Here is a 72089-nt window from a genome sequence, read left to right as displayed (position 1 = left end):
CCCATTTCCACTTGGGAATCTCAGGTTGTTGCAGAAGTCCCGAGGGCTTCTGGTATTCCGCCTTGACCTTAGCGCACGTTAAGCATTTGCTCACGTAAATAGCAACGTCGCCTTTCATCCTAGGCCACCAGTAGTAATTTTTGAGATCTTGGTACATCTTATCCGATCCCGGGTGGATAGAGTACCGTGACTTGTGCGCTTCATCAAAAATAACCTCCCTTAATTCACTAAATAGAGGAACCCAAATCCTTTTCCCAAAACATAACGTTCCTTCCTCGTTTGGCACCAATATCTTCTCCATCCCACGGAGATACTCTTTCTCAAGGTTCTCCTCCTTGAGAGCTTCTTTCTGCGCTGCACGAACGCGCGAGGAGAGATCGGTTTGGATTATCATTTCCATAGCCCTAACTCTTAGGGACTTGATCCTTTCCTTACGACTTAAGGCATCGGCGACTACATTCGCCTTCCCTGGGTGATACTTTATCTCGCAGTCGTAATCGTTCAATAATTCAACCCATCGTCTTTGCCTCATATTCAACTCCTTCTGGTTGAATATATGCTGTAGGCTTTTGTGATCTGTGAAGATTGTGCACTTCGTACCATACAGGTAGTGTCTCCAGATCTTTAGTGCAAAAACCACTGCGCCTAGCTCCAAATCATGAGTGGTATAGTTCTTTTCGTGCACCTTCAGTTGGCGTGATGCGTAAGCGATGACCTTTTGACGTTGCATCAACACACAACCCAATCCTTGACGCGATGCGTCGCAATATACCACAAAATCGTCGGTACCTTCCGGAAGAGCTAAGATTGGCGCGTTACAAAGCTTATCCTTCAACACTTGAAATGCTTCATCCTGTTTGATTCCCCAATCAAACTTCTTATCTTTCTGCGTGAGGAGCGTCAAAGGTTGAGCGATTTTCGAGAAATCCTCGATGAACCTTCGATAGTAGCCAGCCAAACCCAAGAATTGCCGAATCTCGGTTGGCGTTGTAGGCGTTTCCCAATTCTTGATTGCCTCGATCTTGGTGGGATCAACATGAATTCCATCTCCATTCACCACGTGTCCAAGGAATTGTACCTCACGTAGCCAAAACTCGCACTTAGAGAATTTCGCGTACAGCTGTTCCTTCTTTAGTAGCTCCAGAATAGCTCTAAGATGTTGCTCGTGCTCAGCCTTCGTCCTTGAGTAAATCAGGATGTCATCGATGAATACGATCACGAACTTATCCAAGTACGGCTTACAAACTCGGTTCATCAAGTCCATAAAGATTGCAGGTGCGTTTGTCAAACCAAACGGCATAACGAGAAACTCGTAGTGTCCATAACGAGTTCTGAAAGCTGTCGTCGGGATACTTTCCTCCTGTATCCGAAGTTGATGGTATCCAGATCGAAGATCGATCTTTGAATAGAAGCTTGAACCTTGAAGCTGGTCGAACAGATCATCGATTCTTGGCAGGGGATACCTATTCTTGATCGTTAGCTTGTTCAACTCTCTGTAGTCAATGCACATGCGGAAACTTCCGTCCTTCTTTTTGACAAACAAAACTGGAGCTCCCCAAGGCGAGAAGCTTGGTCGGATAAAACCCTTGTCTAACAACTCTTGAAGTTGCGTCGACAGTTCTTGCATCTCAGACGGAGCAAGTCTATAAGGTGCCTTAGCCACAGGCGCAGCACCTGGAACTAAGTCGATGCGAAACTCCACTTGCCTTTGAGGTGGCAAGCCAGGCAAGTCTTCTGGAAAGACTTCTGGGTATTCCCTCACGACAGGGATGTCTTCGATCTTCGGCTCAGCAGCCTTCTTATCCACAATGTGTGCTAGAAAAGCAACACATCCTTTCCTTAAACACTTCCTTGCTTTCAGGCAGCTAATCATCCTTAACGGCGTCTCACGCTTTTCTCCATGAACAACAATGGTCTCACCATCACCGGTCGGGATACGAATAACCTTTTCGTGACACACTATCTCAGCCTTGTTACTCGTTAACCAATCCATCCCTACTACCACGTCGAAGCTTCCCAACTGGACTGGTAGTAGATCTAGAGTAAACTCGCGTTCTCCCAATTCAATCACACAGCCTCTGATCACATCATTGGCTTCTACCAACTTTCCATTAGCCAATTCGATTACGTAGGGAGTGTCTAACTTATTAGCGGCTAGCCCAAGTATATTCTTAAATTCTAGTGATATGAAGCTATAGTCGGCACCAGTATCAAACAGAACAGATGCATAACGTTGATTTACAGGGAACGTACCAGTAACAACGTTGGGATCCTGGCGCGCTTCCTGTGCACCGATCTGGAACACCCTTCCACGGGCTTGGTTCAATCCTGGGCAATCCTTCTTGAAGTGCCCAATGTCACCGCAATGAAAACATCCTAATCTTTTTCCACTTCCTGCACCGCCTCCAACTGGCGGGTTGTTTTGATTGGCAGTTCCGGCTTGATTTGCATTGTAGCCTCGATTATTCCCTTGTGGGCGATTTCCCAAACCACCACGATTATCGTGTCTACTCACATTTCCTCCCTGGCCTCCTCGGCCTGTACTAGCCCAACATGATTCCTTTGAGTGGCCCGGTTTTCCACAAGATTCACAAACTTTCACGTTACAATTGCCAGTATGGTGGCGTTGGCAGTTGTTGCATTTGGGCTGGGTGCCCTGGTACCCTTTCCCTTTCTTGGTACTACCAGCTGATTTTCCTTTCTTTACTGCCATACTGACGCCCTGTTTGAAGTTTGAAAACTTCCTTTTGTTATCTCCTGAGGACTCAACGTGAGTCTCTGTCTTCTTTGCCTTGACTTCATCAAACTTGTTTAAACGAATTGCCTCCTCAGTGAGAGCCATGCTCAAATCAATGGCTTCCGTAATAGTTGCCGGTCTGGCGGAGGTCACCATGCTAATGATTTGGGGAGCTAACCCCCAAATGAAGCGCTCAATTCGCTTGTATTCAGGCGTGACCATATAAGGAACCACTTGAGATAGGTCATGAAATCTCTGGACGTATTCTGCAACCTTCGGTCCATCCATCTTTAGGTGCCAAAATTCAGTCTCCAACCTTTGAATTTCTGCACGGGAACAATACTTCTTGCGCATAAGCTCTTTCAATTCGGCCCAAGTCAGGGCGTATGCGGCAGCTTCGCCTAGTGTTTGCACTTGTAAGTTCCACCAAGATAGGGCTCCGTCTAGAAACAGCCCTGAGATGTAAGTGACCTGCTGGTCGAGCGCACATTTGCTCATGCGGATGGTGGAATCAGTCTTCTCTGCCCAGCGAACGAAAGCAACAGCACCACCTGTGCCGTCGAAGTTGATGGGCTTGCAGTCCAAGAATTGTTTGTAGGTGCACCCATGAGGAGGATTTTGATTGCCGTTGATGTTCGTGTTGCTTCCGCTTGGTCCTTCTTGCGAGGCAGCATACTGAGCAATGGCGGCAGCAATAACTTGCTGTAGTTCTTCAGGAGTAGTGGGCATCGGCTGCGGTTGGCGTCTTGGTGCCATCTTCTAAAGATGCGTACGTCGATTAGGCCAAAGTAAACATACGTATATAGTAATAGTAATAGCATATAACATCTCATGTCATCAGTATATCACACACAACATCCCATGTCCCAACATCCCATGTCACAAATATCATAAATAAGCAATCAAGTGCATCAGATATGGTGAGAATACAGCGATTGTTATATATATCGAGACCATAAAGTGTAGCAAGTGTGTCAGCACGTCACTGTATCATACAATCACAAATCAAATAGGGGCTACATCACCCCTGTCAAAAACAACATCACATCAGTGTCACATACAACCAGTACATCAACAAATATCAGCAAAAATCTGTATCGTCAGATGGTCTCCAAAAGTCTGTGCAGTCACAATCGCGGTCGTCTCACCATCGCCTACCACTACAGTACCAATGAGCCCTATGCGGATGGGGGTGGGGGAGGGGGAAAGTGAGCGAAAAGTAAGCGGCGTAAGTGATACCAGTCCTCCTCCATCGCCTGCTGAGTACGGATCACGGACGCAACCTGCTGCTCCAAGGTCGAAAGTCGGGCAGCAATGTCAGGAGGAAATGATCGAAAAGGCTGAAACGACGAAGATGTCTGACCAAGATACGGACCAAAAGACAACTGAGCTCTCTCGAGCTCCTGGAGTCGCTGTGAATGAGACTCGTGCTGGTGTACAAACGACATCAAAAGATCCTCAATAGTATGGCCCAAATGAAATGGGTGGTATGGATCAGTGGGTGGTATCGGTGAGGAAGATGACCAAAGTAATGGCGTGCTGGTAAGATCGATAGGTGCAACAGAAGATGGGATAGATGGTATCCGAGGCATGAATGGCATGGTCATCGGTACATGACCGAAAGTGTGGGCTGAAGAGCCCTCTCCAGGCCCCGCTGGAGGAATAATCGGTGGGATCTGAAATGAAAAATCAGTATGATGTGTGCCAGTGTGATGTGGGGGAAACGGTGGAACATCCTCGTCCGCCGGTATCCACCCGTGCTGTGCCTCCTCATCTGGAGGATCCATGTGCTCAGCAAAAAGAGCGTGCTCGGGCTCGATGGGCAAAGGATCGATAGGAGCAATAACGGGGTCAACAGGTGCAATAACAGGATCGACAGGATCAATAACAGGATCAGCAGGTATGTCACCTACGGGTAAAGGAACAATGGGATCAGCAGCAACATGATCGCCCTCGATCACAGGAACACCTACAAGGGGATCAGCATCAACAGGCTCAAGAGGAAAATCAGCATGAACAGGGTCATGCTCAGGTAAAGGATCAAAAGCAGCTGCCTGCTCTGGGGCTATGGCAGGCTCAGGGTCGTCGAACGCCATGTCAAAGTCAAAATCTGGGTCAATGGGACCGATAGGATCATCAGGGTCCTCTATGTGCTCATCCATAGGAATATACTCGATATCATGGTCAGGATCAAATCCTGGAGGGAAAACAGGGTCAGAATCCTCGATATCATCATGCTCAAACGCGTAGCTCGGAATGGGGGCAGCTGAAGACGCCTGATCAGGGTCTGAGTCGTGAATAAACTGCTGCGCGCTCGCCCCGCGAGAGGGTACAGATGCCACAGACTCTAAAGAGTCCGGGACTGGTGAGTGAATGGGCGAGTCTCCAGCTGGAACGTCAGCTATCATCAAGAGACCGCCAGCAGGTAGAGGAGCTACGTCAGGATCCTCGTCCTCAAATGGCTCGTCCTCGTAAAGCTCGATGTCGCCGTCGGCATCGGCGTCTGGCATAAGCTCATAAGCAGGGTAAGAAGCAAGAGGAATCGGTGCCGGAATCGCAACAATAGGGAGGTGCTCAGCAGGGTCGCCATCAATGGGCTCATAGGCAAAAGGTATGGGTGCCGGAATCTCTACCAGAGGGTGCCGAAAGTCATCGTCGTCCGTGCTAGTATAGTCTGAGGTGTGCACCTCATGCTCCGAAGACATAACATCGTCTGACACTAACGGTAGGGGTCCAGTGGTACCTGATCCACCTGTAGCTGGTGAATCCATGGGTCTGTAACATAACACAGAATAAGCACAAAATCAGTGAATCAAATAGTCACATAAGTTACCAGATAATAATCACATAATCCACCTAGTCCCACTAGCCTCCCAGCCTTCCAGACTGTCCTTCCTAGTCTCACTAGCCAACACTCCTAGTCCCACTAGCCAACACTCCTAGTCCCACTAGCCAACACTCCTAGTCCCACTAGCCAACACTCCTAGTCCCACTAGCCAACACTCCTAGTCCCACTAGCCAACACTCCTAGTCCCACTAGCCAACACTCCTAGTCCCACTAGCCTGAACCTCAGCCTCCCAGACTGAGCCTAGAATAATGAATAAAATGTGCTCAACATTTGTTTGTAAAAAGTTTGTGGATCTGGACTTAAGTGGTATGCAGAAAAATGTTTTCGTGAGAGCCCTAGTGATCATAGTCTAGACTCGAGAAAGAATCCTAGTTCGCTATGATCAGAGCTCTGATACCAAGCTGTCACACCCTGGCTTTGCGGAAGCGTGGTTAATTTGTGTGACTTCTTAATACCGTAGCTTAATCATAACAAAGCTATATGAATTTAAAAACCATGCAAGTCATCCATTAAGTTTTTGAAAACATCATACAATACCATTGTTTTTAACATGCAACCATAACCTTGTTCAGAAACATAACAACTTATAACAAAACATAAACGTGATTTAGGGATTGTGTCTTGTCCAGGTAAGAGACACAACCCTAAACCCTGATGACTTCATGACCAATGCAGCGGAAAACGTTCCATACCGTGCCAGATCCGTTTAATTTCCTGAAATACATGTGAGTTGAAAAATCAACAATAATGTTGAGCGAGTTCATGTGTAAGTGAGTATGTAAAACCTTTGTGAGTATAAAAATAGTTGTGGTATGTAGCAGTGTAAGAGGACTTGTGATCACCAATGGTTTGCAAGGCCACTGACATATGTGAAGTGCAAATAGGGAGACTCAAACCTAGCAGATTTATGCCACGGCAAAGTATGTGGACAAAGTCACCCCACGGTCCGTTTCTAGTTTGGCCGGGGGCTGGGCTCGCTACACCCAGATAGATCTACCGCTCCTGTCCCTCGGTCCCTTCATGAGGACTAATGGCCCCATGTTGTTCCTATCCACTCACATGATCGTATAACACCTCCTTACGTTAAACATACCGTTGTAAAGTACTCGTAAATCATAGTAACATGTATTTCACCCCCGCAGTTAAGTAAACTGAAAACAGTTAGAGAAAAGGGGGACATGAACTCACAGTGAATGCGTATCTCTACCAAGTAATCCGAATATCCGAAGCTGTGCGACGACCTACAGGTGCTAATTCTATTAGACGGATGGCCGTGCCTTAGCTTTATAACTTATATTTTTAGGAGACGGTTAGACAACCGTTTCGTGTACATACTTGGTATTTTACTTTCCTTCCCAAGGATGGGGGATTTAAATACATGTGTATTTATACTATCTCATTAAGTCCCACTTAATATATTTTTATTTCTCATTCCAAAATATAATTATTTTTCTCAAAAATAATATATTTTCTCTTTACACAATACTTTCCAAAATAATACGTTGACAACATACGTGTTGGTGAATATTTCCGCGTAATGCGTAAGTTACGTTTTAATGATTAGGTGGTAACAGAAATTACCGTTGTAACTTTTATGCTTGTCGTATAAGCGTTTGTATTATTTTGGGTTTGACAAGTTAGTAAATATTATTTTTACTCTAAAAATAATATTTATATATTTTCACAAAATAATCATAAACAGTGAGGTGACAAAATATATTTACCGAATATATATTTATCATGTTTAGTTTTGCGAAAACCCCACCTCCGAGTATTTGTAAATAAAGTTGTGGCGAAATATATTTGAAAACATGTCAAAGTAGTCTAACACTTGTAAATAATTCTAAGTGTTAGATTTTAGGAAAATTTCGCCAGAGTTTCCTCTGTAACTGGAGGTGGCCACGCTTTTAAGCGTATCATTTTCTTTTAATAATCAAATCAACAATTGTTCCCAACAATTTCAAACAACCTTCCTACATGTTAACTAGTCAAATATGGACATAATCGTAAAAATACACAAACTTGTGGTTTGTCTAGAAACAAGTAGTAAATCCCTTTACTTTTGGTGAATCTTGTGTGTAAATAATCCGTTTTAGTAAAAACCCCGTTTTTAGAGAAACTTGTCTTTACAACTTCTAGTCACATTTGACAAAACTAGCTTCTTGTCGGATCTTTTCATTTCACAAGTGCTTACGCACTTGTGGTTTGTAAAATCATGTTTATTAGTTCAAGATCTATCCTTTAGAAAATACGATTCTTTTAAAGTGTGGTCCTTCAAAGATACCACTTGCGGATACGTAGATCCGCTAGTTTTAAACACCTTTGTACATGTCAAATCGCTTTTACACAAGTAAAATATTTTTACACAAGTTTATGCTTTAAGTGTGGTAGAGTTTCACCTTTAACCCTTGTATTTAGTCAAAAACGAGCTTATGTGAAGATACATGATCTTACAAAGTCGGGTTAAACGATGCTCCGAGCTACCACATCATAGATCGGGTCTCAATAAACACATATTTTAAGTCCTACGACTTTCACACAAGTTATATGTCATTAACCACCACTTTAGTGTTTTACTAGACTTTTAAAGCGTCAAAACGTATGTTTTTGATATTTAACCGACAAACTTCCTTTTAACCACTTTAGATATGCTTACATATGAGTTTTAAACAATATACCTCTAGCTCAAGGCTAGGGAAGAATCTTGATGAAAATCGCGTGGATAAAAGCAAACGGTAGAGGTCCTTTGCGTTCCGAGTGCACCAAAGCTCCTTATACGTGACCCGTGAAGCTTGAATGATCTTGGAATGGCAAGACTCGAACTCGAAAGCGGTGGTGTGAGTGGGTGTGTGTTCGGCCGAGATAGAGCACAAGAGAGGGAGAGAGAGTGAGGTGGTGAAGTGTGTGTGAAATGTGTGAGAGAGGTGAGTTTAAATAGAGGAAATTGTCGTTATCGTCCATCGGTTTCTCGTTCTAGATATCCGCATAACCAAATAAAATAATCAAAAGTTGTCCTCTCCTTGTCCTTCCTTGTTGGCCGATTGGTTAGGGTGGTGGGGCCACCCGGTTCGTTTTCAACTAAACAGTTATGGTTCAGTTTGGTTAAGTCGGTTAACTTTAAGGTCTAACCTCGTTAGTCGTTTAATGCGTTAAAAGGCGGGTGTTAGGGTAATCAGGGACCCTAACTGGCTCAGAAAAATACTAACAATAATTCTGGCAATATTTTTGTGTTCCGGGTATTGTCCGGTTGTTCGGTCGGATAGGAATCCGTTAAAGTGCTTAAGATATCCTTTAAGCGTCGTAAGTAATATTTTTGGACACAATTTATTCAGCAAAGTGTCGGGAATAATTCCTTGTATTTTGGCACTTTATTAATTAGCTAGAAGCTTGTGTGTAAATAAAAGTGCTGTGTTCAGTGCTTAAAGTATGTTTTAGGCACATCCAATCTCTGTATCTTATTCCTAGAGACGCAATCATACAACCCTTGTATCCTTACACACACTATGGGTGTAGTAAAATAATTCTGGCTCATTCAGGCCTTTAGAGGCAGTGTTTGCCTGATGCTGGCTATATCAGCATGTTCACTGTGTATCCGTTTAGTGCTACTGTGCTTTTGTGCATCATGTTTGTCACTAGAGTTCAGTAAATAAATAATGTAGTGACAGGAAAAATCAAAGTATGATGCAGACATGTACATGTATCAACAATCAAGTAGCAGTTTATCAGAAATCTCAGTTAAGCACAGTAATTAGGCAACAGTTAATAGCTAATTAAGTCGTACGGATACCTGGTTTTGTGAGGGTTGTCACACAAAGATGGTGATTGAATCATACTATGTTGATTTTCAAGAAGGCAACTATACCAACACTGGAAGTACCCCTGATTGGTTCTATGATGTGGGTGTGATTTTCAACAATTTCGAAATTCCAGAGGATACTCGAGAGGCAGAACCTGTTGAAAATGCTCAAGTTGAACCTCTGTTTGACTCTTTAGACATTGGCATAACTTCGTTCACTACCCGTGTCTCTCCCTTGTCCGCTGATCCACTTTTCTCTGTGAATGAAGCAACTGGTGACACTTCGCCTGAGAACACCCCAGAGAACGGTGCTTCTTCCTCACAGGCGAATGTGGATGATCCAACTCACGAAGATGACCCACCAATAGTTTACGTGGACGAGCACTTCACCAAACTTCCGCAGCAGATTGAGTCTCAGACAAATGCAGGATACAAGACAAATCGCAATCATCCTCTTGAAAATGCCATAGGTGCAGTTGAAGAAGGAGTGCGTACACGCGGCCAATCGGCAAGCATCAACAAAGGTCTTTATGCAGCTTTTCTCTCGTAATCTGTACCACGTGACATCGAAGAAGCTATTCAAGACTCCAGTTGGGTCCAGGCCATGCAGGAAGAGTTATCTCAATTTCGCAAACTCAAAGTCTGGGAGTTAGTAGATTTACCTGAAGGAAAGTTTCTAATTGGTACTAAATGGGTCTTTCGTAACAAGATGGATGATCGTGGAGTGGTTGTCAAGAACAAGGCTAGATTGGTGGTGCAAGGTCCGTCAGGAAGAAGGGATTGATTACGAAGAAGTTTTTGCTCCAGTTGCAAGATTGGAAGCAATCAGAATATTTCTGGCATATGCATCATACAGAAACTTCAAAGTTTTTCAGATGGATGTAAAGAGTGCTTTTCTCTACGGGAAGGTAAAGGAAGAAGTCTATGTCTGCCAGCCTCCAGGGTTCAAAGATCTTCATTTTCCAGGACGCTATTTCAAGTTGGACAAAGCTCTCTATGGTCTTCACCAGGCTCCACGTGCCTGGTACGAGACTTTGTCAACTTATCTGTTGGAGTGCGGATACACTAGAGGAACGATTGACATGACTCTTTTAACTAAACGAATCAGAGAAGATGTAATGCTGGTTCAAATCTACGTTGACGATATCATTTTCGGGTCAACCAATGAAGAACTGTGTAGAGAATTCGAGACCGTCATGAAGGCAAAGTTTGAAATGAGCATGATGGGAGAGTTAACTTTCTTTTTAGGGCTGGAAATGAAGCAAAAGGAGGATGGGATTCTTATTCATCAGGCTAAGTACATTCGGGATATTCTCACAAAGTACAACATGAACGACTGTAAAGTTGCCAGCACCCCGTTCGCCGCTCAGACAGAGCTTACTCTAGATCCTCAAGGAAAACCGGTGAACAAGTCCTTTTATCGCTTAATGATAGGCTCTCTAATGTACTTAACTGCTAGCAGACCTGACATTATGTGGGCTGTCTGCCTCTGTGCTCGCTTTCAGACAAATCCCAAAGAATCTCACGAAACTGCTGTGAAGCGCATCTTCCGCTATCTCAAAGGAACTCCGAAACTAGGTCTTTGGTATCCTAAAGATAGTAATTTTGATCTTATTGCTTATTCTAATAGTGATCATGCAGGATGTAAAGTAGATCGCAGGTCTGTATCAGGAGGATGTCAATTCTTGGGAAATCGTCTGATCTCATGGCAAAGCAAGAAACAGACAACGGTGTCCACCTCAACTGCTCAAGCAGAATACACTGTGGCCTACACTTGTTGTTCACAAGTTCTCTGGATACAAAATCAGTTGTTGGATTATGGAATCAACATCATGAAGACTCCTATATTCATCGACAATGAGGCATGTCTGGGAATTGTGAAGAACCCCATCCACCACTCCAGAACAAAGCACATTGAAATTCGAATTCAAGTAATTCGAGATGCCTATGAGAAGGGATACATTCAAGTAGTGCCAGTGGATACAACACAGCAACGGGCTGACATTTTCACGAAGGCCTTTGATAAAACCCGATTCAACCAGCTGGTAACCTGGTTGGAAATGATTAATTTCCTTGAATGGAAATGAATCTTGTGGTCCAAATTGTCCATAAATACTCTATCTTTTACTTAAAAAAACACGTTTGTTGAAAGTAAAACAAGTATCGAAAAACGTCGCCCACCAAAAAGATTTTCTGTTTAAAATTTTATTTTCGGGCAACGGACTCACGAAAATAAAGATTTTAGGGGGGATATTTTCAGAAAATCCAAAATCAGATGCTTATGTCTGACTCCTGCTAGAAGAAGTGATAGAAAATTGCTAACACCTTGTCATTTCTTGCAAAAACAGAAAACAAAAAGAAATCGGGGTACCAAGCAACGACGTGTCGGTAGATTCAGCAACACTGACAAGTAAACTGCTGTTATGGAGCAAAACATAATGTCTACACAACGATTCTGGCTTTTCTCAGGCATTACGCATCACAGTGGGTAACACGTTGCGGCATATGGCTTAATGGTCTTAAATCTTGCGTTGATAGATTGCCAAAGTCTAAGATCCCGGGTCTTTATATTGGTATTTCATTCGGGGATATCATAGTTGCTCTTCTGCTGCGTCCAGATACATGCTGACCTAGACGCTATGATATCCTTTTCATAATAAGTGCCTTAAAAAAAAGGCCAAACCCTTTTCATAATAAGTGCCAAATTTGGCCAAAACTTTCGATAGATTAGTTTGGTCACTCTGCTGTACGGAAGTACTGACCTGTTCACCAAACTATCTGTCTTAGCCCTCGGTAGTTCTTGGGATCTCTGTTGTACGAAAGTACAGACCTGATCTCCGCTCTATCGTTTAAGAGAATGAAACCAATATACTCACCTGTTATGAGGAACTTCTGCGCATACCTTGATCGCGGGGGTATGTCCTGATGTGGGACTCACGGGCGTAATGATTCTATTCTCAATAGCTTGTGTGGGGGCCATTGAAGTCTTGTCAATATTACCAAAAACATGATAAAAGCGCTCTCCGAAGGCACGTTGAAAGAAGGATGCTTGGATTTAAGCGGACAAACATACTGGCAGTTTTTCTTGTGCCCTGGTTAGTAAATATTAATAATAATAATAAATAAGAAATTGGCAAGTGTTGGCAATATGATTGCAGGTAAGTCGATGAGCGTCAAATGTCCGTATCAAATGGAACCTCTCTCCAGAGCTGAAAATTCGAAGTTCGGAGTCAAAATGACCCAATTTTTATCAAGATTGTGAATATTGCGTATTTTATAATGTTTTAATCAAAACTGGGCATGTTTTACGAGAAAATTTGAAATCTACGAGCGAAATTAAAAATGTTTTGAAAACAACCAATGGCGGCGAAATTAAGATACCAGCGAAATTGTAATTTCGCTGGTTATCTAATTCCATTTATAAATATCTCAAAAAAGGCCATTTGTTGAAAACTTTTCAAAAACGGTTTCTCTATCATTCGCTCTAATCTCCGGACAATATCTCTAAATCTGTCACAAGTTTCATTTGCGTTCAAAAATTCTCAGGTAATCCACAAGTTATTCATCTATCAACATTTAACAGTTGTGATCTCAGATCAATGTTTCACATGCTTGCATTTGATGTTTGGTTTTCAACTTAGTTTTAAAGTTTCATATCCATGAATCATTTGTTATTAGGGGACATTGAAAATAAGTTAAACTGAAATATCGAAGTCCATAAAATGCTCGAATCGTGTTGAACTTTGTATGATATCAGTTGTGATCATTCAGTGGAATCAGTTGGGGGTTTTAGAAGGGTTTTTGTAAGAAAAAGATGAACATAGTGAAATTATCTATGAATGCAGCGAACTCAGCGATTTTAGCCTAAATCAAGGAATTCCAAAAGTCTCGAACGCGAGTTCGAGCGATTAGCAAAATAGTTTATTCCGCTCGTGAAGCGGTCTAGACTAATGTCTTCGCTGGTGGATCGTTTCCGAGAACAGAACACTATCGTCTTCGCTGTTGGATTGTCTTCGCTGGTGGATCGTTCCGGGAACTAATCTCTATCATCGCTAAGATCGCTAGCGATATTGTCGATGAAAATTCTGGATATCGATCTTATATATCAGCGAAGACAACCACCTGGCCCATCAGCGAAATCAACGAAGACAATCATCTGGCCAGTCAGCGAAAATATACACTAATTAATTTTTTTAATTAATTTAATTTTTGTAAATATTTTTTAAACTAAATATCTTTTATAATATATCCTTTAATATGTTTTCCTTAATATATTTTTAATGTAAATATCTTTGTAAATATTGGTACTATTTATGATTTCCCCGTGTAAATATCTGTTCTTATCTCGAAATGCTTCTTACTTGCCTCGTTTCTCATGTCCAAAGCAGGATGGTGAAGAACATTGAATGGGATAAAACGTCAAAGCACAATCAAAGCATCAATCTCGAGCAAGTCCCACAGGATTTTGAAGATGCAGCTAGATGGGTTAGATCAAGCAGAATCGGCTACGCGGTCGAAACAGTTGTTAAAGTATACAGAATCCATATTCGAGAGTTCTGGGAAAATGCGAAGCCTGAAACTATCAATAACACCAGAGGGATATCTTCAACTGTTTGCAACAAACGTATAGAAGTGACTGAAGAAAGGATCCGCAAAGTTTTGAAGCTGCAAGACAATGTACAAGACCCAATCTCTTTGAGAAAAGATGACATTTTGGACGGATTTCGTGGAATGGGGTATGTAGGAGACTTTCGGCAAAAGAAGGAGATTAAAAGAGGCGGACTCACAAGGGACTGGAGGTTCATCGTTCACGTATTTGCTATGTGCTTAGTCCATCGCAAAGGAGGGTTTGACGGATTGAATCTGGAATGGTCGGCAGTTATGTTAAATTTGTGTCTGAATCAAAAATTCAACATCTCTGGTTTAATCTTCAACTACATGCTAGAGAATGTCAGTGGGCCGACTTGGGCGATGTATCCAAGGTTTATCCAAATGTTAATCAACGACCAATACGAGAATCCGCCAAACGATGGAGATCTCTACACATTTCAAGTTCCAACAAGTCGCCAGTACACAGAAATCAAGACAAATGAATGGGTGTTGCTACACGACTGGATGTATGCAGCTGAGAGATTGCCATTAGTGAAAGAAGCATACAGAAAATACAGAGAGGCACTTTGAGAAAAACAACAAAGAGCTGCACAAGCCTAAGCAGAAGAAGCTGAAAAGGAAGAACGTCTAAAGGGAAAAAGAAAAGGAAAACAAGCTGCCGAAGATGAGCCACCTAAGAAGAAAAAGGCATCTGAGAATCCTGAAAGACTCATGAGTGCAAGCATCAGGGCGGCCGAGTCTGAAGAACGTCGTCATATCCAAGACATGAAAGAAATTCAAGCTATGGAAGAGAAAGAAAAGAGAGAGAAAAGGCTCAAGAGACAAGAGATGTCAGCTTCCGAAAGACCAGAAGTTGTTACAGAAGAAGTTCAATCGCTGAATGACTTCGTTGATACTTTGATAATCGATCCTGATGAAATCTCTGCGAGCAAGAAAACACCTCCTAAGAAGAAATCGACAGATGAAGAATCCTCCCGAGTTCCTACTGTAAAGCCAACCAGGATTTCAAAGCCACCGGTCCCTCCACAAAGGGTTCGTCCCTTTCAAGAGCTTTATGATAAACTCATTAAAGACACCGGTCCATCTGCTGCCAAGGAAATCTGTCTTCTCAAAAACCAAGTAAACGACACAAACATCTTGAGAGAGAAGATTAAAGATCAGCGTAAAAAGAACAAAGAAATGAACGCTTATATGGCCAAGCAGTCGAAATTCATAAGATTTCAACAAATGGGGATTGAGAAACTGTATAGAATGATGAGGAGCATGTGCGAGACATTGGAAATAGAGCCTATGTTCTCCTTTGACGAAGTGTTCGACTTTGATGCCTTTATAGAAGAGGAAACAACCAGAAAAGCGAAAGAAGCCGAGGCCAAGAAAAGACGTCTGGAATCAACCGAGAAAGTGACTGAAGGAGATGAAAGTGATGAAGAAGAATTTGATAGAGATGAAATGCCTACCAGATTCATTGAATGGGGTCTAGAAGAGGAGGTGTTATACGAGTAAGAAGATGGAAAAACTTTCTCCCCTCAGCATCCAGAGTGGTTCAAGAAAGAAAGAGAGAAACTTCCTGATTTTTATCAGGTAATAATTATTGATAAGACTAAGGCCACCGACAGAATCATCAGCTGGATGTACGACAATCTGAGAGGAATGTTTGTGGTTAAAAGGCGAGGCGGTGTGATTCAATACTTCCAGACTGGATTTGATCTCTTTACTCTTCCTAGGTGGGATCTGCGTGAGCTTGGCCGTCTGGATATTTTAAATCCACAAGAAAGAAGCATTGGCGGGGATTTTGAACGCCTGATTGCTAAAGAATGTAACAAGGGATTTCCAAATCACAGGCCACAGCGTCCAAGACGGAGAGTGTCCAAGACAACCAGGGATCCGGTTACTGGAAAAGGAAAGGTGACGTGGGTAATTAACCCAGCTAAAATTGTCACGAGAATCAAGCTTCCTGAAGAAGTTCCAGTATCCCTTAACGACTTCAAGAAATGGTTTTATGATAGCAAAAATGGTGAAGCTGTAATCAGATCCAACAAAAACGTGGATATCCGAATTTTGGATCCAATGGACGTGTTTATGTTTGGTCTCTCCGATCTAACGGTACTAAATGCAAGCCGCATAAACGTTGGAGCTGGAAATGCCAACCTTGAGGAGGCCATGCTATTTCAGCGAGCGGTATAACGAGCCTGGAAGATAAAGAGAGATATGTTGGATCTCGTAGACAAAATCGAGAAAAGAACAGAAACTGAGGAAAAGAAGAAGGAAGCAAGGAAGAAGAAGAAACATGAAAGGAAGAAAGAAAAGACTTCTGCTTCAACGACTACACCAACCACAACCACTCAGACAACATCATCACCTCCGGCCTCATCCACATATGAGGCCACTATGGAGGATCCAACCATAAGTGAAGCTGTTACTACTCAAGAAACTCCGGTTGCACCAATCGAGACGCAAGCACCACCGGAAATGGCAACGCATGAAGAGAATCCCAAAGAGTCTGAAAAGCCAGCTACAGAGAATCCAGTGGAAACAACTGAAGAATGAGAAGACAAGTATGCAACGATCTAGGGGGGATATTGTTGGAACTTTTGAGATCGTTCATACTTGTACTGGATTAGTTTTATAGTTGTTTGTAGCTAATTTACTAGTATAGGGGCTTATTTTGTAATTTCATGAAACTAGAAATCCTGACTTGGTGTAGTTAAGATTCCAGCAAATTTATAAATTTGCTGGCAGGTCAGGCACTATATATAGCCCAAGCATTGTAACACTAGCTAAGCTTTTGGCTCCTTGATGAATGAAGTGTTGTTTACATTAAATCTTTGATATTGTGCTCAAATCTGTATTCCAAGGTGCTTTATTGATCTATATTCTTGTTTGGATTTAATACAACACTGGTTGTATTCATCAATCCATTATCTTCATCTTCATTCTTGATTGTTCTTAACTTTTTCATAGTTCAAACACTTAATCAATAGGTGTTTTGGACTAAAACAACCAACCAATGTGATCCGGATTGATATTGGGATTTAGAGTAATATGGGTGAAAAATAAACGTGCAGAGCTGTCACGGCCGGGTGGACACCTGACACGGCCGGGAGAAGGTTCTGTGAAAAAATTATATGTTTAGCTGACACGGCCGGGTGGAAACCTGACACGGCCGGGTGACGGGGCTGAAATATATATATATATATATATATATATATATATATATAGGACAAAGATTCGTTAGGAACCACCATTTATTGCGAGAACCGCGAGAACCAATGTGAACACAACAAAAAATGACTAAAAATAGCTAAAAAACACACAATTTTTTTTAAATATTTTTTATAAAAAAAATCGCTACTTTTAGTAGCAAAAAAAAATTTTGGCTACTAGAAGTAGCGATTTTAACATAAAAAATAGATTTTTTTAGATTTTTTTAGGTTTTTTTGGGGTTTAGTTTTTAACATTTTAGCTTGGGGTGGGGGGGTAGGTTTTTTTTAGGTTTTTTTGGGGGTTTTAGTTTTTAGCATTTAGCTTGGGAGGGGGTGGGGGTTTTTAGGTTTTTTTAGCTATTTTAAGTTATGTTCACATTGGTTCTCGCGGTTCTCGCAATAAAGGTGGTTCTCGCATGAACCTTACCCTATATATATATATATATATATATATATATATATATATATATATATATATATATATATATTTAATGCTTTTGTTCAAATGTTTCGATTACAAAGCGTTTGACCGTTTAACTTAAACACTAATTGTTTTTAGTGTTTATTATAGGCTTTCGCAAAGGTGGGAACAAGACGGACGATCAAGCACGCGAAGAACCGAACACTATTAAACTGCTAACTCTTTGGAGAGGATTATGAAAAGGTTGAAGCATGATCATGCACATCAAAGTTTTCGAGTTTAGAACATTAATACTTTGAAACTGTGACTAAGTGTAATAATCCGTTATGTCGGGTCGTCTGGGTTATTAGTTAACTCAAATGTATAAGTTCTATGTTTTAAAATAAAAATCTGGGACCAATCATCCGCATTTAATAAAATAAGTAGAAATCGGGTTAGAGTGTTGCACGTTTTGTCGTAAATTTAGTTCCGCATCAAATGGGGTTAAATATAATATCTTATCATTCGACGATATAAATTCAAGTTACTCCATATTTCGACCACGTCGCAACGCGCTAGGGATAAAATTTCAACCCTTGATTATGCTTTTTTGTACGTTTTCAATGCATAAGTCGGATGACATGTAAATACGTTATGATTTAACATTATAAATTCGATTACTTTACATTTTTATCCAATGACAATGCTATTGAGTTAAATTGGATACGTCAAAATACACGTTTACATAAGATTAACGCATCACACAATGTTTGGACTAATTTATTCGATGTTTACAATGTACCCGCACAACAATTGAAATAATAACAGATTATTTATTAAAAAGGAATATTGAATTTTAATAATCCCAACTATTTGCCGTTGGCCGCCAACAGTCTCAACTTCAAAAATAACCACTGGCAGTCCCAATTATTGACATATTGGCCAACAACGGACCCTGACTAACAGAACCCTAAAGTCATTAGTCTCCGGTCGCCGGAAAACCTTTTTTTTCTAGAAAAATGGTTTCTAAAGGTCCCATCTAAGATTACAAAGAGGTTTGAGACGAAAATGTCAAGTTTTTCGGCCAAAAAAGTTGAGTTTTCGACCAAAAAGGAATTTTCCGTCGACTTCAATAATTAGGCCTTATAATAGAAAAAGGTTTCTAAAGGTCCATAATAAGGTTACAAAGAGGATTGGGACGAAAATGTTGAGTTTTCCGGCTAAAAACATTTTTCCGGCAACCGGAGACTAACGTCGTTAGGGTTTTGTTAGTCAGGATCCATTGGAGGCAATGTGTTGATAGTTGAGACTGCCAATAGTTATTTTTTAAGTTGAGACTGTTAGCGGCCAACAACGAATAGTTAGGATTATTAAAATCCAATATTTCTATTAAAAACATTTTAAGAGTTTATTCAACTTTATAGTTTTATTATTTTATATGAAAATTCAAAGTGATCATAATCATACATAAGAAAATAAATAGAATCTTTTGCTGTTTATACATAGTTATTATTTTAACTATGTGATTAGTCGTGGCAATCAATGATACAAAAGAAAGATGTGAGAACACAGAATGTAATTGTTTGTCTGAAAAGAATAAATAAGACGCAAAAGATATAATATTGTGAATAACAATATCTATTATCTATTATCTATTATCTATATTTATCTATACATATAATAAAGTAAACCATTTGAAGGACATATGGCGCTTTCTGGAGTGCTCTTAATTATTTTTTCCCGCTTAAATAAATGGATAAACAAAAAATTAGAGATAAAGAATGACTCCTGTATATCCTTTTAATCACATAAATTATATCTTTTTATCTTTTATTCTTTTATTTTTTATATTCATTTATCTTGATTTAAGTGTTAATCCATTAAAAATAAAAAAAATAGAGATAAGGAATGACTTCTATATATTTTTTTAATCACATAAATTATATCTTTTTATCTTTTATTCTTTTATTTTTTATATTCATTTATCTTGATGTAAGTATTAATCCATTAAAATTAAATAATTGTTTATGGAAATTATATATTATGAGAGTGACGAAGAAAATCCTTTTAGTAATGGTGGATACATATAATTATGAAAATTCTGATAATAAAAAGACTCACGTTATATTAGATTATTATTTAAGATATATATACTACTACATAGTTTATTTAGAAATATACTAGGTTAGAACCCCGTGTATTACACGGGTTGAATAAATGTAATTTATATATTAAATAATAGAAAGTTACATATTTATGAACCCCGTATATTGTACGGGTTAAATAAATGCAATTTTATATATCAAATAAAAAAAATTACAACTTTACAAACCATGTATATTACACAGATTAAATAAATGTAATTTTGTATACTAAATACTAAAAATGTCGTATCTTTAAAAAAAAACTCGTGTGTATTCAGGTTGAATAAACCTATCAAATAATAAAAAAAAATTACATCCTTAAAAACGCGTATGTTACACATGTTAAATTGATCTAAAAAGAGTTATATCTTTAAAAACCATGTGTATTGCACATATTAAGTTAATGTAATTTTGTATATTAAATATTAAAAACGTCGTATCTTTAAAAAAAACTCGTGTATCCTTAAAAATCTATGAAATAATAAAAAAAATGTATCCTTAAAAACCTCGTGTATTACACGTGTTGAATAAATGTAATTTTGTATAGTAAATAATAAAAGAAGTTATATTTTTAAAAACCCTAGGCTTTACACGAGTTGAATAAATATAATTTTGTACACCAAATAATAAAAAAAGTTATAGTTTTTATAAATTAGGATAACATTTAATGTTAATTTATTATTTATATATTTAATATAAGATAAGTAGGAAAGAGAGGTATTTGTTTTAAAATTTTATTAAATTGACAATTTAAATTTGAGGATAATATTTTATTAAAGAATTATAAGATTTAATATTAATTTATTATATTTATTTATTTAGTTAATATAAGATAAATATAAATTTGAGGATCTTCAATATGGGGGTTAGTTTTCTCAGTTAAGTGGATGAATACATTTTTTCGAACTAATAAATTAAGACAACTATCATTTAAATAAAACCTGGGTTGTTAAATGTATGTTCACATGACTGTTAAAACTCGTGAGAAAGTCGACGATACAATCTGTCTTCTAATCGATGGTTCAAATGCTTTCATATTTATAAACTTGACAAACATCATAAGATTTGATCATACATGACACAAAATTTTGTTTGGATGTCAGAAAAGCGTCTTAAAAATATCGTTTTATAATTGTTAAACCTTCGTTATTAACTATTTGATTTTTTATTTACTTAACCCGTGTAATACACAGGGTTATAACCTAGTTATATATAATAAACAAGAATAATATGGGCTGATGTGTCAGCTTGTGGTGCAATCTCACAACTTTTTGGGCGGGAAAACAAATGGGTAATGTTATTTATATATGGATACCGCGTGTTGATCCATACCCCTTTTTTTTACCTGCCAATATAAACCTTCTAAAACCTAAATCCCTCATTCGATAATCCTGGATACAATTCTAAACCCTAGCCTCCCACCCCTTCATTGCAAACCTTCTGGTTCCTCATTCGATAATCCTGGATACAATTCTAAACCCTAGCCTCCCACCCCTTCATTGCAAACCTTCTGGTTCGTCATCCTCGTGGTCTCTATTTCTTTTTTTCTTTATCAAAGATAAAGATTGAAGATAATCAAATCACAGGTTAGGGTTCGTTAATCAATACAGTCGACACGATGACACCATCCTCAACGTTGCTATGAATCTTTAGACGGTGTACACAGGTTACACAATCCCTGGCTTTGTCTTTATTATCTCAACAAATTGATTTTGATTTATTATCTCCCTGTTGTTATTTTGGAACTTTATTACGATTGATTTGATCAAATATGTACTTAGTACTGGTTTGTGGGCTGTAATTTGATTGTTGTTAGTATAATTATATTGATTGGTAGGTTGAGAATGAGTATAGTTTGCATCTTAGACATAGGTTATTTTGGAGAAAGAATTTGAATAAGATATGTTGACTCAGATGATTTCGACTCCTTGACCATTGTGGCTGTTAATTCATGTACTCATTATTGGTATTACTGTTGGTTTTCTGAATCAAAATTAGAAAATTTGTTATTCATTTGAACATAAATATAATATAATATAGATTATAGTAAAAGGGGAGTGTAAATTGGAAGTAAGGATCTGTGATCGCGATTGATATGCCGATGGATGTTAAATCAGGTTTGATTAGGATTAATTTTTATTCAGATTTCGTTTTTTACGAATTAGTTTCACTTACGGCTTTTTTTTATTCAGATTATGAATGGGTTGTTTTTTGGCAGGTGTTGGATGCTTCACTCGGTTTACATGTCGGTTGTTAACAATTAATGAGGATATACATAAGGTTTTTCTTTTTTTTTTTAATAAAACCCATTTTGTTAGCTTATTTCTATTTGTGAGACAGTCTCTCTTCAACTTTATTTCAGTCGCACCACTTGCAGAGGACATGTACTCTCGTGTTGAAGTCATGGTTACACGTATGTGTACTGAGGTTATAGTCGGAGCTACCCTTATTGGTATACATACCTTCTTTTCAAACTCTTTCTGATCACAAAGATACTAAGACCCGTTGCATGGCCCAACTGATGTCGATTAGAAACCACATCCATTCGCTCATAAGCACCTTTTATCATACATTCCAATTGATTAGGAGACCCAATTTTACCACAATGAGACTGCCTACCAGCTTTCTTGATTATTATTTTTCTTTTTTCCCAGCCACTTACAGATCAATAAAGCAATAGATCCACTTGCAGATCAGTAATGCAACTCAATTCCAACCACAGCCCTTTAGACAAATGTATTTACTTTAGGTATTACCTAGCTGCTCTATTTCATAACCGGTTGTTCATCGAAAGAGTTAGCAAGGAGGGGTATTATGGTCAATAATTTAAATTTTCCGTGTTGTGATTTTATGCAGGAGACCGTCGATCATGTTTTAGTTATTTCATGAACGCTAAAGCAATCTGGTGGAAACTATGCACATGGCTGAACGTACCCGGTGTTGCCTCATGCCATTCGGTAAAAGATCTATGCCATTCGGTAAAAGATCTGATGTTGAAACTAGAACTGCAAGACCTTAAGAAGAGAAAGAAGGCCATAAGGTTTGTTATAGCAACTTTACAGAAAATCTAGAGCTATAGAAATGATTGAATTATTAGGGGTGTCACAGAGATATGCAGCAATGTGCATCATGTTCATATGCTGAAATTTGCTTATAAATCTTTTATGTACAGGTCAAACAATCATTGGAGGAACTCAAGTGTAAAATGGACAGTTATGAAGTTAGCTGTTTAGTTCTCTCATATCGCGTTCTTTTGCATTTACTTACTCGCTGACCTGACATCTAATATAACTCCAAACTGTTTTTACCCTGCTAATGATGAAAACACCGCAATAGTTTTACCTTTGTGTAGCAGCTTCGACCCATTTACTTATAAATAGGATGGGTTGATTCAGGATAACTTTGATCAAATGGGTTAAAAATGTATTTTTGATTGACAAACCCTTTTAAATCATTTTATTGAAAATAAAATATTATTGAAATAACATGATTTGGTTGTTGCAGCCGAAACTAAGGGACATGCCTAACGAGGCACTGGAAGAGGAGTTCCGGGCTCTAATGTCCGACAAATATGGAGAAACTGAGTACCAAGAATCTATGCAAAGCCAAATTGACATTATTAAGGTAAACATGCTTTTGAATTTTGGTCGGTTTGCAGACTACAGTTTAAACAAATAGCACTTTATTCATCTCCAAAAATGCAAAAATGCTGGCAGGAAAAGCTTTTTGGGTGTGATTTTTATATATTTTGTATAAAAATTGTAGTGAAAATAATTTGATTTTAATCTAAAGGTTACTCATATATTTAATATATGAGTTAAACGGGTCAACCCATTTAAGTTAGAAAACAATAATGAATTATGACTGAGTATAGATTAAAATACACACTCAAATTAATGTATGACATAACTTAATTTGTTTTAAATTAATTAGCTAACCTTACTATTGTGCATATTTGAACCAATATTTAATGCCACCAGATTTCTATATTCTTGATTATTTTTTATTATTTTTTGAAAAACAAAAGTTTGATGGGACTATGAAATTTTCGGTTGGAACATGAAGTTTGGTGGGGTTTGATCTATATACCATCCTTTTAACACATTTGTATTACTTTTTTTAATTTTTTATCAGGTATCTAAATGCATTGACAAAGTTGCTCATAATTTACAAGAATCAAGATTTGGGTTCTCATATGTGGTATTTGGAGGTGGGATAAGGCTTATGACCATTAGGTCATAAGCCTTATCCCACGTATTTGGAGGTGGGATAAGGCTTATGACCATTAGGTCATGGGTTCGATTCTCACAAAGGGGGTTTTCCTAGATTTATTGGGTTTCCTCCTGAATTGGTGTATAGGCATGATTGCCTAGTGGAGATGGATATGATCGGGTGGTTCTGCTGGTGGCACGATGATACTCCAGTGGTCCGTCAGTGATCCAAATTTGCCGTTCAAAAAAAAAAAAAAAAAAAAAAAAAAAAAATATGTGATAAAATGGAAAAAAGCAACTAAAATATGGTAAGTTTTGTCTTTATTGTGGTGATGATGGATGCACACATAACGTCAACTCGTAATATATATAAATTAACAAATATCTCAGCAAGCTTAGTATCGACACCAAAGTTTATATTATATAGTATCGACACTAAAGTTTATATTATATATTTAAACACTTATAATTTTTTTTTTTTTTTGTAGAGGGAACTCAATTTACTAAGGGAAAGGTTTTGGTAACTCGAAGGATATGCATCTTTAAAGGGACTCGACTATCTTTAAATTGTATATCCACTGTATCACTAATTTATGTAACATGAGACTTTGTACTTTATTTTATTTATATACTTGATATTTATCTTAATAGTTTTCTTCAACCCGGGTTGCCACCCGGGTGATAACCTAGTTTAATATGATAAACTTAAATAAAAAGTTATAAAGAAATTTTCAAATGGGTTACGGGCATTGGAGTTTGAGCGGATTCCTCGTAACATTAGGCCGTGGGATATGGTGGGGCTTGGGTTGGGGTTTGGGTTGGGCAAAAGGTGACACGTGCAAAGGGAGCCAGCCCACGGGTTGGTTACGTGTCCGCTGGGTATGGCGGGGCGTGGGTTGGGCTTGGGTTGGGCGGGTGGCTATGCCATCTCAACAATTAATTTTAATATATATTTATATTTATAATTATACAAAAAATAAACATACATATAACATACATATTTTTTTTTAAAAAATACATAAACATACATAGTAATTATCAAAATAAAAGACAGTCATTCTTCGTCGTCTTCGTCGGTTTCGAACCCAGGAATCGTTGAAACGTGTTCCACCAAATCAGCTCGAAGGTTCTGATGTATATCCCTTGACTTTATTAAATATTCATTTGCCGCTTTATCTTCGTCTGTTACGTTACCTGGTTGGGGGTCATCGTCATCATAGTAGGTAACGAGCGCTCTACCTTCATCCTCCAAATCATGTTGTGAAGAATGATACATGTGTACATCACGTTTCCAATCTGATCCTTGTCCCATAGTCGACAAGGAATTCCCAATATTCGCCACATTTTCTTCAAAACACCGAATGCTCGCTCGACGTCTTTACGTGCAGCCATCTGGACCCTGTTAAACTTTAATCTCTTTGGATCTGTGGCACCGTGTTTTGTGAACGATTTTACAAAAACCCCCTACTCTGGGTAAATCCCATCAACTAGGTAGTACCCGTACGCGTACTCAACCCCGTTTACAAAGAAACTTCCTTTGGGTCCTATACCATTTACCCGATCACTGAAAAGAGGCGAGTGGTGTATGATGGTAATATCATTATGTGAACCTGGCATACCGAAGAACGCATGCCATATCCAAAGATCTTGGGACACAACCGCTTCAAGCATGATGGCTGGCACCCCGTGAAATCCACTAGTGTGAGCACCTTGCCATTGGGTAGGACAAAGTTCCCAGGGCCATTTCATACAATCTAAACTACCTATCATCCCGGGTAGCCCATGATAATCAGCGTGATGTTCCAATATTTGTTGCATGTCACTGAAGGAGGGCTTTCTCAAATATCTTTTCTTATAAAGTTCTAGAATACACGAACAAAAGTTGTGAAGAGTTTCTCTAGCTACACGTGCAGACATTTTTAAATAGTCATCCATAATGTCCGAACTATTGCCGTACGCTAACTGCCTAAGTGCGGCCGTGACCTTTTGCCACGTACTAAATCCTAATTGCCCGGTTACATCGGGTTTTTGTTTGAAATAATCATATTTCTCCTCAAAATCTCTAGATATTCTTAAAAATAAGTTTTTACTTATACGAAAACGACGACTAAACATTTTTTATCATACTTAGGTTCCGCTGAGAAGTAATCGCTTACCAACAAATCGTTAGCGGTGTGCCATTCACGAGCGATGTACCTCCTCCTCCGTTTAGGTTGTTGAGTCTCTTCCTCATCGTCTTCGTCTTCCACGATAGCTTTCACCACAGCCGCGATCGTTTGTAGAAATATTTCCGCACCATCGTCAGATGATAATGACGATTCACTATAACTTGAAGAACTCATGGTAATATTGTGTTTTATGTGTTTGATATTGTGTGAGAAAAATGTTAAATGTGGTAAGTATATATAAAAGAAAAAAGATTTTTTTTTTTTAAAAAAAAAACCTAGCCCCCAACGGCTAGCCAACGGCTACTTTGAATGGGCCACTCAGCAACCGCCATGTCACCTTGGTCCCCCGCCCCACGCCCGGCTTGAAACCCAAGCCCCAAGGGCCACGCCCCAAACCCAAGCCCACTCGAAGTGGTGACTTGGGCGTTTTACCCCAACCCACGCCAAAAGTCCCGCCCCATACCCCACGGAATTAACTAATATTGTGCCATATTTACTTTGAAAAACACATGTTTCAAAATATTAAAAATTGGATGATAATGTATTGGTATATTATTACTTCTCAACATGGTGTATATGTTATAAATGTTTGCTGCGATTTTTAAATATATTTATTCTTACCATTCTAACTTTTATATAATCTTATGTTTTTAACTACTACAACAAATTAAATTTATGACAAATTACATTCATATTATGTGACATCTTACCCATAAAGTAGATGGCAATGCACAACTAAACACATTCTATTAGACTAAACACATGTTTTTATTTTCTGTTTGAGTAACTGTTATTTTGGTTCCTGTGGTTTGGGCACTTTTGTCATTTTAGTTCAAATTTCAAACTTTTTAAATCTGGGTCCTTGTGATTTCATTTTTGTTGCCATTTTAATCCAAAAGCAAAGTCAACTCAGATTTCTAAAAAAAAATGGTTTTTTGTCCATTTCTGAATGGCATTTTGGTCATTTTGCCCACTTGCTCAACTACCCACCCCACTCCCATCCCCTCTCCTTTTCTTCTTTCCCTCTTCTGCCCGGTGATCTCTCTCTCTCTCTCTCTCTCTCTCTCTCTCTCTCTCTCTCTCTCTCTCTCTCTCTCTCTCTCTCTCTCTCTCTCTCTCTCTCTCTCTCTCTCTCTCTATAAACACACACAGATACCTAATCACCATCATCATCCCTTTTTTTTCTCCAAAATCAAAATCCTAAATTCAACCCTCTATCAACCAAATCTACCCAAAATCAAAACCCTAAATTCAACCTTCTAACAACTGCAACCACTACCGCCTCCAACCAGAACCGCCACAGAACCACAACGTCACCGTCACCGTCTCCATCACTCTCTCTCTCTCTCTTGATTGAGGGGACCTGTGGATATCAACCATACATGCGTTCAAATGGGTGGTCGATTGTTACCTGGTGAAAGATCGAACCTGCGTATAAAGGGATGAGATTAGAACAGAAGTTTGCGCCGGAACCAATTCAGATCGGAATAGCTCTCGCCGGAACTGCAGTGGCTCATCGGAACAGAAGTAGCAGCGACGACTATTAAAAAATCCAACAAACCAACAACCCCTGCCATAATCTTAGATATGCACCATCTGTCTCTACCTTTCTTTCAGATCGGTAGTGGTAGGTTTAGGGTTTTCAAGTGGCGACGGTGGTGGCATTTAATGGCTACAGTGCCGGTTGTGGTTGTTGACGGTGGTGGGTGTGACTGACGGGGGTGATGATGGTGGTTGTTGATGATGTTGCGGTGATTATAGAGGAGATTGATGGTGGTTTGTGGATGTAAAGACTTAGGTTTAGAGATATGAGAGAGAGCTGAGATGGTGCATATCTGGGAGAGAGAGAGATGGGGATGGTTGACTGGTAGGTCTGTATTTATTTATAAAATGTAAATGACCATTTTACCCCTAAGGATAAAGACAAAATAACCAGTTTTTAATAGTCAAATAGGAGATAATTTGAATTTTGGACTAAAATGGCAACAAAAGTGAAATCACAGGGACCCAGGTTTAAAAAGTTTGAGATTTTGACTAAAATGACAAAAGTGCCCAAACCACAGGGACCAAAATGGCATGTTAATCTTTCTATTTTCCCTAAATTAAAGTACTATTTGGGACCAAACATACACACCCAACCACAAATTTCACTCGATGTTTAATTTAACACAGCCTTCTATTAAAATTTTATAAATCTGAATTTAATGTAATCGTCACATAAACAGTTTTTTAATACAAAACAGCTTTTGGATGTTATAAAGAGTAAACTGTCATTTTGGTCTCTGTGGTTTGGTTAATTTTCTCACTTTAGTCCAAAACTCAAATTTTTGCATCTGGGTCCCTGTGGTTTCAATTTTATTGCCATTTTGGTCCAAAAATGAAATCGGGTCATATTTGTCTTATAAAATCATGTTATTTTATCATTTTCCGCAGGGGCAAAATGATCATTTCTTTTTTATAAATAAATACCATCTTTTATAAGACAAATATGACCTGATTTGTCCCTGAGGAAAATGACAAAATTGTAGGATTTTATAAGACAAGTATGACCCGGTTTCATTTTTAGACCAAAATGGCAATAAAACTGAAACCACTGGGACCCAGATGTAAAAGGTTTAAGTTTTGGACTAAAGTGACAAAAGTAACCAAACCTCAGGGACCAAAATGGCAGTTTACTCTGTTATAAATAATCAATATACTTTTGTACATTTAAATAAAAATATTTCAACCTCCGCAAACATGATAAAGTTTTTCTAACATTTGTTATAATAAAGTCTCTACACTTTCTTAAAATATATATAATTATTAATTTTTTTTTTAAATATTGACTCGTTAGTCCTTAAATTGGTCATAATAATATTATATAACCTTTTAAAATATGGCTTTACATTTTTTGAAACGTATTTTTCTTTGATAATTTTTAAGGTTATTAATTTTAATAAATTGTTATTATTTTCTTCACTTTTATGGTATTTAAGCATTCGCATCATTCCTCTATTTTTATGTGAGAGAGTTTTGTATATTATGAAAAGTCGTTATGAGTGAAGTAGAGAAAATGTTACTATTTATCTATGAATTTTAGGGAAACATTGTTTACCCTTATTAAATTTTTAATATTTTTTGAAAGTGGTTTTGAGTGATGGAGAAAGAAAAGTTAATGATAAATATAGAAAAATATTATTTAACTGAAAGAAAAGAGAAATGTAGCGAATTTTAGTGTAAATATAGTGAATTTTAGTATAATTATAGAGGAATGAGCGCGAATGCTATTAGTTGTTCAATGTATACAGAAAACTAGGGGTGACAATCATGTCGGGTTGATGGGTTGACGGGTTACGGGTTCGTGGGTTGAAATGTTCAACCCGAACTCGACCCATACTATTATTCGGGTTAAAGATTTCAACCCTAACCCGACCCATATTAATTCGGGTTAGTCGACCCAAACCTGTTTTTTTTTTTTTTTTTTTTTTTTTTTTTTGTCGGGTTCGGGTCGGGTTAACGGATTGTATCAAGAATTGCCACCGCTGGCATATCGTTTTTAGAACAACCAATATCTATAACAGATAACTAACCGGAAAATGGACGGGCCCGAAGAAAACAAAACACAAAACCTAGAAGCCAATAAGCAATGTATTTCATTTAATAATCATAGTAAACCGGCCCAGACAGATCGATCGGAAACCGAAACTGAAACCGGATAAAAATTATATTCATGTTCTTTTACAAACAAAACAGTGATTGCCTATAACAATCAACAAAAAACGATTCTCAACCGTTATTAACTGATTACATATTTTAGAATTATGGATCAAACACTTCCACCAAGAGTTGAATCAGAAGACTCCCCATTAAAATCCATCATCATCCATTCTTGAACATCAACTTCCCCAATTCCCTCCAAGAAATCGTTTTCCATAACCGGTTTCTTCCCCGCTTCTTCGCCCAACTCCGATTTCCATCGATTGCTACTTTCCGGCTTGCTAGTAGGGGGTGACACATTTTCCGAGTCCGTGTAATCCGTAAATGAAAAATTGAGCTTCGCCCTGGGACCACGGAATTCAATGGCGGCTCGGTCATAAGCCCGAGCCGCTGCCTCTGCAGTCTCAAATGTCCCCAACCACACCCGGGCGGCTTTACGCGGGTCCCGTATCTCCGCTGCCCATTTCCCCCACGGCCGCTGCCTCACTCCTCTGTAGTTTTTCCTCTTTTTCTTAATCGGACCATGAAAATAATTACACCCAAGACACCCATTAACTTTACAAACCGTACAAGTTTCAGGTACAGAGAGCAGAACAGAGCACCCCTTGGTTGCCGGAGATAATATTCTAAAACCATATCCGTTTTGGTGACTGGAAACACCCATAATGACATTCTTCAAAGCATTAACCATTGCTGAAAACTCTTCATCGTTGGTCAGTCGCCACGGCGGTTGCTTTGGTGTCAGCTGCAGTTGCTGCTGGCCGCCAGTGGCTGTGACATCTTCGTTTGTCATCCTCTATTATTTTTAGATTTTGAGTTGTCAAGTAGCAAAGTCAAAGTATTTATACCAAATGGGTGTCGACGTCGCACTCAGATACACGCTGTTGCTACACGTTTTTTTATCTTAGGCGCACGTGGTAATTGAGCTACATTTTTATATAAAATAATAATATTTTTAACCGGCCAATCCATCGGTTTGCTTATCGAATAAAACAAAGTAAGGTTATTGCCCCACCGGAAGTAATATTCGTTGCAGAGCTTTTTTTTTTTTTTTTTTTTTTTTTTTTTATGAAAGGACTACTCCAACCAATCACGGTTTTAATCTCCATGTGTTAGACCTTGACCAACAGAGTCATTCAGATAACTTACATGGCTAGCTTCTTTATTCGATTTCGAGTGTTCATCAATTTCGATCACCATAAGGTTACTTCATCCCATCAAAATAATTTAATGATAATCTGGTAGTTTGCTTCTGTGTTTTTCTTAATTTTTTTTTTCAAGAGTCTTTAAGATAATACCAGAATGTTACAATCACAGAATATAATCGTTTCTGTTTTGAAATCATGTGATCAAATAATTGTTGGAAATTTGGTGAATGGATATTTAATATATTTACAATTTAATAAAATTATAAATATTAATTAGAATCTTCATTTTTTTTTTTTTTGGGTAAAGGGTTACCCCGGTGATTTTATATCATATCAATAAAAACAAGTAGGAAGGCTGAAATACCCCCTAGTTCTCTTGGTGACATGCCACCAAAGAGGAAACAAGACCACAACCAAATACAAAACAACCGTAAAAAGACAACTATTACATATCTACTAACAATGGTCGTCAAAGGTCTCTACCCCATGCACGTTCCACTTCTCCAAGAACTTGTTGACATTGGCACTGGCTTTGAACTTGAAAGAGAGCAATTTTGATCGGACCGTATGCAAAATAAGTTCCACAATTTGTTCCGGCGGTCTAAGTTGGTTGTTGAAAAATCTAGCATTCCTTTCACTCCAAATATAATACGCCGAAGCTTCCACTATAAGTCTACTCGTGACCTCCTTAACAGAACGATGCGTAGCTTTAGGCACCAACCATTGCATAATGACGTCCCATTTTCCATTGACCCGAGACATATCTCCTTTCTCTCGAACTTCATGCCACACCTTTTTTGAGTAGCTGCACTCAAAAAACAAATGGTCCCTTGTTTCAATACCTGTATAACAGAGAAGACAACACATCTGATTCATAGAACCGGTTACGGTATGATTCCAGTGAAGAATCCTATCTTGAGTCCACAACTTCTTTTTAAGAATCAGCCAACTAATGAAAGCATGCCTAGGAATATTAAACCGAGACCAAACAACATTCGACCATTCAACTGCTTGACCCCGAGAACGAATAGCCGCCCACACCTCCTTAGACTCAAACGAGACCAAGTTGCCTTCCGAATTCATCCACATGATTCTATCTTGAACGCCAGTCGCTAACAGAACTGGTTGGAGCTGAAAAAGGACCGGGAATAAATTTCTCCAAGCTTCAGGCCAAGCCCAGTTACCACCATCTATAGCATCCGCAAGCTTAGAGAACAAACTAAAACCATGTTGAGCCATACGTCTATGAGTAACAAAATCACTCAGCGGACCATGACTACACCACTTATCAAACCATAAGGATATAGATTCGCCATTACTGATTTTGGACCAGAAAAAAGGCCTAACGATATGTCTAAACTTCAGTAATTTCCTCCAACTCCATGGCGAGTTACTATGGATAGGAATGTCCCATATGCTACGATTTTTTAACCTATGAATCAAGACCCACTTAGTCCAAAGGGATTTCCTTTCCGAAAGAATACTATAAATGTGGTACGTCATAAGAGATCGATTAACATCAAGAATACGTCTAATTCCTAGTCCCCCTTCAGACTTAGGAAGACATACCTCTTTCCAGGCAACTTTTGCTCTACCTCTAGCGGCTGTACCATAACCCCATAAGAACCACCTCATCTTATTCTCCAGCTCCTTAATAATACTCGAAGGTAACAAGAAAACCGAAGCCCAATACGCATGAATAGAAGACAGGATCGAGATAACCAGCTGAAGCCTACCCGCAAATGAAAGGAATTTATTTTTCCAATCCATGATCCTTTTATCCATTCTTTCCACAAGAACTTTACAATCTTTAACAAGAAGCCGAGACGCCAAAAGAGGAACCCCAAGATACTTAATCGGCAACTTACCCTCCTCGAAAGGAACAAACTCCATGATTCTGGATTTAATGCTACTAGAAACGTTGCAAAAAAACGCAGAACTTTTAGAATTACTTGGAGCCAGGCCCGAAACATCCTTAAAATTTATCAAAGAGTCCATGATAACCCTCGCCGATTGAGTATCACCCCTAGCAAAGATAAGGAGATCATCTGCAAAGCAAACATTAATAATCATCTGTTTTTCACACTTGTTATGGAATCTAAAGGACGGTTCCGAATCAGCTGCTTTTCGAAGAAGCAGAGTTAACACTTCCATAACCATGGTGAATAAATAAGGAGACATAGGGTCTCCTTGACGTAAACCCCTCTCACCCCGGAAATATCCATGTATGTTTCCATTGATGCTTAGAGAAAAAGACGTGGATGTAACACATTCCATAATCCATCCGATGAACCTTTGGTTGAAGCCAAACCCATGTAGGATATCTCGAAGAAAATCCCAATCCACCGTGTCATAGGCCTTCTGAATGTCCACCTTGAAAGCACACCTCGGAGGGCCGACTTGCCGGTGATAATTATGCATGAGCTCTTGAGTTAGAAGAATGTTATCGGATATTCTTCTCCCCGGCACAAACGCCGATTGGTTATCACTTATTATCTCATTAAGGCCCTCAAGAATCCTGTTAGTGATGATCTTGCTAATACCTTTGTAAATAACATTACAACACGAAATCGGCCTGTAGTCCGTAACAATACTAGGAGTGGCAACCTTTGGAATCAAAGCTAAGAACGTATGGTTTATCTCTTGGAGCAGTCTGCCTGATTCAAAGAAGTCAAGCACTGCCATAGTGACATCAGACCCGATGATCTCCCATGATTTTTTAAAAAATTCAGACGTATAACCATCCGGACCCGGGGATTTATTCTCATTAATCGAAAAAAGAGCAGCCTTTACCTCTTCAATAGTGACTTGCCTACACATATGAGTAGCGACCTGAGAACTGAGCTTCGTAGTGATGATACTCGGGTCCAGCTTCCTAGACACATTCCCTTTATTACCAAGAAATACTTTAAAATGGTCAACTAAAGCATCCGACACCCCCTCACCGTCATAATGATTACCTTCCATATCTTTGATAGTGTGGATTTTGTTAACATGGTTACGGCATTTAACGACATTATGGAAATAAGCCGTGTTGGCATCCCCCACTTCCAACCACTTCTGTTTAGCTTTTTGTTTCAAAAACCTCTCTTCATCAAGAGCAGCTTCTTGGTACCTTTTCAAACAGGCCGATTCAGACTCTCTAATATGATTATCATTCGGATCTTTATCCAGCTTACTTTGAAGAATATCCAGCTCTTTTTTAATATCACAAACCTTTTTGTGGATGTTTCCTTGTTTATGTAACAGAGATCTAAAGGCATGCTTCAAACCCTTTAATTTTTTCACTAACCGAAACATAGGGACCCCATCCACGTTACGGTTCCAACCCCTTTGCACAATCTCCACAAATTCCTTCTTATGAACCAACATATTCGTAAACTTGAAGGGTTTTGGTTTTGCTTTTTGACTAGAAGGCAGCTTCAAAACACATGGGCAATGATCCGAAACACCATAGGGCAAGTACACTGCATGGCCTTCAGGAAACACATCAGTAAAATGAACATTTGACATAACTCTGTCCAGCTTTTTCCGAATCCCCACTCCCATTTTGGATCGCTGGTTCCACGTATAATGGATACCGCTAGCATTAACATCAAACACCTCCATAACCTCAACACAATCCTTAAAATCAGTCATTGCAGCATTAACAGTAGAACTCCCCATGTATTTATCTTCAATGTTGAGAGCAACATTAAAATCGCCGAGAATAATCCAAGGAGAATTGTTAACCAGCCCCTTATGCATCTTCAACGACTCCCATAGCTGCCTTCTTTCTTTATAACAATTACTAGCATAAACAAACGAGACATACATCTTCTTTTTATCGTTTTTTAGCATGATCTGAGTATGCATGACCTGACTATTAGCATCAACTACCATAACATCTATATTGTCCATGTGCCACCCCAGAATAATTCTAGTGCCTTTCGAACACATCGCTCCATTCGAAGCCCACTCCCAATTCCTAAACACATTCTTACACACCTTGTCCAAATTTGCAATCTTTACATGAGACTCCAAAATGGCTAACACCTGAACACCATTTTCTTTTAAAAACTTTTGAACCTCCTTTTGTTTAAGAGGGCGGTTCAACCCCCTAATATTCCATGAAGCTATGCTAACCATTAGTAACCTTCTCAGCAGGTGTGCTTGCACCTGTTTTATTTTCCGAGTCTCCGTTCATAAGGATCGGCATCCCCTCATCCGTAGCAAGTCTAACCTCTTCCACGTCCGACTCTTCCTCTTCATGTGCCCCGTTTAGCCCACTGAACGAATTTTTGATTTCAATAGTCGGACCTCTAGAGGAACTGGGTTTGTTCGCTTCCTGCCTATCATTCATCTTTTTAGGTTTGTATATCACTTTTGGTTTCTCCTAAACATGATACTGTTGCTTTGAAACTTTTTTCCTGTTATTACCATATTTGAACCCTTGCTCATCTATTTTATTCTTCCCTTTGTTTTCCGTATCAACTCTTTCAACCCTCACCTTCGGGCATTCCTCAGGTATGTGACCAAAAACCTTGCAAGTATTGCACCTAGGTGGCTTCCATTCGTATTCAACCCTTATGTTACTCTTTAAAATCCCCCCATCCTCTACATTCGGAATAGCAATCATAATGTTCTCCTTAGTTTCCTTCTCCGCATCAAGCTCTATGACCGCTCTAGCAAATCCACTCCTACCCCATGACTCGGTGCACATTTTAGATGTTTCATTATCAAGTACTTTCAGGACCCCAATCTTTGAAGCAATTAAACTCAACCCGTCTTCGGTGTGCGCAGCTAACGGAACATCGTGCATTTTAACCCAAACCGGGATCTTTTTAAGCTCCTCTTTTTTCAGTTCCGTGTTTGGAGACCAATACTTCAAAAATAACGGCATGTTTCTTATGAGCCATGGCCCATCCTGAAGGATTTGATCCATCCCCTCCTTAGAGTTAAACTTAAAGAAGAAAAAACCTTTCCCGTTCATCATGCATTTCTGAATCCCGTATTTATCCCATCTGTTTCTAACGAAATAGTCCACCACAGGGAATGCTAGCCTTTTTCCTAAAAAATATCCGAACAAAACATTTGCAAACCTGTTTTGAACTTGCTGGACAGATTCAATAGGTATCATTACGTCAACATCTTCAACTGCCTGAACGTTCTCTAAATACCGAAAATTTACCTTCTGCGGAGATTGGGTCGATAACAGCTTAGCTGCATACGATTGCCAGGCTCCATCTTGGTTAACAGATTGCTCAGCTCGTCCACTAGACGTTCCTGCCATACCATCGGCGGTAACAGGAGTAGTAACTTTCAACAATTCATCAATTACATTGATCTGTCTCGGTGTCTTCTGATCATTCATAACCCTCGTCTAGGCATTACCGGATTACCATCAATTCTTATCGGCCTCCCCTCCAAACCCTTCCCTAGATTTTCAGGTAAATGAGTTGAGGGCGGCTGCCGAATAAACACATCACCATGCAGCCTTTCAGAAAATGATTGAAACCCTAAATCCTCCAACCTACTATCACAATTCTTTTCCATGCACAGTAGTTGAAACAAACGGCAAGAACATGCAACGTAAAAAACGACCAGACAAAACAAACAAAAACCCTAATCACAACCCTTAGCGACAAAGCAGACACACCCTAATCACAACGAAAAGAAAAAGAAAAACCCTAATTCCAACTTCAAAAGATTAGAAACCAGGATTGAAGTCTAGAACCTTACTCAGAAGGATCGACAACACCCCAATACCTAACCCAGATCGATCAAAATTAAGGATTACGATGAAGAACTAGGGTTACTGGAGGAGTCGCCAAAATCGCCTAGGGTTTCCATCCTTATTTGGTTTATGTAGAATCAAAATTAGAATCTTCATGTGGTAAATAAAAAAGAAACTCTTGAGTAGAGCTTCTTGATGACATTTAGTTAGTTTTATTAGAGTTTTTAAGTCTCTAATTAAATGACTAATTAAGTGAAACCTTTCACTAATCCTTAAGTCTTGTACAAATAGTAGGCTATGTGCTTCTTTTGTTACAACAATAATATAGTATTGCTTGATACATGAAGAATACTAGAAGGAGGATGAACACTTGAAGACCAACTAGAGAGATGAGTACTCTCTACTTGTTTTCCACCACATGAGTTCAAACACTACAATTACCGGATGTAACCTTGGGCCCGTGAGCCATCTCCGGCAGTACAGACTGCTTCGGCTGTTGTACCCTGGGAGACAAACGCGTTGTCTTTAGTAGAGGCGCGAAATCTGTTTTAAGGGAAGCGTGTTGAACACGTGCCTCAACCAAAATCGTGAACGTTTTAGTGTGCTCTTTGTTGCAGTCAAGGAGTATTTTCAAGACTCAAGATGATGAATACTCGAGTCTAGTATGCTATCAAGTGCGTGTGAAGGACCCACCAGAGTTGTGACTTGAATCAAGATTGGTATATATAATTATAAATATATTCTTTTTATTTAGTTATTGCAACCGGTATTGTACTATGATATTTCCTACGAATAACGAGAGTCTCGTTATTATATATTTTATAATTATATTTTACAAAAGTTGAACCTAATTCCTACAAACTTAAAACAGATTTCGTGAGATTGTTGCTACAATCTTAAAACCTTATTTATAAGAATTTTGGGTTCGCAAAAGAATTTATAATAAAAAAAAATATATATATATATTTATTTAAAGATTATGATCTTATAAATATTTTTTTTTTTGGGAAATATGTATGTAGTACAACTTGTTGTGTTTGGATTTTTTGAGATTGAGATACAATCTTAAATCCTATACCGTGGTACAAAACGAATAGTTTTGGTTCCAACGTTTGGTTTTGAAACGATTTTGGGAATCGTTAATTTTTCTAACTTTTGTGTTAGATCGGGTTTATTAGTGTAAACCATACGTTTTTTGTAAACGTTAAATTCTCTAACATGTGTGTTAGACCGGAATTATTAGTGTAAACCATACGTTTTTTTTGTAAACGTTAAATTCTCTTAAGTAGAGTTTTTATGTCTTTAAATAAGAGTTTTATGTTACTTGATTAGAGTTTTATGTCTCTAATTAAGTCTCTATTTAAAGTAGACTTTTCATCCACCCATGGATTGATATGAACAAATAAGTCTTATAATGATTTTGTAATCATTTGTCTTCTAACATGTGTGTTAGAAACGTTCATGAAACGCGTTAGTTTTGAAGCAATTTTAGTTGTTTAGTTTCTAACGTGTGTATTAGAAATGACTTATTTATTTGAACCATATATGTGCTTTTAGCAAGTCAAATTAACATTTTGTGAAAATGTTAATATTTCTAACGTGTGCGTTAGAATTTCTTTCATTTTAACATGATTGTTAAAAAAATGGTTAAAATACAAATGCTTTGAAATGTTTTATGTAAACATTTAAATCCTTATGGCTGTGAAAAATCAGAATGGTGCATCTTATGTTCACATGCTAAAGTATTGTAGTCTACATTAGAGTTTAAGTCTATAATATTATTGAGACTTTTAACTCTTCATATGGTGAAACTCTTGAGTAGAGTTTTAATGATGACATTGATGAGTTTTATTAGAGTTTAAGTCTATAATTATTGAGACTTTTAACTCTTCATATGGTGAAACTCTTGAGTAGAGTTTTAATGATGACATTGATGAGTTTTATTAGAGTTTAAGTCTATAATTATTGAGACTCTTAACTCTTCATATGGTGAAACTCTTGAGTAGAGTTTTAATGATGACATTTGATGAGTTTTATTAGAGTTTAAGTCTATAATTACTGAGACTTTTAACTCTTCATATGGCGAAACTCTTGAGTAGAGTTTTAATGATGACATTGATGAGTTTTATTAGAGTTTAAGTCTATAATTATTGAGACTCTTAACTCTTCATATGGTGAAACTCTTGAGTGGAGTTTTATTGATGACATTGATGAGTTTTAATGGTGACATTAATGCTTTAATTTGGTCATGTTTTGTATATATAAAATGACTTAAATTTTCTAGCACGTGCGTTAGAAAATGTGTATCACGAATACGAGGTTAGAGATTGTTCATAATGAACAGAAATGTTTTATGTAAACATTTAATTGCCTCTGTGTGCATTAAAATGATGAGAAATAGTTTATTTTATAAACTATATCTTTGGAAAACGTTTTATGTAAACGTTCGATTCTATAATGTGCTTGCTATAACATTTTTTTTCTAACATGCGTGTTAGAAAATGTTTAGTACATGTGTAGGAAGACTAAACAATATAAAACCATTTGAGATTGAGGTTTGATCTATGTTTTCATAACCCTAATTGATATTATTAATATTGTATATTGCAAAACTAAGAAACTGTTTTGAATTATTTTTAAAACAAAGTTTTGCATAACAATAATAATTCAAATGGTTCGCTACTCTTACTAGAAGTAGCATATGGTGAACAAAGTAACAGTCTGGTGGATGTTATTTGGTGAAAAACAACTTGGTGTTGTGAACAAATTTAATTGTTCAAGTTTACTACTTAAATGTAGTATTTGTAATAACTTGGTGTTGTTTTGAGCATAATTGTCCAAGTTTAAAGTTTCAAGATGAAATGGGAACTTGTACTTACAAGTGTATGGAGTCTTATTGAGAGAGTACCTCAAGACATGCCATGGAACAATATTGTTGAGAAGATTTCGGACAGATTATAAAGTGTTGAAGATAAAAGCACTTTGCTATTTGATGTCTACATATTGTCTATGCTTCCGTTTAAATTTCAAAAGTGACTGGCACTTATGATTTAGTTTCTAATGTATTTTATTGTTTGTGTTCAATATCTTCGGATAACACATTCAATTTTTTTTTACAAATAAATAAATCACTAATGGTTGTGACGTATAAATTATTTTGTAGAAAATAATTATAACGTCGGTTATGCATTGCTTAAAAGAATATGGTTTTAAACGGATAGTACATGAAAATACTTGGACATAAACAACTTGAGAGTTGTTACACTGACTAAAAGTAAAAGACGAAACATCAAATGTATAACCACATTATGAGTGAGTAATGAAAGAACGTAGTGAGTGTATTGAGATGAAATACACTAACGACATTCATGTCGACATACTTCATTAGAAGTCATTGGAAAATTCACACGTGTGAATTCTAACATATGAAAGTAAAAGTACTATATGTTATTGTATACCATTAATAAATCTTGCGAGGTTTATAAGTAGATGCGTCTACCACTTGATTATTGTTAGATCTATATGGAGATTTTACCTTTATTTGGGAGAGCATCCTAAATATACATATCTCCTAATGAATAACAATAGATGTGTGCAAATCACTTATGGCAAAATTATGAATGCCATGTTGTTGAGTGTCGATCTAGTTGACTCTATCTCACACATAATAGTGATTGTAGACGAGAAACATTCATCTTGTTGTGATGAATGTGTTCACCAAGTGACTTGGATTAAGACTTATGTTTAAGTACTTATGAGTTAATGGTAGATTGTTGGAGATCAAAGGTAAACAAGTTATGTTCCTTAAATGAATGATGAAATTTGTGAGACCTTCCTAAATACTGATGTTTTAGGATTATGATTAAGTCTCATTATTTTGTCTTAACAAGGGATGAATGTTGCAAAGTGATATTATGATATCCTTATGGCTGTGAAAATCAGAATGATGCATCTTCTGTTCACATGCTAAAGTATTGTAGTCTAAAGCATGCTAGACTAGTACTTGGTTAATTATGGGTCTTGACGGAGACTAATTATATATATATTAAAGAGAAAGGTCGGTGGCTACATGCCACCAACCCTTCTTTCATTTTCTTTTGTATGGTATTGATGTCTTTTGTCATTTGTTTGCTTCACCAACCCTTCTCTCATTTTCTTTTGTATGGTATTTGATGCCTTTTGTCATTTGTTTGCTTCAGCCTTTATTTCAACAACTTGAGTACTTGATTTAACTACAAAAGTAAATAACAAACAAAGCTACAAAGGTAAATACTAACTAAGGTTTCTCTGTGTTTTATATTCTAATAATAATAATAATATTCTTAATAGATTAAGACAAAATACATTTCTCCATACGTTACTTCAAAATACATTATTACCTTGAGTGAGTGAAATATACTAATTTTTATGTATATATTTTTATGTGCTTATCAGCGTAAATTTGATTCGATCTACGTTTTAACGTAAAATATAATACGTTTTTGTGCTTATTTTATATATGTTCCATAAATTTTGTATTCAATCGAGTGGAATCAAATTGTGGTTTCATTTTTTTCCTTTTTTTTAAATCTCTTATTAATCCCTTTTGATTACACATGTCAAATTTTCCTTTATACCGTTACGTTTTCTATGTATGAGTCGGGTCACATATAATACGTTATGACTGTATAGTAAAAATTCGATTACTTTACGTTTTAATGCAATCACAATGCTTATATAAGTTAGGGGCTGTTTGTTTACCTCTTAACGAGGCTCTTAATGGTTCAGACCTCTTACTGGTTTAGCACTTAATAATTCAGACTGTTTGTTTCACGAGCAGATATCTGAATGGTTCAGACAGTTGCCTGTTAAGATTTATACAGAGTCTGAATGGTTAAGACCTCTAATATGAATTGGTCAGACCTTTGCCTCTGAACGGTCAAGCACTATACAGGCTCTTAATGGTTCAGACCTCTTACTGGTTCAACACTTAATGGTTCAGACCTCTTACTGGTTCAGACCTCTTACTGGTTCAGCACTTAACCATTCAGATGTTGCCAAACAGCCCCTTACATTAAGCTCATTTAGATACGCTAAAACGTGTGTTTTCATATGGTTAACGAATTACATAACGTTTGAACTAATCCATTCGATTTGAGTTGCACTTTGTTTTGTCGTGAATTTTGTTTGGAAACAAGTCGAGATGTAATACATTTTTCATTCAACGGTATGAATTTGGATTGCTCTACGCTTCAATATAAATTTAGTTCGAAAACGAGTCGGTGCCGCCGCAACGCGCGGCGGGTAAAAAACCTAGTTAACTCTAAACATTCAAATGTGTATGAACACAAAAAGAATTTGTGTACAGACAAAATTAAGGGAGAATTTTTCATTCATTATAAGGAAAAGACATGTAACTTTTGAAGAGTTTGTTCGAAAAGCTAATGAGGAGAACTCATTGTCTAGGCTTATTCTAGATGTTAAATTAGAATTATTCTAAGTTGGTGACAAACTTATGACAATGGCATGTGTTGCTTTGGTCAGCTCGGAAGCTTATGTAAGCTAATGCAACATGAGTTGAATTCACTGATACAATGAGGTTGATCTTGTTCAATCATATTTGTATAAATGTCGTCATAAGTGAAGTTACATAAATGTTGATTAAATGGCAAGAAATGTGGGGGAGGATCCATTTGGAAACAACCCTATAAGGGTATGTAGAAATGGTTTTCATAACCCCATCTGGATGATAATCTATAACACTTAAATGTGGAGGTATCTTGCATTTGTATCATAAAAGTTTGGCAATAAGGATTTTGTAATCCAATCTAACATTGCAAACAGACGACTATTTGGAGGACACAAAGGTCGTAGTGCATAATAGAGATGTGTTTGCCTTAAATGATAAGCGTATCTTACAAAGACATGTATTATAACCAGATTCAGATGGCCACTGAGGTTGTAGTCTTAGAAGTTGACAATAGGCAAAATTAACTTACGAGTTAAGAACACATCATGACAACTGATCTCAAATACGCAAAGTTATTTGTTAATGTTATGGATCCAACAACCTGAGGGTTTATTAGAGATCAAGTTGTGGAATGAGACTGAAGCCCATGGAAAAAGGGTATGTGAAGGACACCTAACTTAGTTGACTCGAGATCCCAAGATCTAAGTTCAATAGGACAACTAACTCATATGCCTAAAGGTGGTCATTGTGGGGGCATAAATGATATGCATAAACTAGTATATATGGTTATACATACCCCCAAAGTATAAAAGGGTGTTTAAATACGTCCTAGTCTATTCCTCTGATATTCAGTGACAAAGAGTGAGGCTAAGCATAATATGTGGTAAATGATTTGGATAAAGCACGATAACCACAATGCTTTTAATGATCTAAGGAGAATCACCTATGTTAGAGAGAAGTGGGGTCGCTTCGAATGGAATTGAGGGCACAATTCCTAGAGCTCTCGCAGAACTAGGAAAGTGTTCCACGACCATTATTGGACACGACTATGAGGAGATGACCCGGCTAGGGAGAGTCTTGTGTGAAGTGTATTGTCGTCTACACAAACGGCAGACAAGTTCAAAGACATCGAGATCTACTCAGAGCTAGTGGGCTAAGTGCATTTCATGAGCGAAGGTTCAAAGGGTAACACCTACCTATCGTATGCAAAACTCAATTGTCGAGGTTACATTGGAAATTTTAAGTGTTTCGAACGATCTCCATTTATGTGGGGGATTGTTGGAAATTTGGTGAATGGATATTTAATATATTTATAATTTAATGAAATTATAAATATTAATTAGAATCTTCATGTGGTAAATAAAAAAGAAACTCTTGAGTAGAGCTTCTTGATGACATTTAATTAGTTTTATTAGAGTTTTTAAGTCTCTAATTAAATGACTAATTAAGTGAAACCTTTCACTAATCCTTAAGTCTTGTACAAATAGTAGGCTATGTGCTTCTTTTGTTACAACAAAAATATAGTATTGCTTGATACATGAAGAATACTAGAAGGATGATGAACACTTGAAGACCAACTAGAGAGATGAGTACTCTCTACTTGTTTTCCACCACATGAGTTCAAACACTACAATTGCCGGATGTAACCTTGGGCCCGTGAGCCATCTCCGGCAGTACAGACTGCTTCGGCTGTTGTACCCTGGAAGACAGACGCGTTGTCTTTAGTAGAGCGCGAAATCTGTTTTAAGGGAAGCGTGTTGAACACGTGCCTCAACCAAAATCGTGAACGTTTTAGTATGCTCTTTGTTGCAGTCAAGGAGTATTTTCAAGACTCAAGATGATGAATACTCGAGTCTAGTATGCTATCAAGTGCGTGTGAAGGACCCACCAGAGATGTGACTTGAATCAGGATTGGTATATATAATTATAAATATATTCTTTTTATTTAGTTATTGCAACCGGTATTGTACTATGATATTTCCTACGAATAACGAGAGTCTCGTTATTATATATTTTATAATTATATTTTACAAAAGCTGAACCTAATTCCTACAATAATTACAGGCAATGTGTGTTGGAAACAAAATTTAAGAAGCCACAGTAATTAAATAGAAGCAAATCAAATCCAAAAAAAATATTTTATTTTTAGAACCTCTATGAATCTTCGTGCGAATTAAGAATCGCCGCATTAGACTATAGGATCTGGTCATGGCCCTTTACATCAGCATCATGTCACCCATTTTTAATCCATCATCCAAAATCACTACCCTAAGGGCGTGGTCATGATCAAACCACTATTCTCTTATTTTAATTTATTTTTGTGAAAAACAAAATGAAATATTAAAAATTGAAAGGGGGATCATGGTTGTCATGATTTAATCTATGCGAACCATGGTGGATGAAAAAAGAGGGTGGTGTAGCAATCCATTAATGGTCCTATGTGTCGATTGATTACCAAATCCAGGCCCCCACACCCTTTAGCCTTAGAAATCGTATAACATCCACGTATGTTTAAAATATGTTTTAATTTTATAAAATCCACCTACCGTATACATCCACATAAACATTAAAAGAGAATAAAAAATGGTAAAATTACATCCTATTGGAACACTAAGGCTATATGGTGTGGTCATGACCCTCATGGTTACCATGACCCTCCACATTAGCGTCTTGTCATCCATTTCTAATTCATCATTCGAAACCACTACCTTAAGGGTGTGATCATGATCGAAACTACTATTCCCTTATTTTAATTTATTTTTGTGAAAAAGAAAAAGAAATATTAAAAAAGGAAAGGAGGCTCATGGTTGACATGATATAATTCATGCCAATTATGGTGGATAAGGCAAGAGAGTGATGTAGCAATCCATTAATGGTTCTACGTGGCAATTAATAACTCAACCCATGATCCTCATACCCTTTACCGTAAAATCCTAAATCAAAATTTAGTTAGTTTAGAGCGAAAAAAAATTAAGCGACTTAAGTAGAACATTTGAAAAACTTAATTAACTTTTTGTGACCTTTTCCATTCTTTTTATTACTTTAAGTCCTTTTCGTGTGAGAACAAAATATCTTCATTGTTTCAAGGAAATGGTGGCACACTACCACACATGATATCCCACAAATAAAAACAAGATAATATGTAACACATGTTTTTCTTGTACAAATAAAATGATTTTTTTACGATAACAACACATGGTTTATGCTTCATTTTATGATTGGATTTTTTTTATATATGTGACAAACTACAATAACTAAAATACAAAAGTTAATATCAGTTGATGGTTATTTTTGTTCCGTCATAGTCCCGGTCGTGCCATTTGTCAGTCATTTGCCGTCCAAGGCCGGTGCAACAACAAACAAAAGCAAGGGTATTAAATCGCATTTGTACTCAAGAATCTCTAAGAATTTGCGGACACCGGACAAGTACATAAATCAGCCCCTAAAATATAACCGCACCCTTTGAAATTTGCAGCCCTTCCTACTTCGCGGAATCACCAAGTTCAGAGTGCGTCCCACTTCAAGCCTTCAATTGTACAATCACGCCCCTTCTATTTTTCAATCCTCAGTTCATTAGCACTAATCCTGCGTCCTGCTTTAAACCTTTAACTATCAGTTAGCCTTTTTTTGTATTGCTCTTACTTGCCACTTGCAACTTTTATTTAATTGGGTTTAAAACTGTTATTTAAAATAATAGTGGGCAAATGGGCTTAATTAGGTAAATGAGTTTATTTAATCAAAATACGAGCTTAATTGTTTAACGGGCCTAAACTAAATCAAAAGTTAATGGGTTTAACATACAAATTGTGATTTTAGAAGGAGTAAAATAACAGCAAAAACCAACATAAATATAAAGGAGGACTTGACGCAACTCGCCAAGCCCCAATTCACATCCAAACCCCAAGAATAGCAAGATCAAAGACCTGACACGGGGCCGTGTCCACCAGATACGAGTCGTGTCCGAGACTGGATGTTGTGCAGAAGAAAAGACAAAAGCAAAGGACAAAACTGACAGCCAACACGGGGCCGTGCTAAGCCAACACGGGGCGTGGTCAACTCAAAGATTTTTAGAATCTGCGATAGTACAACAAGTACTTTAGCCATGGGCCGTGCCGTTGACACACGGGGCCGTGTAAGTACAAGACCTGACACAACAGTTAATGAGGAAGAGAGAGAGAGAGATGACCACGGGGCCGTGCCAGGCGGGCACGGGCCGTGGCGAAACCCCTGATTTCAGCTATAAATAGATGTGCTTAGTTCCATTCTAAACCATCACTTGGCAAACCACCTATTTCTCACTTGCCACCACTACAACACCATCATCCACCACCATCATTGTCACACCCTGGCTTTGCGGAAGCGTAGGTTAATTTGGTGTGACTTCTTAATACCATAGCTTAATCACAACAAAGCTATATGAATTTAAAACCATGCAGATCATCCATTGATTAAAGTCTTAAAAACAAAATACCACAACATTGTTTTAAAATGCAGACACATGCATCGAGTTTACAACACTACCAAACAAAAACATTGTTCTTAAGACGCAACCACAACATAAATTAAACACCGTTTAAGACTTGCAACTCGTCCAGGTAAAAGTCGCAATCCCTAAACGTGGATGATCCCATAACTCTAACGCAGCGCGGAAACGTAGCATACCGTGCCAGATCCTTAGTTCCCTGAAATACATGTAAGTTGGAAAAATCAACAAAAATGTTGAGCAAGTTCATGTAAAGTGAGTATGTAAAACCTTTGTAAGTATAAAAACCCTGGTCTGTAGCAAATAAGGAAATAAAGAGATCACCAATGGTTTGCAAGGCCATTGATATGTGTGAAATGCAGTAGGAAGACTCAAACCTAGCGGATTTTGCGTTGGGCACAAAGTCACCCCGAGGTCCGTTCTGCTGGGCCTGGGGCTGGGCTTGCTACACCTAGATAGATCTACAACTACTGTCCCTCGGTCCTACTCTGAGGATTAATGGCCTTCAGTTCACGCCTACCCACTCACATGATCTAAGTAGTAACCCTCCTTATGCTAATCATACCATGTGTAAAGTACTCGTAAACATAGTAACATGTATTTCACCCCCGCAGTTTAGAAAACTGAAAACAGTTAAGAGAAAAGGGGGACATGAACTCACCGAAGTGCGTCTCTAAAAAGTATCTCCCAGAAAATCTGTTGTGCGACGACCTACATGTACTAACTTCTATTAGACGGACGGCCGTGCCTTAGTTTAAGGTTTAATGTCTTTGGGAAATAGTTAGGCAACTATTTCGTGTTAACACTTCGTAGTTATTTGGTAAATATATTCCTTCCCAAGGATGGGGGTTTTAATACATGTGCGTTCGTAAACTTTTCGAAATATATTATTAAGTCTAACTTACAATATATTATTATTATAATTCTAACTCCAAAATATAAATATTTTTCCCAAAAATATTATATTTTATTACATATAATTTTTCCCATAATAATACTTATAACAAAATACGCATTTAAGAGCATTTTCTGAAAATACATAAGTTACGGATAAAGATCGGGTGGTAATAATAATACCGTTGTAACTTAAATATTTATTGTGAGGGCGTTAGAATTATTTTGGAGTTGTTAATATTCAGTAATAATATTTTTGCCCATAACACTTGTGATAAAAATATTTACAAGTGTTAGATTTTTGGAAAAATTTCGCCAGAGTTCCTCTGTAACTGGAGGTGGCCACGCTTTCTAGCGTATCATTTTCTTTTAAAAAATTCAATTCAACAATGTTCCCAACATCAATAAACAATGTTTCATCATCAAAATAGTCAAAATAGATATAAATCGCAAAACACATGAACTTATGGGTTATATAAAAGTGCGTAGTAACTTTCCATTATTTTTAATAGATCTTTTTATAAATAAAATCGGTTTCTTGAGAATCTTGTTTTTAAAGAAGATGCATCTTTACAACTTCTTGTCAAAAATTACAAAAATAATTCGTTGTTTGTGAAAGATCCGGCTTTAAAAATATGATTTCATTTTACACTTGGTTCTTCGAAAATACCACTTGTAGATTCTTAGATCTACTAGTTTAGAACTCCATTTCATAAGAAAAATTGTTTTTACACAAGTTCATGTTTATGTTTGAAAGGGTTCGTCATCTAATAACTTTACGACTTAACATAAGGCTAGTTCATGTTCCATGAACATGATCTAGCGTGGTTTGATGACGATCCATTCCAACACTAGCAATCAACAACAATAAATAGTCGTCACCGGGGTAACCCTTTACCCAAAAAAACAATAAATAGTCATAACAAAACAAGATTCACATGTTTTACACTACTAGATTCTCTTTATCCACTTTGCTCATCTTCTTTATAAGACTTTAAACTTTGATCTCTAGTGTTTATGATTTTTACCCGTTAAATCTTTTATTAACCACTTTAGACAAGATCAATAGGGTGTTTAGAGTCACTTACTACTAGCTCGAGGCTAGGGAAGAAACTAGACGAAAAATGGGTGGTTAATAGCGTTGTGGTGAGGTCCTTGGCAATCCGTAAGCACCGGGTCTCCTCGTATGTGATCCTTCACCTTTGTATTGTATGTAAAATGGCAAGATCCAAAATTTGAAAATGGGTGGATGTGTGAGGGAGTTCGGCCGTTGGTAATGAGAAGGGAAAGAAGAATAATTTTTTTTTTGTTGTGTTTGGAATGAAATGGTAGTCCTAGTCCACAAGCTTATTTAAATCCATGCAATCCCATTGTCCACTATATAATATGTTTCCTTGATATTAAGCGATCTTGGTTAAAATAATTAAAGTGTAAGGGTGGTGTCCCCTAGGGGGAAACAATCGTTTGGGGGGGGTTTCTTATTTGGTTAGATCTTTAACCAATTAGATAACTAATTTAGTTTAGTTGGTGATTAATATTAATTATTAGTGTATAGTAATTTGTAACGGGTGTTAGGGTATTCGGGGACCCCGACTGGCTTAGAAAAGGAAAATAGTGTCATTGACAATATTTTTATGTCACGGGTTAAGTCCGGTTGTTCGGTTGGATACTGATCCATTAAAGTGTCAAACAAAGCTTTAAAGTGTCTTTATTATTATTTTTAGTGACACAAAGAGTTCCCGACACTTTGGAAAGTGTCTAGTATTATTTTCCCATGTTTTTGCACTTTACTAGTTAGCTTAAATGCAGAATTTTGTTTTTAAATCATATTTTTGGCACATCCGGTCACTATAACTATCACCTAGTGACGCAGTTCTACAACCCTCATTTCCCTACACTCTTTACTAGTGTAGTAAACTATCTCTGGCTCATACAGGCCTTAGAGGCAGTGTCTGTCTGGTGCTGGCTATGTCAGCACGTTTAATGGGTTATCCGTTCATTGTGCTACTGTGCTTTTGTGCATCAAGTTTGTCACTAAAGTACTGTATGTAAATAATAGAGTGACAGCAAATAAAGTATGATGCAAGTATGTGCATGTATCAGTATTCAAGCAACAGTTTAACCATAATTGTAAGCAAACACAGTAATTAAGCAGTAATTAAATATTAATTAATTCGTACGGATACCTGATTTGGTGAGGGTTGTCACATTCTCCCCCCGTTAGAAAAATTTCGTCCCGAAATTTTATGTTCTGCTTCTAGTTGCAGGGTTCTTAGGAAATAAGTGGGGGTATTTCTCTTTCATTTGGTTCTCACGCTCCCAGGTGTATTCAGGACCATGTCTTGCGTTCCAACGAACCTTGACGAGTTTGACACTGCTCCGGCGGGTTTTGTTCACTTTCCAATCTGTAACCTCAACAGGTTCTTCAACAAAATGGAGCGTGTCGTCAATATGAATCTCGTCTGTGGGAATAACAACGGTATCTTGTGTTGGACTTTTCTTTAAATTTGATACATGAAATGTATCGTGAACACCATTCAATTCGGCAGGTAGATCCAATTTGTATGCTACTAACCCAATTCTTTTTAGAATCTTGAATGGACCAATATACCGCGGGTTCAACTTTCCACGCTTCCCGAAGCGTGCCACACCCTTCCAGGGTGATACCTTTAACAATACCATATCACCTACCTCGAACTCTAGAGGTTTCCTTCTTCGGTCCGCATAACATTTCTGACGATCACGAGCTGCCTTGATGCGATCTCGGATCTGTGCGATCTTATCTGTGGTTTCCTGGACCACATCAGGACCAACCAATTGTCTGTCACCTGCATCAGATCAACAAAGCGGTGATCTGCACTTGCGGCCATATAAAGCTTCAAATGGCGCGACACCAATACTAGTGTGGTAGCTGTTGTTATATGAAAACTCGACCAATAGTAAATGCTTATCCCAGCTACCACCCAAATCCATAACACATGCTCTCAGCATATCCTCCAACGTCTGAATAGTTCGTTCGCTTTGTCCGTCGGTCTGTGGGTAAATGCAGTGCTCAGATTCAATTGTGAGCCAAAAGCTTCTTGGAATGATTGCCAAATCCTTGACACAAACCTTCCGTCTCTATCAGAGATGATCGAGAGAGGCACTCCATGGCGTGTAACGATTTCTCTCATGTAAATTTCAGCCAATTTGCTCGTGTTATCTTTCTCTCTGATAGGTAAGAAGTGTGCTGATTTCGTTAATCGGTCCACTATTACCCAAATAGTGTCATGACCTCTTGTCGTTCTTGGCAACTTTGTAATAAAGTCCATTGAAATTTGTTCCCATTTCCACTTGGGAATCTCAGGTTGTTGCAGAAGTCCTGAAGGCTTCTGGTATTCAGCTTTCACCTTAGCGCACGTTAAACACTTGCTCACATAGACAGCAACGTCGCCTATCATCCTAGGCCACCAATAATAATCTTTAAGATCTTGGTACATCTTATCCGCTCCTGGATGGATAGAGTACCGTGATTTGTGTGCCTCGTCAAAAATAACTTTCCTCAAACCACCAAACAGAGGAACCCAAATCCTTTTCATAAAACATAACGTTCCTTTCTCGTTTGGTACTAATTGCTTCTCCATCCCACGGAGATATTCTTCTTCAATATTTCTTTCTTTCAGAGCTTCTTTCTGCGCGGCATGAATGTGTAAGGAAAGATTCGTTTGGATAATCATTTCCAAAGCCCTAACCCTTATGGGCTTGATCCTCTCTTTTCGACTTAGGGCATCGGCGACCACATTCACCTTCCCTGGATGGTACTTAATTTCGCAGTCGTAGTCGTTCAACAACTCAACCCATCGTCTTTGTCTCATATTCAACTCCTTCTGGTCGAATATGTGTTGTAGGCTCTTATGGTCTGTAAAAATTGTACACTTTGTACCATATAGGTAGTGTCTCCAGATCTTTAAAGCAAATACCACTGCGCCGAGTTCCAAATCATGTGTGGTATAGTTCTTTTCATGTACCTTCAATTGGCTTGATGCGTAAGCTATAACCTTCTGGCGTTGCATCAACATGCAACCCAATCCTTGTCGCGAGGCATCACAGTATACCACAAAATCGTCTATACCCTCTGGTAGTGCTAAGATTGGCGCATTGCAGAGCTTGTCTTTTAACAGCTGAAACGCTTCTTCCTGTTTGATTCCCCAATCAAACTTCTTATCTTTCTGCGTGAGGAGTGTTAGTGGTTGGGCGATTTTCGAAAAATCCTCAATAAACCTTCGATAATAACCAGCCAAACCCAAGAATTATCGAATCTCGGTTGGCGTCTTTGGGGTTTCCCAATTCTTGATCGCTTCGATCTTGGTGGGGTCCACATGAATTCCATCTCCATTTACCACATGTCCAAGGAATTGGACTTTACGTAGCCAAAACTCACACTTAGAGAATTTGGCATACAACTGTTCCTTTTTCAGCAACTCCAAAATAGCTCTTAGATGCTGTTCGTGCTCAGCCTTTGTCTTTGAATAAATCAAAATATCATCGATAAACACAATCACGAACTTATCGAGATACGGCTTGCAAACTCTATTCATCAGGTCCATGAAAACTGCAGGTGCGTTTGTCAACCCAAACGGCATAACTAGGAACTCGTAGTGTCCATCACGATTCCTAAAGGCTGTTTTCGGGATACTTTCCTCTTGTATCCTTAACTGATGGTAGCCTGATCGCAAATCGATCTTCGAGTAAAAACTTGAACCTTGCAGTTGGTCAAACAGATCATCAATCCTTGGTAGAGGATACCTATTCTTGACAGTCAACTTATTCAACTCCCGGTAGTCGATGCACATACGGAAACTACCGTCTTTCTTTTTGACAAACAGGACCGGAGCTCCCCAAGGTGAGAAGCTTGGTCGGATGAATCCTTTGTCAAGTAGCTCCTGGAGTTGTGTCGACAACTCCTGCATCTCTGACGGTGCAAGTCTATAAGGTGCCTTAGCCACAGGCGCGGCGCCTGGAACTAAGTTAATACGGAACTCCACTTGCCTCTGGGGTGGCAATCCTGGCAAGTCCTCTGGGAAGACTTCCGTATATTCCCTCACGACAGGGATGTCTTCGATTTTTGGTTCAGCAGCTTTCTTATCCACGATGTGTGCCAGGAAGGCAGCACATCCCTTTTGTAAACACTTTCGGGCTTTCAGGCAGCTGATGATTCTTAAGGGCGTATCTCGCTTCTCTCCATGAACTACTATCGTTTCTCCATCTTCGGTCAGGAGGCGAACAACCTTTTCGTGACAGACAATCTCTGCCATGTTGCTCGATAACCAATCGATCCCTACTACCACGTCGAAGCTTCCTAACTTGACTGGTAGTAGATCCAAAGCAAACTCATGCTCTCCCAACTCGATTACACAACCTCTGACCATTCATCGGCTTCTACTAACTTTCCATTTGCCAATTCGATTGAGTAGGGAATATCTAATTTACTAGCGGTTAACCTAAGCATATTCTTAAACTCTAATGACACGAAGCTATAATCGGCACCAGTATCAAATAAAACGGATGCAAAGCGTTGGTTTACAGGGAACGTACCAGTAACAACATTGGGATCCTGGCGCGCTTCCCTCGCTTCGATATTGAAAACTCTTCCCCGGGCTTGGTTCAATTCTGGGCAGTTCCTCTTATAGTGCCCAATGTCACCACAGTTAAAGCAACCCGGTCTTTGCCCGTTTCCACCTCCATTCCCAACTTGATTGTTTTGGTTACGATTCACAGCACCAGCTTGATTCACATTGTTGCATCGATTCCCATTTCCTCCATTATTTCCTTGTGCACGATTTCCATTTCCACCCCGGTTATTGTTTCTATTTCCAAATCCTCCTTGGCCTCCCCGGCTAACAGTGGCCCAGCAAGTGTCTTTTGAGTGGCCAGTCTTTCCACAAGCTTCGCATAGTTTTGACCCACACCGGTCAGAATGGTGACGTTGGCAGGTGTAACACTTGGGGTGGGTACCTATATATCCCTTTCCTTTCTTCCCAGCACCAGTTGCAACCTGGACTGGCACGCTTGGTTCTCCTTTCTTACCATCACTGCTTGTGCCTTGTTTGAAATTCGAGAACTTTCTTTTGTTACCCCCGGATGACTCTACGTGAGTCTCCTTCTTCTTTGGCTCAACATAAGAAAACTTGTTTAGGCGGATAGCCTCCTTAGTGAGAGCCACGCTCAGATCAATTGCCTCAGTAATTATTGCCGGCTTTGAAGAGGTCACCATACTTATGATTTGAGGAGCTAAACCCCAAATGAAGTGCTCGATCCGCTTGAATTCTGGCGTAACCATATAAGGTACCACATGAGATAAGTCGTGAAACCTTTGAACATATTCCGAAATTTTCGGACCTTCCATCTTCAAATGCCAAAACTCAGTTTCTAACTTTTGTATCTCCGCACGTGAACAGTACTTTCTGCGCATGAGCTCTTTCAGCTCGTTCCATGTCATTGCATATGCAGCGGCTTCACCAAGAGTTTGAACTTGTAAGTTCCACCAGGACAGGGCTCCGTCTAAGAATAGCCCAGAAATATAGGTAACTTGCTGGTCTGGAGCGCACTTGTCATGCGAAGAACTGATTCTGTCTTCTCGGCCCAACGAACAAAAGCAACAGCACCTCCGGTGCCGTTAAAGTTTACAGGTTTGCAGTCTAGGAACTGCTTGTAGGTGCACCCTGCACATACGTTACAATATATGAATGGCATTAACAAACTTGCTAGAGATATCCAATGTATCATGGTATGCCTTAATGACTTAGTATTACCATGAGGCGGATTGTTGTTGCCGGTATTGCCAGAATTGCTTCCGCTAGTTCCTCCTTGGGAGGCGGCGTATTGCGCGATGGCGGCCGCGATGACCTGCTGAAGTTCTGCCTCATTGGTAGGCATGTGTGTCTGACGTCTCGGTGGCATCTTCTAAAAGATGTGTTCACGTTGGTCAGGTCATAGTAAAGTGTACGTATATAACGATAGTAGTAATACATAACATCTCATGTTAAAACAAACCAATCACATAACATCCCATGTTATAAATAAATCAATCACACAACATCCCATGTTATAAATAAATCAATCACATAACATCTCATGTTATAGAACATAAATAATCAATCAAACATCACATGTGATGAGAATACTGTGATTGCATTGCCATAAATCGGGACCACAATGTAAAGTTTACAAGTACATACTGTATCATACAACATCAACGACTAAGGGCTACATCACCCCAGTCCAAAATATCAAATCAGTGTCAACAATATCCAATATACATAACAACCAAAAGTCAGGATCAATATGCAGTCTCCCAAAAGCTGTGCAATCTGTGCAATCGCCGTCTTCTCAACAAAAGTCTACCCGTGTCGTACAAAATAGCCCTACGCTGATGGCGATGGAGGAGGGGGAAAACGGGAAAAGAACAAACGACGCATGTGAAGCCAAACCTCCTCCATGGCTCGATGAGAACGCAACAGATATGCTAGCTGCTGCTCCTGAGTCCAAAAACGAGCAGCAGAATCGGGAGATAACGAACGAGGAGGGTGTGATATCGTAGGTTGAGTCTGGCCCTGGCACTGGCATGGTGGTCGCTGAGCTCTTTAAGCTCCTGCACGTGACGTGTCAGTGCCTCCTGCTGGATCATGAACGACCTAAGAATATCCTCTACCGAATAACCCATGTGAAAAGGATGATAAGGACCTGATGGTGGCATGATGGGTGGTGAAGTCCAGAGAAAAGGCTCGATGGATGGAGTAAAAGATGGCATAGTAAACGGTGAAACAGGGGGAACAGCAGTATGATGAGGGATCTGTGGTGCAAACTGATCTCCCCCAGTTAGAAAAGGTGCATGGCCGAAAGGCTGACGAGAAGAGCCCTCTCCAGGACGTGGTGGAGGGATCTCCTGGAGAAATGTGATGGGCAAATCTGCGCGATGAGCATCAGCAGTGTGTGTGGGAAACAAGAGTGCATCAAAAGGAGCCGAAGCATGTGCTGAAACAGGTGTAACTGGTACCACAAAAGGCAGGTACTCATCATCATCATCATCTATCCACCCATTCCGGGTGTGCGCATAACGGGGGTCAACATGGGTAGCAAAAAGTGCATGATCGGGCTCTATAGGCACTGGGTCAGGTGGAGGGGCAATAACAGGATCAGCAGGAATATCAGCAATGTGAGGGGCATCAACAGCATGCTCATCCTCCAACAATGGGGCAACAATAGGATGATCATCGATAGGTACATCAGCAATCAAAGGATCAACAATGGGTACATCAGCATGAATAGGGTCATGCTCGAATACGGGGTCTGGAGCAACTACTGGCTCGGGGGCCACAGCAGGCTCCAGGTCGTCAAACTCCATCTCGAAATCTGCGGGGTCAGCAAACGTAGGGTCAACAGGATCAACTGAGTCCTCCATGGGCTGATCTAGGTGTATAAATTCAATGTCCTGGTCTGGATCGAACCCAGGTGGGAAGACGGGGTCGGAATCCTCATCAATGTCATGATCAATAGCAAAACTCGGGACAGGGGCAGGTGCAGCAGATGACGCCCTATCGGGGTCTGAATCATGTGAGTAGTGTTGTGCGCCCTGCGCGTGTGATGGTGCCGATGCCACAGACTCGAAAGAGTATGGGACAGGTGAATGGGCAGGTGACTCCTCAGCAGGAGCATCTGCGAGAAGCAAGAGATCGTCGGCAGCTATAAGGGCCTCGCCCTCAACGTCATCCTCCAGTGGCTCCTCATCAAACAAATCGACGTCGTCATCAGCGACTACGTCAAGAGGCATATCGATAACAAGGTACATGGCAAGGGGTATTGGAGCAGGGATCACCACAAGCGGCAAATCCCCAGCGATGGGGCCATCAGCGGGCTCAATCACGGCATCGGGTAGTGCAAACGGCTGGAAATCGTCGTCGTCTGTACTGGTGGTGTCCAAAGTATACACCTCTCGCTCTGATGATACTTTGTCGTCTGACACTATGGGCATCGGGTCAGTGGTGTCCGACACTCCTGTGCCGGATAAAGCCATAGCGTCTGTAACACAAACACACATATGCACAAATAATCAATCATATAGTCAAATAAGCACATTAGTCATCAATAAGCAATCAATTAGTTCTCCTAGTCCCACTAGCCTCCCAGTCTCCCAGACTGATCTCCCTAGTCCCACTAGCCTCCCAGCCTCCCAGACTGACAGCCAACACGGGGCCATGCAAAGCCAACACGGGGCGTGGTCAGCTCAAAGATTTTTAGAATCTGCGATAGTACAACAAGTACTTTGGCCACGGGTCGTGCCGTTGACACACGGGGACGTGTTAGTACAAGACCTGACACAACAGTTAATGAGGAAGAGAGAAAGAGAGAGATGACCACGGGGCTGTGCCAGGCGGGCACGGGCCGTGGTGAAACCCCTGATTTCAGCTATAAATAGATGTGCTTGGTTCCATTCTAAACCATCACTTGGCAAACCACCTATTTCTCACTTGCCACCACTCCACCACCACTACAACACCATCATCCACCACCATCATTGTCACACCCTGGCTTGGGTTAATTTGGTGTGACTTCTTAATACCATAGCTTAATCACAACAAAGCTATATGAATTTAAAACCATGCAGATCATCCATTGATTAAAGTCTTAAAAACAAAATACCACAACATTGTTTTAAAATGCAGACACATGCATCGAGTTTACAACACTACCAAATAAAAACATTGTTCTTAAGACGCAACCACAACATAAATTAAACACCGTTTAAGACTTGCGACTTGTCCAGGTAAAAGTCGCAATCCCTAAACATGGATGATCCCATAACTCTAACGCAGCGCGGAAACGTAGCATACCGTGCCAGATCCTTAGTTCCCTGAAATACATGTAAGTTGGAAAAATCAACAAAAATGTTGAGCGAGTTCATGTAAAGTGAGTATGTAAAACCTTTGTAAGTATAAAAACCCTGGTATGTAGCAAATAAGGAAATAAAGAGATCACCAATGGTTTGCAAGGCCATTGATATGTGTGAAATGCAGTAGGAAGACTGAAACCTAGCGGATTTTGCGTTGGGCACAAAGTCACCCCGAGGTCCGTTCTGCTGGGCCTGGGGCTGGGCTCGCTACACCCAGATAGATCTACCGCTACTGTCCCTCGGTCCTACTCTGAGGATTAATGGGCTTCAGTTCACGCCTACCCACTCACATGATCTAAGTAGTAACCCTCCTTACGCTAATCATACCATGTGTAAAGTACTCGTAAACATAGTAACATGTATTTCACCCCCGCAGTTTAGAAAACTGAAAATAGTTAAGAGAAAAGGGGGACATGAACTCACCGAAGTGCGTCTCTAAAAAGTATCTCCCAGAAAATCTGATGTGCGACGACCTACACGTATTAACTTCTATTAGACGGACGGTCGTGCCTTAGTTTAAGGTTTAATGTCTTTGGGAAATAGTTAGGCAACTATTTCGTGTTTACACTTCGTAGTTATTTGGTAAATATATTCCTTCCCAAGGATGGGGGTTTTAATACATGTGCGTTCGTAAAATTTTCGAAATATATTATTAAGTCTAACTTACAATATATTTTAATTCTAACTCCAAAATATAAATATTTTTCCCAAAAATATTATATTTTATTACATATAATTTTTCCCAAAAAAATACTTGTAACAAAATACGCATTTAAGAGCATTTTCTGAAAATACATAAGTTACGGATAAAGATCGGGTGGTAATAATAATACCGTTGTAACTTAAATATTTATTGTGAGGACGTTATAATTATTTTGGAGTCGTTAATATTCAGTAATATTATTTTTACCCTAAAAATAATATTTACGTAGTTCACAAAATAATCATAAAAATCTCACAAGTGTTGTTATGAAAAATATATACTAAATATATATTTTAGCAAGTTTTATTTTGTGAAAATCCCACCTCCGACACTTGGAAGTTTTGTAATAAAAATCGTGGCGAAAGTTATTTGGGAAAACAAGTTAAAAATATATCCATAACACTTGTGATAAAAATATTAACAAGTGTTAGATTTTTGGAAAAATTTCGCCAGAGTTTCCTCTGTAACTGAAGGTGGCCACGCTTTCTAGCGTATCATTTTCTTTTAAAAAATTCAATTCAACAATGTTCCCAACATCAATAAACAATGTTTCATCATCAAAATAGTCAAAATAGATATAAATCGCAAAACACATGAACTTGTGGGTTATGTAAAAGTGCGTAGTAACTTTCCATTATTTTTAATAGATCTTTCTATAAATAAAATCAGTTTCTTGAGAATCTTGTTTTTAAAGAAGATGCATCTTTACAACTGTCACACCCCCAAAATCCACGTGCGGAGTATCACCGCTTAGGAGCGTGACATGAACAGGATCAAGCCACCAATCTTATTGAACATGTAATTAAATAGTAAAAGTTATCCATCAATACGAAATGTGTTTATCAAAACCAACATAAGTAAATGTAGCGGAAGCATTTATGTAAAACCCAACAAAAGTATTAATGTTTGAACACGTCATAAGTGTTTAATAAGTAATCACGACCCATCAGCCCACAACAACCTGCTCATCCTTGTGCAAGCTCCATTAGTACCTAAGGTCCTGCAAAGCATGCAGCAGAGAGTCAACAACTAGTTGAGCGAGTTCACAGAAAGTAAATGCGTAATAGTAAGTTCATGAGTATCAGGTGGCTCTACTGGGCCAATATAGGTTTCTATTGGTGGGGGCTTCCCATGTTATTAATCCACTAGACTATGCGTAACCATAAGTGTTCTTCACAACCGAGAACAGTAATACGTACAAGTTCACGTAGGATTTACGTAAGTATCCTTCACAACCGAGGATAGGGTACGTGGGGGTTTACGTAGGTTTTACGTAAGTGCCTGACACAACCGAGGCAGTAGTGAGTATCCGTTCACGCAGGTTTTACGTGAGTATCCTTCACAACCGAGGATAGCGAGTAACTTAGTTATACGTAGGTTTTACGTATGTGTCCTGCACAACCGAGGACGATGGTATGGTAGTCTAGTAGCAGTGTCTGTATGAGTCTATTCAACCTTATCCTTATCAATCCCATTCCCATCACCCCGGGAATCCCATGCCTTGGTAAGAGTGTGAACTCACCTTGGGTTGCTCGGCAGATACACACTAAAGGGTTTCTTGAACTAAAGGTGGTCAACCACGTCCTAACAGGGTTACCACACAAGTCAGGTTTTGACTTCAAATAATGCACGTATGTATCACATAAGTTAACACGATTATGAACAGGTGAAGATCATGATTAAACACGTATCGTACATAACAGTCAAAAGCATATAACACTCATACTTGTGCAATTTAGATTCATCCCAATAGTGGTTAGCCCAATCATGATGTGCGATCCAACCAATCCCGGCCCAACATCATAAACAATCCAACATCATTCCCGGCCTAATAAAGTTAAACATCAACCAGCTTGTGCGACTACTAAGTCTTGTGCGGTTGGGCCTTGGGCTGTCCGGCCCAATAGCTATAAACAAATAACATAAGTGACTTGTGCGCTTCATACAGGTTGTGCGATCAGGATTGGGCTTGAGGCCCAATCGGTTAAACAAGCATTATATGTACGATCCGGTAACCCTTGTGCGAGTGAACTGGGTTGTGCGATCAACTCTAATACTCAGCCCATGTCTACGGCCCAACAAATAATATGCGGCCCAACAGTTAACACTATTGTGCGATCCAAAGGATCTTGTGCGAGTCAGATGGGCTTGGGCGGTCCAATAACAATAGTAACAACTATCTAAAATAACCACGGCCCAATCCAAATAGACCAAGATCAACTTGTGCGATCAGGTCAATCTTGTACGATCGAGAGCTTGTGCGGTTGGATCAGATCTTGAATGATCTGATCTTGTACGAATCGGCTGACTAGTGCGATTGGGCCTTTTGTGCGACAGGAGGTCTTGTGCGATCAGTTCAATCATTCCAATAATCAAGCAATTCGGTTACAATTAGTTTATCAGTTTCCATATTCACAATCAATTAACAAAATCAAAGATTCTATCCCAATCCTTAGTCGATCAAACAAGCATAATCTATCACAAATTCATATGAACCCTAGTAGCATCATAACATGAACATCAAATCCAAACATTAACATTCAACCACAAACAAGCCGATTACATGCATAACCCGATTCACTAGCACATGATTATCTATCAATATAATCCATATCACAGCCGATTACATTTATCATCATTCAATCCGGTTCAAAGCATATTATCATATGACTATTATTGTTCACCATACAATCCTAATTATCGTACCGAATCATGGAAAAATACAATATCATGTAACACACATAACACAACATCAATATTAAACACTAACCGATCAATAGTAGAAGAGGATGATCCAAACAAGAGGGTGATCTTGTGCCGTCGGGTTCCAAGCAAAACGAGAGAGAGAGAGAAAGTCGTCTAGGGTTTTGTGTGTGTGTGTTATGAGAATTGTAGCAAATGAGAGAACACTCCCCCCCCTAAGGGTGTTTGTTTGCGTGAAAGGGGAGTGGGCCGAGCCCAACTCGGCTACTCATTGACCCGAATGCAAAGTGTAGCCCAAATGGGCTTGTGCGATGAGCTAGTGTTGTGCGGTTCGGTCAAGTAATGTAATCACATAATCATAACATAATAAATACACTCACATAACATTAAACCAAATAATGTAGCACACATAAGCATGTAACGTTACAAGATAAGTCTAAAGTTCGAGTTGTCACATTATCCCCAACTAAAAAGAAATTTCGTCCAGAAATTTGGTATGCACTCACTGAGGAAGCTAGGTGAGGTATAACTGGGGGTACTTTTCTGTCATCCTGTCTTCGCATTCCCAGGTGTACTCTGGGCCACGTTTGGAGTTCTAACGTACTCGAACAAGAGGGATTCTCTTGTTTTTGAGGACCTTCACATCCCGGTCCGTGATTTCAACTGGTTCTTCGACGAACTGCAACCGCTCGTCGATAGTGAGTTCTTTGAAAGGAATGATAAGGGTCTCATCTGATAGGCACTTCTTCAGATTCGACACGTGAAATACATTGTGAACTGCCCCGAGTTCAGCTGGTAGGTTTAGCTTGTAGGCTACTTTGCCAATCTTTTCTATGATTTCAAACGGTCCGTGTGACAACTCGAGTTTCTGACTTTCGCTTTCGCATTAAATGCGCGTTGACTTTGACTGCTTAGTTGTTTGGATTATGGACTTGTAATTGTACACGTTGTGTTTTGATGAAATGAATTGTCGTGTTGCACATATGTGATTACTTGCTGTGGTATTAAAGTTATTATTGGAATATTATTAAAACACTTAGTTTAGATCGAAACATGTTATGCCAATCGAAGGACCCCGAAAGATATCCTTCGATTCGAAGGATCAACTGCCGGTTCGAAGGATCTCGAAACATATCCTTCGAACCAAGACCATATCCTTCGACTGGAACCCAGATCCTTCGGCCCAGTCTTTCAGATGGGCTTGGCCCATTTCTGTAATACGTATAAATACGTATCAACATGTACCGGCTGTCATTTTCTATCATATTCCCAACCCTAGAGCTCTCCAAACTGTGACGGCAAGCTAGTAACCACAGGAGACCCTTGCGACCAAACCCTCATTTCGGTTAGTAAAATCTATTTGATTCGATCGTTCGTTTATATGCGTATGTGTTCACGTGTAGTGTGTTCTTGATTGTTGATGTAACCTGAACTGATACATGCCTGAATATCATGATTTTGGATACGATTGAATATCGATATAGATTTCACATAGGGTTTGATGATGTGTTAATGTGCGTTAACCGGTTTCGTGATACGTTTAAACTAGGTTCATGCTAGACAATGATTTCTGGATGATTGCGTTATGATTAGATGTGCTAAATGATTCTGATGATTTGGTAATGATGATGACGGCTGTACAGATGATTAGGGTTGCTGTTCCTGTGAAAACGTAACTGATTGTGAAAACGTAACTGTTGATTGATCGAAAGATACTGTTTGTCGAAACATAGGTAGTGTCGAAAGATGCTGGTAGTCGAAACATAGCATTGACCGAAGGATAGATATGACCGAAACATAATTAAGTTGACCGAAAGATACCTTAGGTCGAAAGATGACTGATGGTACGAAACATACCAACTAGTCCGAAAGATAACTGTGAAAACTTGTAAGTGTCGAAAGATCACTAATGTGTCGAAAGATAAGGTTGGATTCGAAGGATGGTAGGTTATAAACATCTTTCGAAAGATAGTGGAATGTATGTTTGATTTACTTGACATGCCATGCTTGATGATGAATGTTTACATTTGCAATTGTGTGACACTCGATTTGCATACGTATCATTGCGAACATGAACTGATTTGTTATACATGCATACAATAGGACGTGATTAATTACTTGTGAGTACATAACCTAGCATACCGAGCAAACCAAGGTGAGTTCACACTCTTACTAAGGCATGGGATTCCCGGGTTGTGGGAATGGGTTAAAGGCTTGATGATAAACTAATAACGTACATACACTACGCTTTTCCTAGACTATCACCTATCATAGTCCTCGGATGTCAGGACGGTTCCGTAGGTTGGAAAACACCTACGTGGTTCCGTAGGTTGGGATAACACCTACGTGGTCAGATGCCAATTACTATCCTCGATACAAAGGATACGCACGTAAGACATACGTGTACGCATTACTTACTTCTTCCGTAGGTTGGGATAACACCTACGTGGTCATATGCAAATTACTATCCTCGATACAAAGGATACGCACGTAAGACATACGTGTACGCATTACTTACTTCTTCCGTAGGTTGGGATAACACCTACGTGGTCATAATACGAATAGTCTAGTGGTCACTTAACATGGGAAGCCCCCACCTGTATAACTTACTATTGGCCCGGTAGAGCCACCCGTTACTTACTATTACGCATTTACGTACTGTGAACTCGCTCAACTATTTTGTTGATCCTTTCCTTTACATGCCTCGCAGATCGTTAGGTACTGGGAGCTTGCACTGGAGGCGCGGTCGTTGTGGACTTGGATCGTGAACATCATATGGAACCCATATGATACTTGATACACTTTTACATTGGATATTTTTATATATACGCTTCCGCTAAACATTGATAACTGGCTTATGTTTTGGAAACACCTTTCATATGGATTTGTTCTGAATTATACTGCAATTACTTTTACTTTATACAATGTTCTATATGATTGGTGGCTTGGTCCTGGTCAGTCACGCTCCCAAGCGGTGATACTCCGCGTGTGGATTTTGGGGGTGTGACAGATTGGTATCAGAGCCATTGGTTATAGAGAACTTGGTTTTAATATGGAAAAACGTTTTTATTAAAACCAGACTATAACCAGAACAGTGCTCTCAACGATCCACAACGACGCTTCGCTCCACGTGCAAGACTCAACTTCCTAGGTAATAAGGTTTATGTTTATTGCCTACATGCTAGAATTTGCATAGAACTTTGCTCGTAGTATGCTTACATTACCTTGCTCACAACTTGTTATTGCTTGAGAACACTTACGTGCCTACACTCTTCTGTCATCGCACTACTCGCGAACCCTTTTTTTCTTACTTACGTTGCCTTTGATTTGAAGATCAATGGCCGCACGAATTACCATGACTCAAGCCCAGCTAGAGGCTCTCGTTGCTGCGGCAGTTGCAGCCGCCCAAGCAGGTAGTATACCCTGCAGTATAGGCACTAGGATCTTTAGATCCTACATTAATTCTCGTATTTAACTTTGCCCTATTCGTACACAATAGGTCAACCCGCTCAGCAACAACCTGCCTGCACATTCAAGAACTTTATGGAATGCCGTCCCAGCACGTTTAGCGGCACAGAAGGAGCAGTTGGACTCCTTCACTGGTTCGAGAAGCTAGAATCAGTATTCGAAATGTGTGAATGCCCTGAGGAACGCAGGGTGAAATACGCTACCGGTACCCTAGAGGGAATCGCGTTAACTTGGTGGAACGCGCAAGTGCAGATATTCGGGTTGGCAGCTGCTAACGCCACACCCTGGAACGAATTCAAAGAACTTATCAAGAGAGAGTATTGTACACGTGAAGATATTCACAAGTTGGAAGACGAGCTGTATAATCTGAAAATGGTTGGATCAGAGATTGAAGCGTATACTAAACGGTCAAATGAGCTGGCCGTGCTGTGTCCAACTATGGTGGACCCTCCATACAAGCGTATCGAGTTGTATCTCAAAGGTTTGGCTCCAGAAATTCAGAGCCATGTTACCTCAGCTAACCTCGACAACATCCAGGAGATCCAGCGTCTCGCTCATCGCATCACAGATCAGGCCGTGGATCAGAATCGCCTGCCTAAGCGCATCAGCGCTACTGCTACTGCTACTACGTCTGCTACTACTGCTACTCCCAGTGACAATAAGCGAAAATGGGAGGGGGATTCAAGTAAAGCATCAGCGTCAGTCCAGTCCCAGGCTCAGCAACGAAAGACTGAAGGTTATCAAAGCCCCAGTCAGCACTCTTCGGGTAGTCACAAACAGGGAGGATATCGGGGAAATCTTCCGAAATGTAACAACTGCAACAGGCACCACAGCGGCCAGTGTAACAGAGGTCGTTGTCAAAGATGCCTCAAGATGGGTCATGAGGCCAAAGACTGCAGGAGCCCTCGTCCTGCGAACCAGAACCAGGGTCAGCAGCAGCCACACGCTCAGCAGAATCAGCAACAGGGCAACAAGGGGTGCTATAATTGTGGTGCTGAAGGTCACATCAAGAGACACTGCCCGCAGCTAAACAGGAACCAGAACAACAACAACAACAATCAGGGCAACGGGAACAATAACAACAACAACGGGGGAAACAACAATAACAATGGCAACGAGGCAAGAGGTCGAGTTTTCATGTTAGGAGGAGGAGACGCAATGAACGCTAATTGAACTCATAACTTGTCTTGGATTTTTATTATTATGTTTACGCTACTCAAACAAAGTTTGGTTTGAACATTAATCATGTTGGGTTTTATGAATTATTTTAACTGCTATACTTCATGTTTGATATGATGAATGGTTTGATATTATTGAGCGCACCTGCCGTATTTATGGACCTTATGAACAGGGTGTGCAAACCCTACCTGGACAAATTGTCCTTGTCTCCATCAACGACATTCTGATCTACTCCAAGAGTCAGGAAGAACATGAGCAACACTTACGTCTTATCTTGGAACTTTTCGGAAGGAGCAAACGTACGCCAAGTTTTCTAAATGCGACTTCTGGATACGTGAAGTCCACTCCTTAGGCCATGTAGTGAACAGGGATGCGATCCATGTCGATCCATCCAAGATAGATTCGATCAGGAACAGACCAGCACCGCGTACACCAACAGAGATACGCCAATTCTTGGGTTTGGCGGGTTACTACAGGTGATTTATCAAAGACTTCTTCAAGATCGCGCAGCCGCTTACAATGCTGACACAGGAAGGTGTCACCTACCGTTGGGGAGATTCTCAGGAAACCGCTTTTCAGTACTTAAAGGATAGGCTCTGCAGCGCACCTATTCTCTCATTGCCAGAGGGCACAGATGACTTCGTGGTATACTGTGATGCATCCATCCAGGGTCTTGGATGTGTGTTGATGCAACGTGATAAAGTGATAGCCTACGCTTCTCGGCAACTCAAGGTTCATGAACGGAACTATACGACGCACGATTTAGAGCTGGGAGCTGTTGTTTTCGCGTTTAAGATATGGCGACACTACCTGTACGGTACCAAGTGCACGATTTACACCGATCACAGGAGTCTCGAGCATATCCTTAAGCAGAAGGATTTGAACATGCGTCAACGAAGATGGGTTGAACTACTTAGCGACTACGAATACGCCATCATGTACCATCCAGACAAAGTCAATGTTGTGGCAGACGCCCTCAGTCGGAAGGACACTCTACCTAAGCGCGTGCGAGCGCTACAGCTTACGATTCAGTCTAGTCCTCCAGCACAGATACGAGCTGCTCAGATAGAAGCACTGAAGCCTGAAAACGTCAAGGCTGAAGCCTTACGCGACTCACGACAACAGATGGAACAGAAGGCAGACGGCGCCTACCATCTAACGGGGCGTATTTGGGTCCCACTTTACGACGGTCTACGCGAACTTGTAACGGATGAAGCTCACAAGTCTCGCTACTCGGTACATCTAGGGTCGGACAAGATGTATCACTACATCAGAACTACTTATTGCTGGCCTAGCATGAAGGCCCACATCGCTACGTACGTGGAAAATGCTTGACCGGTGCGAGAGTCAAGGTTGAACATCAGAAACCAGCTGGCTTACTTCAGCAGCCTAAGATACCTCAATGGAAATGGGAAGAAATTTCCATGGATTTCGTCACGGGTTTACCCAGATCTCAGCATGGAAACGATACAATATGGGTCATAGTTGATCGACTCACAAAGTCTGCTCACTTCTTGGCAATCAAAGAAACGGATAAGTTTTCTACCCTAGCAGACATCTACATGAAAGAAGTTGTTTCAAGGCACGGAGTGTCAAATTCTATCATTTCGGATCGCGATGCACGATTCACGTCGGAACTATGGCAAGCAATGCATAAATCTTTTGGCTCACGGCTAGACATGAGCACAACCTATCACCCTCAGACGGATGGACAGTCTGAGCGTACGATCCAAACACTTGAAGACATGCTTAGGGCGTGTGTTATCGATTTCGGCAACGGCTGGGAAAAGCATCTCCCTTTGGTGGAGTTCTCGTACAATAACAGTTACCATACCAGCATTCAAGCCGCTCCATTTGAGGCATTGTACGGACGTAAATGCCGGTCACCTCTCTGTTGGGCAGAGGTGGGGGATAGTCAAATTACGGGTCCAGAGATTGTAGTGGACGCCACAGAAAAGATTGCACAGATACGACAACGCATGGCGGCAGCACGCGACCGTCAGAAAGCCTACGCGGACAAGCGTAGAAAGCCATTGGAATTTGAGGTCGGGGACCGGGTTTTATTGAAAGTTTCACCCTGGAAGGGTGTGGTACGTTTTGGCAAACGGGGCAAACTAAATCCGCGGTACGTCGGACCATTCGAAATTACAGAAAAGATTGGCAAGGTAGCCTACAAGTTGAACCTACCTCCTGAACTCGGTGCAGTTCACAATGTATTTCACGTGTCGAATCTGAAGAAATGCCTATCAGATGAGACCCTTATAGTTCCTTTTAAGGAACTCACTATCGACGAGCGGTTGCAGTTCGTCGAGGAACCACTTGAAATCACGGACCGGGATGTGAAGGTCCTCAAACACAAGAGAATCCCTCTTGTTCGAGTTCGTTGGAACTCCCGACGTGGCCCAGAGTACACCTGGGAACGCGAGGATTAGATGACAGAAAAGTACCCCAGTTATTCGAAACCAATACAACCACTACTGAGGCTGAAGCTACTACTACTGAATTTCGGGACGAAATTCCAAATCAACGGGGGGATGATGTGACACCCCAGGAAAACCAGTAAACGATACAGCTTACCTAGCTTCCTCAGTGAGTGCATACCAAATTTCGGGACGAAATTTTCAATTAGTTGGGGATAATGTGACAACTCGAGTTTCTGACTTTCGCTTTCGCATTAAATGCGCGTTGACTTTGACTGCTTAGTTGTTTGGATTATGGACTTGTAATTGTACACGTTGTGTTTTGATGAAATGAATTGTCGTGTTGCACATATGTGATTACTTGCTGTGGTATTAAAGTTATTATTGGAATATTATTAAAACACTTAGTTTAGATCGAAACATGTTATGCCAATCGAAGGACCCCGAAAGATATCCTTCGATTCGAAGGATCAACTGCCGGTTCGAAGGATCTCGAAACATATCCTTCGAACCAAGACCATATCCTTCGACTGGAACCCAGATCCTTCGGCCCAGTCTTTCAGATGGGCTTGGCCCATTTCTGTAATACGTATAAATACGTATCAACATGTACCGGCTGTCATTTTCTATCATATTCCCAACCCTAGAGCTCTCCAAACTGTGACGGCAAGCTAGTAACCACAGGAGACCCTTGCGACCAAACCCTCATTTCGGTTAGTAAAATCTATTTGATTCGATCGTTCGTTTATATGCGTATGTGTTCACGTGTAGTGTGTTCTTGATTGTTGATGTAACCTGAACTGATACATGCCTGAATATCATGATTTTGGATACGATTGAATATCGATATAGATTTCACATAGGGTTTGATGATGTGTTAATGTGCGTTAACCGGTTTCGTGATACGTTTAAACTAGGTTCATGCTAGACAATGATTTCTGGATGATTGCGTTATGATTAGATGTGCTAAATGATTCTGATGATTTGGTAATGATGATGACGGCTGTACAGATGATTAGGGTTGCTGTTCCTGTGAAAACGTAACTGATTGTGAAAACGTAACTGTTGATTGATCGAAAGATACTGTTTGTCGAAACATAGGTAGTGTCGAAAGATGCTGGTAGTCGAAACATAGCATTGACCGAAGGATAGATATGACCGAAACATAATTAAGTTGACCGAAAGATACCTTAGGTCGAAAGATGACTGATGGTACGAAACATACCAACTAGTCCGAAAGATAACTGTGAAAACTTGTAAGTGTCGAAAGATCACTAATGTGTCGAAAGATAAGGTTGGATTCGAAGGATGGTAGGTTATAAACATCTTTCGAAAGATAGTGGAATGTATGTTTGATTTACTTGACATGCCATGCTTGATGATGAATGTTTACATTTGCAATTGTGTGACACTCGATTTGCATACGTATCATTGCGAACATGAACTGATTTGTTATACATGCATACAATAGGACGTGATTAATTACTTGTGAGTACATAACCTAGCATACCGAGCAAACCAAGGTGAGTTCACACTCTTACTAAGGCATGGGATTCCCGGGTTGTGGGAATGGGTTAAAGGCTTGATGATAAACTAATAACGTACATACACTACGCTTTTCCTAGACTATCACCTATCATAGTCCTCGGATGTCAGGACGGTTCCGTAGGTTGGAAAACACCTACGTGGTTCCGTAGGTTGGGATAACACCTACGTGGTCAGATGCCAATTACTATCCTCGATACAAAGGATACGCACGTAAGACATACGTGTACGCATTACTTACTTCTTCCGTAGGTTGGGATAACACCTACGTGGTCATATGCAAATTACTATCCTCGATACAAAGGATACGCACGTAAGACATACGTGTACGCATTACTTACTTCTTCCGTAGGTTGGGATAACACCTACGTGGTCATAATACGAATAGTCTAGTGGTCACTTAACATGGGAAGCCCCCACCTGTATAACTTACTATTGGCCCGGTAGAGCCACCCGTTACTTACTATTACGCATTTACGTACTGTGAACTCGCTCAACTATTTTGTTGATCCTTTCCTTTACATGCCTCGCAGATCGTTAGGTACTGGGAGCTTGCACTGGAGGCGCGGTCGTTGTGGACTTGGATCGTGAACATCATATGGAACCCATATGATACTTGATACACTTTTACATTGGATATTTTTATATATACGCTTCCGCTAAACATTGATAACTGGCTTATGTTTTGGAAACACCTTTCATATGGATTTGTTCTGAATTATACTGCAATTACTTTTACTTTATACAATGTTCTATATGATTGGTGGCTTGGTCCTGGTCAGTCACGCTCCCAAGCGGTGATACTCCGCGTGTGGATTTTGGGGGTGTGACAGTCCGACGTACCGCGGATTCAGTTTGCCCCGTTTGCCAAAACGAACCACACCCTTCCAGGGCGAGACTTTTAGTAAAACCCGGTCCCAGACCTGAAATTCCAATGGCTTTCTACGCTTGTCCGCGTAGGCTTTCTGACGGTCGCGTCCTGCCGCCATGCGTTGTCGTATCTGTGCTATCTTTTCCGTGGCGTCCACTACAATCTCTGGACCCGTGATCTGACTATCCCCCACCTCTGCCCAACAGAGAGGTGACCGACATTTACATCCGTACAATGCCTCGAATGGAGCGGCTTGTATGCTAGTGTGGTAACTGTTATTATACGAAAACTCCACCAAAGGGAGATGCTTTTCCCAGCCGTTGCCGAAATCGATAACACATGCCCGAAGCATGTCTTCAAGAGTTTGAATCATTCGCTCAGACTGCCCATCCGTCTGAGGATGATATGCTGTGCTCATGTCTAATCGTGAGCCGAAAGATTTGTGCATTGCTTGCCATAGTTCTGACATGAATCGTGCATCCCGATCCGAAATGATGGAGGTGGGCACCCGTGCCTCGAAACAACTTCTTTGAGGTAGATGTCTGCGAGAGTGGAGAACTTATCCGTTTCCTTTATAGCTAGGAAGTGTGCAGACTTGGTGAGTCGATCCACGATCACCCATATAGTATCATTCCCACGCTGGGATCTGGGTAGGCCTGTAACGAAATCCATGGAAATTTCTTCCCATTTCCATTGAGGTATCTTAGGCTGCTGAAGTAGGCCCGCTGGTTTCTGGTATTCAACCTTGACTCTCGCACAGGTCAAGCACTTGCCAACGTAAGTAGCGATGTGGGCCTTCATGCTAGGCCACCAGTATGTAGTTCTGATGTCATGGTACATTTTATCCGATCCTGGATGTACCGAATAGCGTGACTTGTGAGCTTCATCCATTACCAGTTCGCGTAGACCGCCATACAGTGGGACCCAAATACGCCCTGTTACATAGGAGGCGCCGTCTGCCTTCTGTTCTAATCGCTGTCGTGAGCCGCGTAGGGCTTCAACCCTAACATTTTCTGGTTTTAGTGCTTCCATCTGAGCAGTTCGTATCTGTGCTAGAAGGCTTGACTGAATCGTAAGCTGTAGCGCTCGCACGCGCCGAGGTAAAGTGTCTTTCCGACTAAGAGCGTCAGCCACAACATTGGCTTTGCCTGGATGGTACTTGATGGCGCATTCGTAGTCGTTCAGAAGTTCAACCCATCGTCGTTGACGCATGTTCAAATCCTTTTGCTTAAGGATATGCTCGAGACTCCTGTGATCGGTGTAAATCGTGCACCTGGTACCGTACAGGTAGTGTCGCCATATCTTAAGCGCGAAAACAACAGCTCCCAGCTCTAAATCGTGCGTCGTGTAGTTCCGTTCGTGAATCTTAAGTTGGCGCGAGGCGTAAGCAATGACCCTGTCGCGCTGCATTAACACACATCCAAGACCCTGGATGGATGCATCACAATAAACCACGAAGTCGTCTGTGCCCTCTGGCAAAGAGAGGATAGGTGCACTGCAAAGTCTATCCTTTAGGTGCTGAAAAGCAGTCTCCTGGGGTTCTCCCCAGCGATAGGTGACACCCTTCTGTGTCAGTAGCGTAAGCGGCTGAGCAACCTTTGAAAAGTCTTTAATAAACCGTCTGTAGTAACCCGCCAAACCCAAGAATTGGCGTATTTCCGTTGGCGTACGTGGTGCAGGCCAGTTTCTGATCGAATCTACCTTGGATGGATCGACATGGATCCCATCCTTGTTCACTACGTGGCCTAGGAAGTGGACTTCACG

General features: G+C 39.7%; 3 protein-coding genes across 14 annotated transcripts; 1 reads left to right on the top strand and 2 right to left on the bottom strand.

The window, feature by feature from the left end:
- The first annotated feature begins 21079 nt into the window (after positions 1-21079).
- On the top strand, positions 21080-24599 carry LOC110877971. 12 transcript variants are annotated; one of them, XM_035977366.1, is made up of 10 exons: positions 21081-21406; positions 21781-21857; positions 21959-22020; positions 22103-22192; positions 22597-22780; positions 22913-22952; positions 23245-23364; positions 23875-23940; positions 24231-24259; positions 24440-24599. In XM_035977366.1, coding segments are annotated over exons 4-10 (510 nt in total). In that variant the 5' UTR covers positions 21081-21406; positions 21781-21857; positions 21959-22020; positions 22103-22122; the 3' UTR covers positions 24441-24599. The 12 variants fall into 12 exon arrangements, 5 of the variants coding, with proteins under 5 accessions (XP_035833259.1, XP_035833258.1, XP_035833257.1 ...); XM_035977365.1 differs by having other exon boundaries at positions 21781-21884; XM_035977364.1 differs by lacking the exon at positions 21781-21857 and having other exon boundaries at positions 21082-21253; positions 21327-21406.
- Positions 24600-29728: 5129 nt separating this feature from the next.
- On the bottom strand, positions 29729-30617 carry LOC110874434 (ethylene-responsive transcription factor ERF109). The gene has a single exon (XM_022123097.2). It carries the CDS (start codon positions 30609-30611, stop codon positions 29928-29930), a length of 684 nt encoding a protein of 227 aa, XP_021978789.1. The 5' UTR covers positions 30612-30617; the 3' UTR covers positions 29729-29927.
- Positions 30618-35341: 4724 nt separating this feature from the next.
- LOC110875914 lies at positions 35342-36319 on the bottom strand. Its single transcript, XM_022124106.1, has one exon. The coding sequence runs from the start codon at positions 36317-36319 to the stop codon at positions 35342-35344; it is 978 nt and encodes a 325-aa protein (XP_021979798.1).
- Between the last annotated feature and the right edge of the window lie 35770 nt (positions 36320-72089).

Source organism: Helianthus annuus, chromosome 9 (genome assembly GCF_002127325.2).
Source record: "Helianthus annuus cultivar XRQ/B chromosome 9, HanXRQr2.0-SUNRISE, whole genome shotgun sequence".
Classification (NCBI taxonomy): domain Eukaryota; kingdom Viridiplantae; phylum Streptophyta; class Magnoliopsida; order Asterales; family Asteraceae; genus Helianthus; species Helianthus annuus.
The sequence above is the reverse complement of the archived record's forward strand: the minus strand, read 5'-3'. Positions and strand labels throughout refer to the sequence as shown.

Coding starts and splice junctions, on each gene's coding strand:
- LOC110877971 (XM_035977366.1), top strand. CDS start 22,123: ATGTACTCTCGTGTTGAAGTCATGGTTACACGTATGTGTACTGAGGTT. Junction 22,781..22,912: donor AAGAGAAAGAAGGCCATAAG/GTTTGTTATAGC, acceptor TTTTATGTACAG/GTCAAACAATCATTGGAGGA. Junction 22,953..23,244: donor ACTCAAGTGTAAAATGGACA/GTTATGAAGTTA, acceptor TGGTTGTTGCAG/CCGAAACTAAGGGACATGCC.
- LOC110874434 (XM_022123097.2), bottom strand. CDS start 30,611: ATGACAAACGAAGATGTCACAGCCACTGGCGGCCAGCAGCAACTGCAG.
- LOC110875914 (XM_022124106.1), bottom strand. CDS start 36,319: ATGAATGATCAGAAGACACCGAGACAGATCAATGTAATTGATGAATTG.